This window comes from Zingiber officinale, chromosome 6B (genome assembly GCF_018446385.1).
Source record: "Zingiber officinale cultivar Zhangliang chromosome 6B, Zo_v1.1, whole genome shotgun sequence".
NCBI lineage: Eukaryota > Viridiplantae > Streptophyta > Magnoliopsida > Zingiberales > Zingiberaceae > Zingiber > Zingiber officinale.
In genome coordinates, this window is record NC_055996.1 from 100,544,307 (window position 1) to 100,616,395 (window position 72,089).

At 37.9% G+C, this 72,089-nt stretch overlaps 5 protein-coding genes across 6 annotated transcripts in view; 1 reads left to right on the forward strand and 4 right to left on the reverse strand.

The window, feature by feature from the left end:
• Positions 1-38,497: 38,497 nt before the first annotated feature.
• Positions 38,498-48,649, reverse strand: LOC121990478 (probable prolyl 4-hydroxylase 6). Its single transcript, XM_042544604.1, has 7 exons — positions 48,430-48,649; positions 47,794-47,851; positions 47,600-47,704; positions 39,435-39,492; positions 39,173-39,348; positions 39,039-39,099; positions 38,498-38,956 (listed from the first exon to the last, which is right to left on the reverse strand). Exons 1-7 carry the CDS (start codon positions 48,561-48,563, stop codon positions 38,625-38,627), a joined length of 924 nt encoding a protein of 307 aa, XP_042400538.1. The 5' UTR covers positions 48,564-48,649; the 3' UTR covers positions 38,498-38,624.
• Positions 48,650-56,874: 8,225 nt separating this feature from the next.
• Positions 56,875-60,243, reverse strand: LOC121988490 (probable prolyl 4-hydroxylase 6). Its single transcript, XM_042541944.1, has 7 exons — positions 59,964-60,243; positions 59,337-59,394; positions 59,143-59,247; positions 57,906-57,963; positions 57,644-57,819; positions 57,510-57,570; positions 56,875-57,427 (listed from the first exon to the last, which is right to left on the reverse strand). The coding sequence occupies exons 1-7, from the start codon at positions 60,107-60,109 to the stop codon at positions 57,096-57,098; spliced, it is 936 nt and encodes a 311-aa protein (XP_042397878.1). The 5' UTR covers positions 60,110-60,243; the 3' UTR covers positions 56,875-57,095.
• Positions 60,244-60,959: 716 nt separating this feature from the next.
• Positions 60,960-63,904, reverse strand: LOC121988485 (HIPL1 protein-like). Its single transcript, XM_042541936.1, has 7 exons — positions 63,531-63,904; positions 63,282-63,439; positions 62,433-63,203; positions 62,141-62,357; positions 61,858-62,036; positions 61,522-61,763; positions 60,960-61,437 (listed from the first exon to the last, which is right to left on the reverse strand). Exons 1-7 carry the CDS (start codon positions 63,613-63,615, stop codon positions 61,047-61,049), a joined length of 2,043 nt encoding a protein of 680 aa, XP_042397870.1. The 5' UTR covers positions 63,616-63,904; the 3' UTR covers positions 60,960-61,046.
• A 2,776-nt stretch (positions 63,905-66,680) lies between these two features.
• Positions 66,681-67,103, reverse strand: LOC121991288 (uncharacterized mitochondrial protein AtMg00820-like). Its single transcript, XM_042545300.1, has one exon. The coding sequence runs from the start codon at positions 67,101-67,103 to the stop codon at positions 66,681-66,683; it is 423 nt and encodes a 140-aa protein (XP_042401234.1).
• Positions 67,104-70,971: 3,868 nt separating this feature from the next.
• Positions 70,972-72,089, forward strand: part of LOC121988488 (GATA transcription factor 18-like) — a 4,537-nt gene continuing 3,419 nt past the window's right edge. Inside the window, exons 1-3 of one of the 2 annotated variants that reach the window (XM_042541939.1) lie at positions 70,972-71,428; positions 71,657-71,743; positions 71,821-71,960. In XM_042541939.1, the coding sequence (XP_042397873.1) occupies positions 71,153-71,428; positions 71,657-71,743; positions 71,821-71,960 (503 nt within the window). In that variant the 5' untranslated portion in view covers positions 70,972-71,152. The remainder of the gene's footprint in view (positions 71,429-71,656; positions 71,744-71,820; positions 71,961-72,089) is intronic. The other variant, XM_042541940.1, reaches the window with a different exon arrangement.

Genomic DNA, 72,089 nt, shown 5'->3' on the forward strand with positions numbered 1-72,089 from the left:
AACATACCTCAACCTATGGTACCCGAAGTTCACCAACCATAGAAACTAACTAAAGCATTACAAGTTAGGGAACATGCCTTCAAGTATTTAGCTCATAAATCCTTGTCTTCCGTTGAAGCTCTAAGACCGGTGGAGAAACAAAAAGGGGTAGGAAACCTTCTTAGGGCCGGTGGCAACATCCCAGGTGAGGCTTTTGAGGATAAGGTTTAAATAGAAGTGAGAGCTTAGGACCTTGTCTTCCTTCTTATAAGCCAAGTCATTAATTACATTAATTTTATACATATTTATATCCATATACTAATTTCATATTTATATATATATGGTAATATATTTAATTCATATTATAGTTTCTTAATACTAAGTCATTAATTTGATTTTTGAATCAAATTATATATTTCAATATACTAATTTCATATATATAAATATCCATGTATATATCACATATACATGGTAATATATTTAATTTATATATAGTTTCTTAATAATCTTTAATTTGATATTGAATCAAATTATATATTTCAATATATATATATATATATATATATATATATATATATATATATATATATATATATATATATATATATATATATATATATATATATATATATATATATATATAAAACGTATACATAATAATTAAATAGTATAGTTTTCTAAATATACATGTTTCATTAAATTTATTTAATATATATATATATAATATTATTATTTATATTAGTCATTAATTTGATATTGAATCAAATCTCCTATACATATTCATATCTTCAATTAAAATCTCCTATATGTATCTTATAATTTTCCTATTTCCATTATTTATACTATATACTTTATATTTCCTATATATATCCATGGTTATATATATTTTCACATAAAAATAAGTCATCATTTTAATATAATTTATATAGATATCCATATATATAATATAGATATACAATTCATATATTATATGATTAAAATTTCTTAATCATTATTTACACTATATTTGTTACACGTTACCTACATAATATATTAATCTTATATCTATATATATATTTATTCTTATTTAAATTATAGGGTTTATATTATATATATTCTATATACAATACACGCTACATAACATTTTAGTCTTGTATTCCCTTTTTTTTATTCTTGTTTAATTATATATTCTATATTATATTTAATGTATCCTATTATTTTCTTAATTTGATTAATCCAAATTCCATAATTAAAAGTTAACTTGATTAAACTAACTCATCTATTTATAATTCTTAATAAAATATGAATCCTAATTAAATTCTAATTACTCAAATAAATATCCTTAATTAAATAATTTCAAAATCAAATTAAATTACAATTAATCCAATAAATCTCCTTAATTAGTTAAATTCAAATTCTAATTAAATTATAATTTGACCCAATAAATCTCATTAATTAATTAAGTGGTTTGAGACACTACACTTTGTCATTGGCATCACATCTTTGGATTTGTTCTTGGCTCCACTTGCTCCTCTTGAGAATTTTGCCCTTTGAATTCTTTGGAGCTTCGAAGCCTTCCATTAGAGCAAACCATTGCTCTATCTCCATCATAAGAAAATTTTCGATTCTTGATTTCCAAGAATCAAAACTCGTGGATACATATGGTGGAGGCACCCTCGTGTCAAATCCGAGTCCATCTCTGAATTCCATCTTGAAGTTGGGCTTCTTGAATTCTTTGACTTTAACAAATTTTCTCCAACTTCTTCACCCTCTAGCTTGTTGCCCATTCCGATGATGATTCCGATGAAGAATGGTCTCGCTCTGATACCACTTGTTGGAACCAAGCTGTAGCTAGAGGGGGGGTGAATAGCTCTTCGCACTCGTCGTGCTCTTCGTTGCTCGTTTCTTCAAAGATATGCAGTGGAAAACAAAAAAGAAACAAAATACAACACTAACAAGAGGATTTACTTGGTATCCACCTCACAAGAGGTGACTAATCCAAGGATCCACACACTCACGTACCCTCCACTAATAAAACACTCCTTTACGGTAACTATCGAAGGCGAAGAAGCTCTACAAGTTCACACTACAAGAAGAAAGGGAAAGGAAACAAAATATAAGCAAAAACTTACAAGTTTGCACAAGAACACCCTAACCCTAGCTTTCTTCTTCTTGCTGTAGATCTGCCTCTTGACTTGGAAAAACCTCCAAGAACCTTCAAGATCTGGCGTGAGAAATGTGGAGAAGTGGCTAACGTCGCTGTGAGGATCGGAGAGGAAAGCCGTGGAAGTTCTTTCGAGAGAAACGCTCGCCAACAGCTATATCCTGCGCCAATGGTCAAATCCCGATCGATTGGATTGCTCCCAATCGATCTGGGAGGCTTTGGATCGATCGGTCGATCGATCCAAAGCGCCTCTATGCTCTCGGGAATTGCCTGAATCGATCGGAGGCTCCCAATCGATCGGCTGATCGATTGGGAGGCTTTCTGTTCGCGCGACACTTCTCCCCAATCGATCCACTGATCGATTGGGAGGACGCTTGTTGCGGGGACTCTCCCAATCGATCGGCCGATCGATTGGGCATGAGCTAATCAATCGGCTGATCGATCCAGCCCTTATTTTTATCCAAAAATAAGTCCAAAGTCCTCTTAAACCAACATCCGATCAACCATGACCTGTTGGTACATCATGTCTAGCATCCGGTCACCCTTGACCTGCTAGAACTCCCTCACCAAGTGTCCGGTCAATCCCTTTGACCCACTTGGACTTATCTCCACCAGGTGTCTGATCAACCTTGATCCACCTGGATTTCCCGTGCCAAGTATCCGGTCAATCCCTTTGACCTACTTGGGTTCCCAACACCAGATGTCTGATCAAACTTAATCCATCTGGATTTCCTGTGCCTGGCTTCACTCACCAGGACTTTCCTTCTGCCTAACTTCACTCACTAGGACTTCTCATTTGCCTGGCTTCACTCACCAGGACTTTCCATACTGTCTAACTTCACTCACTAGGTGTTTCACCTGGCTTCACTCACCAGGATTTTCCAGCTGTCTGGCTTCACTCACCGGGACTTTCACCTAGCTTCACTCACTAGGATTTTCCTTCTGTCTGGCTTCACTCACCAGGATTTTCCAGCTTCCCGGCTTCACTCACCGGGACTTTCACCTAGCTTCACTCACTAGGATTTTCCTTTTGCCTGGCTTCACTCACCAGGATTTTCCAGCTGCCTGGCTTCACTCACCGGGACTTTCACCTAGCTTCACTCTCTAGGATTTTCTAGTCAAGTATCCAGTCAACCTTGATCTACTTGACTCTCCTTCACAATCTCAACACATGAACAATTGCACCTGCAATCTCCATGCATTGTCAAACATCGAAACCCAAACATAAAGACTCGAGCTTAACCCAATTCAAGCTCAGTCAGCCAGGTCAACCTTGACCTAGGGAATATTGCACCAACAGTATCCTTTGAGACCTTGTGTAACTTAAGAAAAATGAACCAAGTGTGTAGCAGGTAAGTGCTTATCACCGGGAACATTAGGAACTCAATCGTATGACAACTTAACTAAGACAAAGAATTGAAACTTGAAAAGTTTGAGCTACTTATTGCACCGAGCACAAAGAACTTATGCTTAGGTCATACTTAGGTAACTTCACAATCATGCTTATCAATGAAACTAGTTGATAGAGTTAGGCGAATGCACTAGGGATTATGAAACACTGCTTAGCACTCATGAACATAGTTTGTAGTGTTTTGCTTGAGGGCAAGCAAAGGTTCAAGTCTGGGGTGTGATGTGCGTAAATATTATGATGGTTTATGCAGGTTTATACGCACATTTGCTTGCTTTATACGTACGTATTCTTTGTGTGATCGCCTCTTTTACCGTGTATTCTTTTGGTTGCTACTCGGAAAACCTAATGGTTCCACTGTACAAAAATTTTGTTCAAAGGTCTGAACCTTTTCCTAGCTATCATGTGTTCTTTTAAATTAAACTTGGATCGCCTGCGGAACTTAACACGTTTGATCCAAAGTTTAATCTATTTGTTCTTTTAGGTTTTGACTTGGATCTCCTGCGGAACTTAACACGTTCGATCCAAATCACCTAAGTTATTAATTCCATTAAATATTAATTTCCAAAATTGGTTCCCAGTACTGACGTGGCGAGGCACATGGCCTTCTTGGATATGGGAGCAACCACCACCGACTAGACAAAACCTTTTAAGGAAAGCTAATATTTAATTTCCTAAAATAACTTTAGGTCAACCGAAAGGAACAATCAAATCACAAGGAAAAGAAAAAAAAAGAACACTATATCGAAAACAAATTCGAAACACTAGAATCGTATGTCTCTTGTATTTAGTATTATTTCCAAAAATAACTAGTATGATGCGGAAAGAAAAATTACTAGTTATACCTTTTAGAAAGACCTCTTGATCTTCTACCATATTCCTCTTCTAACCTCAGACGTTGTGTGGGCAACGATCTTCCGAGATGAGAACCACCTAGGCACCTTCTTCCTTCTTCCTTCAAGTTTCGGCCAAGCACAAGAACTTTCAAAGGATGAAGAATTTTCCACCAACCAAGCTCCAAGGGATGCATGCTTTCTCTCCTTCTTCTCCTTCCTTGATCCGGCCACATCCTCCAAGCTCCAAGAGATGCTAGATTTCGGCCACAACAAGAGGAGAGAAGAGAAAGAGAAGGTCCGGCCACCACACCAAGGAAAAGAGGGAGAAAAATAGAATAGAGTCCTTAGCCTTGAAGCCTCCTCTACCCCCTCTTTTATAATCCTTGGTCTTGGCAAATAAGGAAAATTTAATAAAAACTTCCTTAATTCTTTTGCCATTGAAAAGGAAAATTTATTTAATTAAAACAATTTTCTCTTTTCAAATTACAATGGCCGGCCATAACAAATAAAATCTCTAAGCAAATAAAATTTTAAACACCAATTAAAACTTCCTTATTTGCTTCCGGAAATTTATAAAAATTTCTCCAATAATTTTTATCCCTTCATGATTGGTTTATAAAAAAGAAATTTAATAAATTAAAATCTTTCTTTTAAACATGTGGATAAAAAGAAAGTTATTTCTATAAATTAAAATCTCTTTTAATCTACAAATAAGAAAAGATATCAAATCTTTTCTTAATCTTTTGTAGAAACATATAAAAGAGAATATTTAATTTTAAACTCTCTTTTAAATCATGAACATGATTAAAAAGGAAAGTTTTCTTAAAATTTAAAATCCTCCTTTAATCAACAAATAAGGAAAGATTTCAAATTTTAAACTCTCTTTTAAACATGTAGATGATTTACAAATAAGGAAAGTTTTTACCAAAAAATTAAAACCATCCTTTTAAACTACAAATAAGGAAAGAGATTAATCTCTTCTCTTAATCTTTTGTAGAAAGCTATAAAAGGAAATTTTTAATTTTTAAACTCTCTTTTAAAATCATGATATCCACATAAGAAATAATTTTAATAAAAATCTTTTTTTAATATTCTAGTGGCCGGCCACCTAAGCTTGGGACCCAAGCTTTGGTCGGCCACCTACATGGCTCATCCACTTGGTCTTGGCTGGCCCTAGCTTGGATTCCAAGCTAGCTTGACCAGCCCCATTGGATGGGTAAGAAGGTGGGTATGCGGTGGATATAAATCTCTATATACTAGAGGCTACGATAGGGACCGAGAGGAGGAATTGGTTTTGGTCTCCCGATAAAATTAAGCATCCCGTGCTCGCCCCGAACACACAACTTAATTTTATCAATAATAATTCATTCCACTAGAGAACTATTATTGAACTACCGCACCAATCCCAAATTACATTTTGGGCTCCTTCTTATCATGAGTGTGTTAGTCTCCCTGTATTTAAGATAACAAATGTCCACTAATTAAGTAAGTTACTGACAACTCACTTAATTAATATCTAGCTCCAAGAGTAGTACCACTCAACTTCATCGTCATGTCGGACTAAGTCCACCTGCAGGGTTTAACATGACAATCCTTATGAGCTCCTCTTGGGGGCATTCTCAACCTAGATTACTAGGACACAGTTTCCTTCTATAATCAACAACACACACAATAAGTGATATCATTTTCCAACTTATCGGGCTTATTGATTCATCGAACTAAATCTCACCCATTGATAAATTAAAGAAATAAATATCAAATATATGTGCTTGTTATTATATTAAGATTAAGAGCACACACTTCCATAATAACTGAGGTCTTTGTTCCTTTATAAAGTCAGTATAAAAGAAACGACCTCTAATGGTCCTACTCAATACACTCTTAGTGTACTAGTGTAATTATATAGTTAAGATAAACTAACACCTAATTACACTACGACCTTCCAATGGTTTGTTCCTTTCCATCACGGTCGTGAGCTACTGTTTATAATTTATAAGGTACTGATAACATGATCTTCTGTGTGTGACACCACATACCATGTTATCTACAATATAAATTAATTGAACAACTACATTTATCACAAATGTAGACATTTGACCAATGTGATTCTTATTTCTAGATAAATGTTTTATACCAAAAGCTAGGCTTTTAGTATACATTCTAGCATATTCATCATATATACTCTTTTGTATGGATATCTACTCTTTGTTTGGTTTTGTGTTGACAGGGACAACTTTCGGAGCGAAAACAACATTTGTCGACGCACCGGAGCGAACCAGAGAACACGACAGTGCAAACCTTGCACGACCATGTGGCCAAACAGAAGGGAGGATGTGCACGATCATGCAACCCTTGCACGGCTGTGCGGCCAAACCAGATGTGGAGCAGTACACGGTAGTGCAACCCTGCACGACTGTTCACCCCATGACCGACGCCAAGCAGCGCACGGTGGTGCAACCCTACTTGCCATGTCTCCAGGAACTGAGCCCCAGCATCACACGACTATGCCGATTGGCATGGTCGTGCAGCGCATCCAGAGCCCAGTTAGGGCATGGTCGTGCCATCCATGCACGGTCGCATCACCGCGCCATGCCCTAGCTTATAAAAGGGGGTTTAACCCCTTTTCCGAGGGGGGGGGGAGAGCCGGGAGGTGAACCGTCAAGAGGAGATTCATCCTGGTGTTGTTCCACGCTATCCAGGACATCGATCCAATGACCTTCCATCACCACCTCAACTCCAGAAGCAAAGAATTGGATCCGAAGATCACTCATCGTCATTGGATAAGCATACTTCTTCTTTCTCTATTCATTTTTGAGGATTGTATGTTTAGATTCACCATGTCTTCGGGTTCTTCTCTAGCATCTATGGAGTAGAGTTTTTATTCTAAGACGAGGGAATAATTGTGGATTGGTTTGATGTAAAACTCATATTACGTTTATATTCATTGAATGATTTCGCTTGCTTTGTTTCGATTCCTCGATCTCTTTGTCGTGTTGATTGATTGTGCAGGAATTGCCAACCTCATAGAGGGAACACCTTAGATCATACACCCGAGGGGCCCTAGTGAAAGGGATAATCTGTTCACGGACATCTAGGGCATTTCCTCGAAAGGAGAGGTGACTCCTTCGCAAGGAAGTAAGAGACCAAACCTAGCTTCTAAATTCTACCCTTGATAACATCAGTGAGAGTCGTGTCCTTGCGATCTACCGAGGCGCTCTAGTGACAGGGGTTAACCGTAACAGGATTTCGTAGGGATTGTCTTTATCTGGTGCTCAAGGATAGTTGCTTTAGCTTCTGGCGAATGTATGTCGATGGACAATGAGTATAGGATAGTATGAGACACATCAATACCACCACAATGAAACCGAACTTCTAGAACTCTTCATTAACCAAGTTGATTCCCTCTTGTTGCTATTTCTCATTCCCCACTCTTCGATCTCTTTTCTTAGATTACTTACAACTATCGATAGTGTAGCTAATCTTAAGTGTGCCATCACCAGTGCTTATAACTAGTCCTTGTGGGTTCGACAATCTTTTATACTACTGACGACGAATCTGTGCACTTGTGGAATCGTAATAAATAGTAAACTTTAAAAAAAAATATGGAACCGCCACATCAACGGCCCCCTAGAGCCGGTCCCACAGATATGGAGGGAGGTAAATGCAGGTACACAGGTGGAAAGTGCATGGCGGAGACGTTAACCCCAGGCAGTGACACCCCAAGGATCGACCCCTGGACCTTTCGGCTACAGAACCATGCATTCCCCATCTGTGCTACGCCCTGGGGACAATAAATAGTAAACTTAAAGAATGTGAATTATGTGAATCACCTCGATACAAGCCTGGGGGTAAGCAAATTGTTGCAAAGCAAATAAAGTATTTTCCATTAAAGCCAAGATTGCAAAAACTTTTCCTATCATCTAAGATTGCTTCATTAATGAAATGACATGAAAAAGAAAGAACTGATGATGGTGTCCTGAGACTCCCTGTTGATTCTCAAGCTTGGAAGTCTTTTGATAACAAATATTCATCTTTTGCTAGTGATTGTCGTAATATTAGACTTGGATTAGCTACGGATGGATTCAATCCTTTTAGAACAATGAACATATCTCATAATACGTGGCCTATTATGCTTATCTCATACAATTTACCCTCTAGTTGTGCATGAAACAGTCAAATCTCATATTATTTATGCTTGTTGATGGGCCTAAAGCACCTAGAAATAGAATAGATGTGTACTTACAGCCACTCATTGAAGAATTAGTAGAACTATAGAATGATGGTATATGTACTTATGATGCTTCAAGTAAGCAAATGTTCAATCTTCGTGTAGCTTTATTATAGACAATTAGTGATTTTCCATCTTATGGAAATTTGCCTGGGTGTAGTATAAAAGGGAGGTATGCTTGTCCCTTTTGTGGTAGCACAACTCGATCATTGTGGTTGAAACTTAGTAGGAAATTTTGCTATTTTGGTCATAGAATTTTTTTGCCTCCTAATCACAGATTTCGAAAGCTGAGAGCATCCTTTGATGGAACACGAGAATATGGAAACAAGCCAAGAAGGCTTTCAGGATCTGAAATGTATGAAGAAGTGAGAGAAGCTTTAATGGATTATAAGAAAGAAGACATTAACAAAAGGCACAATGGGGAGTTTCATTTACCAAGTGAGACCAATTGGAAGAAAAGAAATATATTTTTTGAGTTGCCTTATTGGATGGATAATTTGGTACCACATAATTAATATTGATGTGATGCATACAGAGAGAAATTTCATGGAAAATGTACTTTCTACAATACTTGACATAGTAGGAAAATCAATGGATCATCTGAATGCTCGTCGCGATTTGAAAGAAATGGGAATAAGGAAAGCATTACATCCTACTCTAATGGCCTCTGGTAAAGAGCGCATTCTTCCTACAAAATTTACAATGTCGAAGGATGAAAAATTGGTTTGTTATAAAGTTTTGAAAAATATCAAACATTCAGACGGCATTGTATCAAATATATCAAAATGTGTACACTTGGAGGAGTGAAATATATGGGGTTTGAAGTCTCATGATCATCATATTCTTATGCAACTGTTGCTTTCATTAGCTATCACAAATCATTGCCTAAAGATATAGTTAAAGTTCTTATAGAGTTAACTAATTTTTTAGGCAACTTTGCTCAAAAGTTAATCACATAAATGATTTGGAATACATCCAAGATAGAATTGCTCTTATCTTATGTCATCTTGAGAGAATATTTTCTCCATCTTTTTTTGACATAATGGAGCACTTACCAATACACTTGACTGAAGAAGCATTACTTGCTGGAGCCATACAATTTCGATGGATGTATCCCATAGAAAGGTTAGTTTCTGTTTCCTTTGTGAATGGATTATATTTGTATGAATATTAAGCATTTTGATTAATTCAAATGAAATGATATTTCTTTAATGTTTCCAGATATCTATGTACTTTGAAAAAATATGTATGAAATCGTGCTTATCCTGCAACTTCTATTGCTAAAGGTTATTTAATGGAAGAGTGCATGAATTTTTGCAAGAAAAGGAGTGCTAAAGGTATCTAGATGATGTGGAAACCAAATCTAATCGACCCCAAAAAAATTTTGATGGCGGTAATGATGAAGGATGTGCTACAAGAAAAGGAGTGAACATAACTCTTGATAGAGTTACATGGACACAATGCCATCGTTACGTCTTAATGAATACTGATGTTATGCAACCATTTATTGAGTAAGTAAAAAAATATTTATAGTACATGGTTAGTTTAATATTGCACCCCTTTTCTTTTATAAACATACTATATTGAAACAAAATCTACCAAATGAATGCATATGACAGAACTTTGTGTGAAGTTTCCACGTTAAGGATATCATCAACTTTAAAGTCTGTATAATGATACATTTCGTACATGGTTCAAAACTCACATAAGTTTTTATTCTATTTTGTATTTAGAAATAAATCCCTGATTTCATTTTGTAAGTACCCCTATGTCTAAGTGTGTAGGAACTTAAGAGCAAAGGAAGTTGAACGAAAGACACAGCTAGCGAGAAAGATGGCACGGGAGAGAGTTGACAGGCTCGGTGCATCTAAGGGATGAGGTTTTTGTAAGGAACTAGAGCGCTAAACAAGCTTATGCGCAGCGGAAACCATCTAGTTCCTCCAGGAGATCCATACGAAGGGAAAGAAAAATATACTTAGTTTTCTAAAAGAGCATGAAAAAGGTTATACCTTTGGTGCGTGCACATGGACTCCAGACAGCTTGGATCACAGCACAATCGCACGTTCGCACCTCTATGGTATCCACACGAACAAGTCTTGCCTTCGTTTGTCTCACAAAATCACAAGTAGGAGAAGGAAACCACCTAAGGTTGTGCTAGCAACCTAGAGAAGGGGTTTCGGCCAAAAGGAGAGGAGAGGAAGGAGAGAATGAAGATCTATCCAAAAATGAAGAGAAAAATGCTTAAGTATTTTCATCCAATAAAAATACTTAATGAACATTAATTCAATTAATGAGCCTTAATGAGTATTTACACTCCATTAAGGACCACACTTGAAACTCCTCATTTTAAATTCAATTTTGAAAATTGAATGAAATGATTCATTGAATTTCGAAATTCAATGAATATCTCCATTAATCCTCACTTGTGTCTAACTCAAGTCTAATTCACTTGAGTACTCTAACTCAAGTCTACTTCAATCGAGTTTTACACAATTAATCTCATGTAATTTCAAATTCAATGAATCACATTTCATTAATTTGAATTGACTCCTTGAGTCTAGTTTGAATTAGACTTAATTTAATAATTAGATCCAATTGAGTCTAACTCAATAAGTCTAATTCAGATTAGACTTAATCCAATGATTCATCATATGAACTCATCTCCAAATCTACTTGTTCTTTATGTGTGACCCAATAGGTTCTCGTAATATTGGTAATGTACCCAAATCAACATTTAGATACATAAGTAATGAGTGGCATCTAGCAAGACATCATTGTTACCTAAGTGACGAGAAAGCCGAGATCCGACCTAACCTGTCCGTAGCTATTATCTTGTATAACTTGGTCTCTCTATCCTTGATATGTAGATTGATTAATGAAACATAGATCGTGTCATCCTCTTATCAACCTTTGTGTTTCTTGATCTCTAAGTAGACACACTCAATCAAATAAGCTCAATATCTCATATTGACTTATTTGAGCATGATCATGCTTTCTTGTGTCCTACTAATCAAGGGGCCCACAAATATCACTTCCGTCATATGAAAGGGATAAATCCCATCTACATCACTCACATTCCTCCACATAATTCATTGTATACTCAGTGATCGACTTTATTATCCACCTTGTTACAGGTGACGTTTGTCGATACCAAAGTACACAAGTCCTTATGTAGGGAACCGTAGTAACTTTAGGTCTAAGGATTATTCATACCAATAGTCACATGAAAATGTTTATAACACTTATATAATGATCCATAAAACATTCTCATGGCGAGTCATTCAATATATATTCTCTAATATATACTCATGTGTCAACCTGATATCTCATTTTTATGACTTGTGAGATTAAGTTATCCGTTGACCTACATACTAGTCTCAACGCATTAATATTGTCCTTGTATATTAATACTTGACTAGGAATAGTTAAGAATAGTGTTCTATGTATATCTACAATATCTCACTATCAATTCAACTAATTGATATGCTGTAGATATGAACCTATTACCCAAGGACATTATTATACTTATTCAATTGACACTGATCTGAAATAAATATAATAATAAACTTTGCTTTTTATTAATAATGAAATATGATACAAAAATGACTCCTTTACAATCATCTCATAATTGGTACTAGGACTAATATTAATAGTGTTAGGGAAGAGTACGCGGGCGGATGAGAAGGAGGCGCATGGCGTTTTCGAGGGACGAGAAGCCGGAGCGGAAGACCGCTCGAAAGCCGAAAGTTGGGTTCGGGTGAGCCCTATTCTGGATGATTGAGATCACCCAAGCGAGTGGAACCAGAGCAAAAGACCCGGACCAATACGAGCAGAACCAGAGCAGAAGACCAAGACCAATGCGAGCGGAGCAGGAGCGGAAGACTCGAACCCAAGCGAGCGAAGCCAGAGTAAGAACCCGTACCAAATACTTAACATAAAGTTAACTTAGGTTTAGGCACCCATAACCAAATTTTATCCAGAACACGACATGGCACATTCCATTACGATGGGGATAAAAGTTTATCCCCCCAGGTACTTGGAACCTTTTCAGGCGCCCCAACCAGAGATATAAATACAGCCCTGGTCCCAAAAGCTAAAACAAAACACTTGTAATCAATTCCTTTCTTATTTAGCTTTGTAATTATGTGCTTCAGCGTTGTAAGAGGCTATTCCACCCAGAGGAGAATCTTAGTGCATCTTTCAAGGTCTTGGATTAGCAATCCCTGATTGCAAACTAAGTAAATTCAATGTCTCTTTTTCTTTATTAGTTTTTTTAATTCATTTTATACAAGTGTTAGTTTTAATTACACTGTAAAGTCCGAGAAATGTGTCATTGTATTTACAGGGCAATTCACCCCTTCTTGCCGGCCACCAAGGGACCAACAAGTAGTATCAGAGTAAGGTTCACTTCAGAAGGACTAACCGCCGATCAAGCAAAATCAATGGTCGGACCAAGCCTTGTCCCACCAAAGTTTGAGGGGGAGTTCGCGCACTAGAGACGCCGAATGGAGGTATTTCTAAAAACTAATTTTGAAATTCTTTTAATTATTGAATACGATTTTGTAGTTCCAAAAGATCAATAAGGCGTAGAGAAAGATGAGCATCTTTGGACAAAGAAGGAACAAAGTGATTTCGTTGCCAACAGCAAAGTAGAATATCACATGCTGAGTGTGTTGCCGCCTCAAGAAGTCAACCACATTGGAAGTGTAACGACCCGGCCCTCTTGGCCCATTTGGCGGCTCATTTGGCGACCCTCGGGTCGTCGACCATCGACCCTTATGTCGTCGGCCCATTTGACGACCTCTCATGTCGTCGACCGACGACCCTTGGCCGTGCCGTTACTCACTAGGACTTTCCACCCCTGGCAGTGGATTTTTGCCTCCCCCAGGATTCGAACTCTAAACCTCCAGACTTAAGTATTAGAGTTTATGAATCCTGGTAACCAAGTGAGATCAGCTCACTTGGTGAGAAGGTAGCCCAACTACACGCAAAGATCACCAGACTGGTCAACCTCTGCAAAACGATAACCAATCCGGAATTGGTATGCTACACGCTCAACGCCTTTCCCAGGACTCTAGAATGAACCTCAATAATCGACGCTTACTACATCTCAAAGGACTTGGAGGTAAGTACACTAGAATAACTGTTTTCAACTTTAGAATTATATTAATCTAGATGTGCAAGATCAATTAAAAAGTCAAGCCAGAACTTGGCACTGAGAGCCACTAAGAAGGACGAACTCGAGTCGGACTCAAATCTGGAAGGAGACCAAGAAGCTTATATGGTAAGGAAGTTTAGAAAAAATTTTAGATCTAACAAATTTAAAGAAATATAGAACAGAAAAACTCCAAGAAATAGAAGAAAAGTTCGATGCTACCGGTGTCAAAAGGAAGGACACTTAAAAGAGGACTGTCCGGAGCTCAAAAAGGATCTCTAGGCTACTTGGGATGAAAGCTCATCAAGAGTTAAAAATAGAAGCATACGTCGGATTAGCACTGATGGCTAGCCATGAAGATCAAAGTACCTCAAAAGTCAACATCGATGAAGGGGGAGCGACATTAGACGAAAGCAGCGAAGCGAGGGGAGCGACATCAGACGAAAGCAACGAAGCAGGAGGAGAATCAAGCTTCAAATCTGACATGGTAAGTGAGGTATGTCTCTTACCTCCTGATCAACTCTATTTTGGTATTAAGTCTATGACTAAATCAATGTACAAATTTAAAAGTAAAAATGATAATTTAAAAAAGAGAATTTTGAAATAAAAAAAATCTTAGCAAAGTCATGTCTAATAGAGGAGCTTGATAAATTGAAAATTGAAAATGCTAGTTTAAAGGAACAAATAGAAAACTTAAAAAGTTCTGCATGTTCAAATTTTTCTACTTTAAATTTCAGAAACTATAAAGAATTAAACTGGTATTATAGATTTCATAAGGGTTAAATTAGAAAAATATCACAAAAATATGTTCTTAAGAAATTTTTAATTAATCTTGTAGGAAGGAACCTATTTTGGGTTCCAAAATCATATTTAGAATAATATTTTTTTACTTTTAGACAGAAAGTTAAATATTTAATTTCTTTAAAAGGCTTTGTCTAGAAAGTGATTGTTGCTCCAATATCCAAGAAGGCTTAGTACCTCGCCATAGCCTGGAAGTCAATTTTTGAAATAAGTATTTAATTGACTAATAGTTAAGCAATTAGTTGTTATAAAAATACTTTCAAATGTTTGCCAAAAATTTTGTTAGAAATTATTTAAAAGTTAATTTTTTCGAGAACTTCATCACTTAACTGTAGGAAAATTTTCAAATATTAAAATTTTTTGAATGTTAAATTTTTTTAGGAATTTTTTTAACGATAATTTCAACTTTATATGAATTTTTTTTGCCATAAATATGTTAAAAGAAATTTTTTCTCCCTTAGACTTTTTATTGTTGTTAAGTAATTTTTTTTTAATATACCCCATTTTTAATGTGATCAAAATAGAGAGTAGTAAAGATTAAGTCTAGGGGAGGGTAGTACACTTATTTTTTAAAAAATTTTGAACTTAATGTTTTTAGGTTTTATACTTGCAAAAAATTTATAATTGTTATTTTATATCTGTTATTTTTGTGGTATACCCTAACTTAACTTGGATTTTCTCACATCAAAAAGAGGAAGATTGTAAGTACCCTGTGGTAGTTTTGATGTGATCAACCAAGTCAATTAGGTCATGTTAGTATTTAACCCCTGTGTCTAAGTGTGCAGGAACTTAGGAGCATAGGAAGTCGAGCGAAAGATGCAGCTAGCGAGAAGGACAGCAGGGGAGAGAGCCGACGGGCTCAGTGCGTTCGACGGACGAGGTGCTGCGGAAGAGTGTGTGGGTGGACGAGAAGGAGGCGTGTGACGTTTCTGAGGGACGAGAAGCCAAAGCAAAAGACTGCTTGAAAGTCGAAAGTTGGGTTTAGGTGAGCCCTATTCCAGATGGTCGAGATCACCCAAGCGAGTGAAACCAGAGTGGAAGACTCGGACTAATGCGAGCGGAGTCGGAATGGAAGACTCGGACCCAAGCTAGCGAAGCCGAAGCAAGAACCCAGACCAAATAATTTATACAAAGTTAACTTAGGTCTGGGCTCCCAGAATCGAATTTTATCCAGAACGCGACGTGACACATTCCGTTACAACGGGAATAAAGGTTAAGGGACCTAACATCAAAGAAGTCTGCGATTGGTAAGTCAAATAAGTACTAGAGGAGAATGATCTAGTGAGGACGAGTCCCATTTGGGGATATTAGGCGCAGGTCCAATTTATGTCCATTTCAAAAAATTAAATTGAGATCATGACTAAATCATAGTCTCGGGGAGACAGAATCTAATTAATACTGCTATCTTATTATTGTGCTAATTTTATTTTGTAGGATAAACATATTATGATTGCCTGGACTAACTCTTTTTTTTTGTAGGGAAGACAAAGGTGAAACAGAGTTGTCCGGGCGCTTGGACCAGCTTCGATGAGGCCCAGGCTGGTGCCTAGCCAGGCACCTAGGCTGTCCGGGCCCCCGGAGGTGCTCTAGGTGCCAAGACCAGTAAAATCCATTTAGAAGCTGAGTTGGAGCGCGACGACTGGTCGACCCACGTCAGCAGTTCAGGCGCCCAGAGGGGGTTCGGGTACTTGGAGTTGGATAAACTTTGAGGATGAAGTTTCGACGAGAGATCACTATGTCAACATAGTCCAAGTGCCTGGGAGGGGATCCAGGTGCCCGGATGGGGCTATAAAAGTAGCTTTTGATCAACAGCTTCAAAACATCAATTGCTACAGCTTTTGTACTCACGTGCTACTCCGAAAAAATCTCTGGAATACCAAAAAGCTACTCCAACAAGCTATACTCAAATTTGTAATTTTATATTGTTGGTATAATTAAAATTCCTACATTGTATTTAATCTTGTAATGATTTCGTGATTATAGTGATTGCCCAATGAAAGCATTCAGCGAGTGTGGGCCTTGGAGTAGGAGTTGTCGAAGGCTCAAAACCAAATAAAACACTTGTGTTAGCATTTATCCTTCACTTTGATTATTTCCGCTGCGCATTCTGACTAATCAAAGCCTATTCCTATTGATCTCCCTCCTCTCCTCCTCATAAAACAACAAAAACATGTTCTTACAAGAACACAACAAGAAAATGAATACAAAGACAAATGAAATAGAAAATGAGTTTATAATGAGGAACTTGCTTTGGATGCTTTCTGATTATTTGAAAATGCCTCTTGTTGATCCAAAAATGCGACATCACTTCACCTTAGAATCTTAAGGACCAATACTGAAAATCTTCTTAAAATCTCTCTTTTAAAGCCTTTAGGTCAGGAATGATTTTCGCTTATCAATCGATTGATATAGTCTCCGACATTATTCCTACCGTTGAACAGCCTTTGAACCTCCTGAAATCCATTTGATTTTGTTGATAATATGAATATCAGTTAACTGATATAAACCATCATTCAACTAATTAAATTAGTCAGATAGAACAAGCGAATCTAACTTACTTCTGTTCGATTCTGATTGGCGTTAATTGACTAATGTGAACCATCATTCGATTGATGCAATCAAACAAATCAAACAAGTGAATTAAACTTGCTTTTGTTCAGTTCATGAAGCCATTAGTCGACTGATATCAACCATTAGTCAATTGATATCATCAATTGAGTTGAATAATCGAATAGACTTGCTTTTGTTAGGCTTTGATTGAAATCAGTCAAATGATATTGAGTAAAAATATAGATCTCTCAACGAGTTCCATTTTATACCTTAGATCACCTCATTTTGATATCCAACCTTGACATGTTGGGACTTCAAGCCTCATGTCAACCCCCTGTTAGACTTTTGACTGCCAAGTGTTTGGTCAATCTTGATCCACTTGGATTTTTTCTTGTCAACTGCATATCGGACTTCCGATCACCAAATGCCCAGTCAATCTTGGCCAACTTGGACTTTCTGTTTGGTGCCAACTCCATGTCCAACCATCAAGTGTCTAGTCAACCATGATCCACTTGGACTTTTTTCTTGCCAAGTGTCCTATCTGAAGGATTGAAAAGAATTAGATAGCCCTCATGGTTTTGCTCTTGGGCTTTACCCAAAAGGCCTCATGCTAATGGAGATATCATTTTCTTATAAACTCATGATCTTTCTCATGTATTTTCAATTTGGGACTGTGTTTGCAACCTTGCAACCCCAATAATTGATCCCCCTCAAGCATCGGGTCACTCTTGACCTGGTCAAGGCCTTCCCTCGAGCATCGAGTCACCTTGACCCGCTCAAGGCCTCCCCTACTTTGTTCAAGATTTCACCCACATTGTTCGATCTTGGATCATGGCTCTGGATCGTGCTTCTTCCGGCAATTAGTCTGATGAAGAGTGACCTTGCTCTGATACCAATTGAAAGATTTAAAAGAATTTAGATATATCCACAATGGTATGATATTATCCACTTTGGGCCTAAACCCTCATGGTTTTGCTCTCGGGCTTTACCCAAAAGACCTCATGCCAATGGAGATATCATTTTCTTATAAATTCATGATCTTTCTCATGTGTTTTCAATGTGAGACTATGTTTGCAACCTTGCAACCCTAACACTATTGACCGTGACTCACTTGAATTTTTTATATCTTATCAAGTATCGGGTCAATCTTGACCTAATTGACTTTTTGTTCAACTAACTTAACATATCGATAGATTATCAAGTATTCGGTTAACCTTGACCTACTTGATGACTCAATTAACTAACATATTGATCAAATATCGAAATACAACTCAAGTCAACTCGAGCTTGGTCAACTTGGTTAACCTTGACCAAGGGTTGATTACACTGATAATTTGTTTTTTGATACACTATTTTGGCTCTGATACTTGACATTTTATACTCTCTCGTATGCTTAATTCCGTATTTATAACATGCTTTATGAGTTGAGATTTATTTGGAGCGTTGATATAATTTTTCCAATATTTTTTGATATTTTATCTAAAAAATGTGCATCTTATTTGTAGGGAAGGAAGTTGGAAGATCTGGGTCATTGATCGAGATCAAGACATCCAAGGGTTAATTTAACGCCTCATCTCAAACTCATTCCTCAAGCCCAATTACAAAAGCCTAATTTCACTTCTCATAATGGATCCGGATTCAATCCTTAATGGATCTTCTTTCTTAATCCGGATCTGGCAACCCATTAAGAAATATTCTCTTCTTCTCCTCACAAGATGGACGGTCGAATCTTCATCCATCTCATCGGACGACCCAGATTAAAGGAGAGAAAAACCTTGCCTTTCCTTTACTTCACGCGAACAGCCCTCTCCTACGGGCTTCCTCTCGCGTAGCTAGGGCATAGCGGCGCCACCTTCTCCTCCCTCTCCTTTCTTTCTTTTCTCCGGCCGGCGGCTTCTCCTCTTTCCTTCATTGCCGTCGGTCATCTCTCCACATCCATTTCTCCCTTTCCATTCTTCTTCTTCCGAGCCCGACACCCCTTTCCTCCTTCTCCCGATCGAAGACGACGAAGCCGACGGCGGCGATTTCCGACGGATCTGTAGCAGCGACGATCGCAGGGCTTCACCATAGTGGTTACTCCAGTGGGTTCTTCATCCACCTCGCATCCTAGTCAGGATTCCTGCCGGACATGGTGAAGAAGGTGGTGACTCTTCGACGGGGCAACGAACTTGGTTCTTCTCCAGTGTTCACTCCATTCCCCTCACCACTAGCCGGAGCTCCAAGTCTCTGCCGGAAATGGTGAAGAAGGCAGCGATTCAGAGTTCCAATAGCCACATTTCCTCTTTGCCAGAGAAATTCCAGAGGAGTTCTTCCAAGTTTCAGAAACGCGCAACCTTCTCTGCTTGACACGGTGAAGAGGGCAGATCTAGGTTGACGGTTCTTGGAAGATTTCCTTCATTTCCAGCAGCTTTTGAAGGAGAGGTTTCTTCGAGGATTTTACGTTTCCACCGTCGTTGATTACAGTTCTCACCAGTAACATCAGCCGTCCACCGGATCCAGGAGATTTCCGAGTGACAGCGGTCTTCTTCCTCGGTGATTCTGTAGTGACAGACAGAATATTTTGTGTGTTTGATCATGGAGAAGTGGATTGGTTAATTAGGTTTTATTTGTTCATATTTGAGTTTGTAGTTATTTTCTTATATTTGAGTTGGATAATTAGGATCTACTTTGTTTTCATGCTTAATTCTATTGCTTAGATGATACTCTTTCATTTATGCATGTTTATGCCACTTGTTAGTTTTCATTTATGCATTGTTAGTTCTTTTATGCAGTATGCCTGTAGAAGGTGTAGCTTGTATCGTAGAGTGACACTGCGCTATAGGTTCATCTTTGCTGGTTAGTTAGGATTCCATTTATTGTATTAGGTTTAGAAAACCCCCAAACAAACCCCTTGTTTGGATCTTGTCTGAAAACAAATGTCCTGCCATTAGTTCCCTGGAGAAATGACCCGGTCCTCTACTATACTACCTTAGTGTAGGTTAAGGGGTTCGGTAGATTATAAATGAATTAATTTGATAATGTGCGAGTGACAGTCGCAATCCATCATCAAATTTTGGCGTCGTTGCCGGGGAAACTAGTGATGTTCATTTGTTTTTAGACTGCATATAGTTTTATCTTTATCTTATTCTTGCTTTTCTACTTTGTTATTTAATTTTTTATTTAGATTTAACTGTTAGTATCTCCTTTTGCTCTGGAACTTTGCCGGTTGAAGGAAAGGAGTGAGAGGAGAAATACTAGTAGTTACTGTAGGACCGTTGCGGCAAGCTAGAAGTGGGGGCGTTAAATAGTCCTATAAAAATAAAACACAACCCTTCCCGACTTTTCAAACTAACACTTACATATAAAATAGAAAAGCAATAAATCGAAACAGGAAAAGACGAGACACCAAATGTTTACTTGGTTATAACCGGGGAGGTTGTTAATCCAAGGAAAATGATCGCACTACTATCTCCTTCAGGCGGAAAAGCCTCTTTTACAGCAATGTAGGCACAGAATAAAAGCTAATCTAAACAGTGGAAGCGCACAAGCGTTGTTACAATTTCTGAACTGATTTTAAAAGCTTCTGGACCAAGGCTATATTTATAGCCTTGATCGGAGCGCCTGGAAGGGGTTCCGGGAGCCTTGGGGGGATAGAACTTTATCCCTCAACATTCAGATCGCGTTTGACGCGATCTGGTCAACAAACCAGGTCCGGGCGCCCCGGAGGCTTAAGTCAACAGATGTTGACTTTTTCATCCGGGGACCACTGCTCCGATTCAGTTCGCCTCGGTCCGGGTCTTCAACTCTGGATCCGCTTGCTTGGGTGATCTCTGCCATCCGGAAAAGGGCTCACCCGAACCCAACTTCCAATCTTCTCGAGCGGGCTTCCCTCCGGCTTCTCGTCCCTCGGAATTGCCACGTGTTTCCTTCTCGTCCGCCGGTGTACTCTTCCGCAACGCCTCGTCCCTCAGACGCACCTCGTGTCGTCCTTCTCGCTAGCTGTATCTTCCACTCGACTAATTGTGCTCCTAAGCTCCTGCACACTTAGACACAAGGTTAGAAACACACAGGACCTAACTTAACTTGTTGATCACACCAAAACAACCTTGGGGTTCCAACAATCTCCCCCTTTTTAGTGTGAGCAACCCAAGTTAAGTTAGGGTAAAAATAGACATAGAATAAAAACTAACTTAATTTGCAATTTAAGTACAAAAATAAAACAAGTTAGATTTTGGTCTACCTCCCCCTAGACTTATACTTTACCTTCTCCCCCTTTGATCACATAAAAAAATGGGGTTCTAAGAAAAAAATCTAAGGGTAAAAACTTCAAAAATTTGAGACCTTTTTTTTAAAAAAAATTGCAATAATAAATAGTCTCTGAAAATTTCAAGTAAAATTTTAAGAAAATTTTCTAAGTGAAAAAAAATTCTAAGAAACTTAAGCAGAAATTTTCAATTTCAGAACAGCTTTTAACTTAGGCAAAAAAAATATCTTCTGAAAAATTTTTCTAAGCATAGAAGAGAATTTTTCTAAAAAAAAATCAAAAAAATTATAACTTAGGATTTTTCTAAGTAAAAAATTTCACGTAAAAGTATTTTTCTAAGCATAAAAATATTTTGAAAAAAATGTTTGAAAAACTTTAAAAGTATTAATTAATTCTAATTTTAATGCTTTGATAGAAAGTTAATTAAATATTTATTTCAATATTTTGACTTTCAAGTCGTGGTGAGGCACTAGGCCTTCTTGGTTATTGGAGCAACAACCACTTCCTTAGTCAAAGCCTCATAGAGAAATTCATTATTTAATTTTCTCACTGAAAGCGCTAATTTTTATTAATATTTAGAATAAGCAAGATTTAGGAACCCAATAAAGGTTCTAGCCTACTGGATTGATTAAAAATTTCTTAGGGACATATTTTCTAGAGATATTCCTAATTTGCCTCTGGTGATATTTAAAGTACCAATTTAAATTATTAAATCTTTTAAAATTGGTTTTAGGTGAACATGCATAGTTTTTCAAGTTGTCTATTTGAATTTTCAAATTTTGATTTTCTAATTGTAATTTTCCATTTTCCAATTTTGATTTATCTAATTTTTCTAAAGGACAGGATTTAGCTAAAATTATTTTTAAAGTTTTTATTTCCTTCTCTAATTTACAGTAGTCTTTAGTTAATAACTTAATAAACTTAAAAAGTTTGTCGGGATGAAGAGAACATACCTGACTTACCTTGTCGAGCTCGTTGTTCGTTCCTCCCCCTAACTGTTGCTTGCTTCCGACGTGGCTCCCCCTTCATCGATGCTCTTGATGCTCATTTCGGAAGAGCTTGACTCGCAGTCGTCGTCTTGATGACTTGCCATTCGAGCAAGTCCGGAGAATGCCTCGACTTCCGACTCCGACGGTGTATCGTCCCACGTCGCCTTTAGGGTCTTTCGCTTTTGGATAGACTTCTTACCCGTCTCCTTGTCCTTGTTCTTTAGCTTGGGGCAGTTGTCCTTGATGTGCCCTTCTTCGTCGCAGTGGTAGCAGCGGATCGTCCTTTTCTTCTTCCCCTGCGGATGGTTAGTAGATCTGAATTTACAAAGTTTCTTGAATCTTCTTACCATCATTACCATTTCCTCGCCGTCGAGAGAAGATTCCGACTCTAGTTCGTCTCTCGAAGCTTTGAGGGTGACGTTGTTCTTGGGCTCCTTCATTCCTGCACATCTTGATTCATGCACTTCAAATGTTGAAAAGAATTCTTCTAACGAAATTTTTCTAAATCTTTAGAAATGTAAAAGGCATCTACTAATGATGCCCATTTGGTATTTCTAGGAAAGGAATTCAGTGTGTACCTAAGCGAATCTCGATTACTTACCTTTTCTCCGAGATTCGAAAGTCCGGTAATAATTTCTTTTATTCTCGAGTGTAGATGCGCGACTGTCTCATCTTCCCCAAGTCGCAAGCTTGTGAGCTGATTACGAAGCAGATCTCTTGTGGCGAGCTTGGTTTCGGATGTCCCTTCGTGCAGCTCGAGGAACATTCTCCCAAAGTTCCTTTGTCGAGTCATAGTGCCCGATCCTGTTGACTTCTTGAGGTGGAAGAACGCTTAGCATATGGTATTCTGCTTTGCCGTTCGCCACGTATTCAGCCTGCTCCTTTTTTGTCCATTGACATTTTTCCTTTCCTTCTGGAGCTACAAAGCCAGATTCCATTGTTAAAACTAATTCAAAATCTGTTGTAAAAAATACCTGCACCAATTTTTTCCAGGTGGCGAAGTCCTCTTCGTATTTCGGCGGGTGGATGCTTGGTCCGGCCATCTCGTTGCTTCGTTCGACGGTTAGTCCTCCTAAAGCACCTTGGCTCTGATACCACTTGTAGGACTGTTGCGGCCGGCTAGAAGGGGAGGTTGAATAGCCCTGTAAAAATAAAGCACAACCCTTCCTGACTTTTCAAACTAACACTTGCATATAAAATAGAAAAGCAATAAATCGAAACAGAAAAAGACGAGGCACCAGATGTTTACTAGGTTACAACCGGGGAGGTTGTTAATCCAAGGAAAATGATCGCACTACTATATCCTTCAGGCGGAGAAGCCTCTTTTACAGTAATGTAGGCACATAATAAAAGAAGCTAATCTAAACAGTGGAAGCGCACAAGCGTTGTTATAATTTCTGAACTGATTTTAAAAGCTTCTGGACCAAGGTTATATTTATAACCTTGGTCGGGGTGCCTGGAAGTGGTTCCGGGTGCCCTGGGGGGATAGAACTTTATCCCCCAATGTTCAGATCGCGTTTGACATGATCTGGTCAACAAACCAAGTCCGGGCACCCCGGAGCCTAAAGTCAACAGATGTTGACTTTTTCATCCGGGGACCACTGCTCCGGTTCAATTCGCCTCGGTCCGGGTCTTCAACTTCGGATCCGCTTGCTTGGGTGATCTCTGCCATCCGGAAAAGGGCTCATCCGAACCCAACTTCCGGTCTTCTCGAGCGGGCTTCCCTCCGGCTTCTCGTCCCTCGGAATCGCCGCGTGTTTCCTTCTCGTCCGCCAGCGTACTCATCCGCAGTCTTCGTTCCTCGGATGCACTGCGTGCCATCCTTCTCTCTAGCTGCATCTCTTGCTCCTCGAGCAGTCTTCCGCTCCGGCTTTCGTCCCTCAAAACCCCCGCACTCTTCCTTCTCATCCGCCGGTGTACTCTTCCGCAGCGCCTCGTCCCTCGGACGCACCTCGTGTCTTCCTTCTGGCTAGCTGCATCTTCCACTCGACTACCTGTGCTTCTAAGCTCCTACACACTTAGACACAAGGTTAGAAACACACAGGACCTAACTTAACTTGTTGATCACACCAAAACAACCTTGGGGTTCCAACAGTTACACTGTAAATAAAGACATATTTTGGTCAATTTCATCATTTAGACCACCGTTTCAGTTTTTCTATATTTTGCATTTCATTTTTTTTAACTTTATTCTCTCTTATTTCTATTTCTTTGGTGGTTGCAAAAATTCAAAGAAAAAATGTTGTTAGGACTTCATTATTCATTGCTTGTATGCACGTATGTTATCTTGTATATTTCTTGTGTCTTTTGATTTTATTTGCATGAGTGTTTCAGGTTAGACCAGGGAATCTCTTTTATGTCATCAGTTTCAGTGTGTTCAGGACTTCAGAACTGTTAAGTAATATGGAGAACAACACTGAAAAGACTTTGAGAGAGCTTTGGGCACCAGATTTGTCAAAGGATTCTTTTTGCATTCATCATTCTGATTTGGACACAGACTTCGAGTTATGGAAAAGTATTCATCTAATACCGAAGTTTCATGGACTTTCTGGTGAAGATCCCAACAGACATCTGTAAGAATTTGATATAGTGTGCTCTTCATGGAATCCACATGGTGTATCAGATGAAGATGTCAGACTTCGAGCATTTCTATTTTCACTAGCAGATTCAGCAAAAGATTGGTTGTATTGTCTCCCACCCAATTCAATTTCCAGCTGGTTTGAAATGAAGAGAATATTTCTGGCAAGGTTCTTTCCTGCTTCTAGGATTGCAGCTATTCGGAGGAGTATTTGTAGAGTCCATCAATTCACAGGAGAACCATTTCAAGAATATTGGGAGAGATTTAAAGAACTTGTTGCTAGTTGCCCTCAGCACCAGATAAGCGATCAGCTACTGATTATGTACTTCTACGAGGGATTGTATCTCATGGACAGAAGTATGGTTGATGCAGCTAGTGGAGGGACTCTAGTTAACAAGACATCTGCTCAAGCCAGAGAACTTATCGAGATTATGGCTACAAATTATCAGCAATATAGGACTAGACCGACGATTACCGAGGATGTTCATTCCTTTGCTAGTGTACTCCCTACCAGGATCCAGTATTATCAGCCTGGTCCTCAGTCTTATCAGATCCATCAGCAGGATTGGTATAATTTAATTGCAGGATTCGAGTATAGGAGCACACAACAAGGGAATTTTGAGTGGTCTCATCATTATCAGTCATATCTTCAGCATCAGCCTGAGCAGGATTTTAGGGAGCAGTTGCAACAATTTGGACAACATCAAGAAACACAATTCCAGGAAAGAACACAATCATCAACACAGTTACAGTTGCAATCAGAGCATCTTACCGCATCGATTTCCGAGGAGATGGATTGTAGAGTTTGTGATATTCCTGACTTTGATTCTACTACTCTACATACTTCTTCTAGTATTTTGTATAGTGATGTTGTAGTTGATTCTGATTATGTTGTTGTAGATGATATTGTTGTTCCAAATGTTCTTGATGTTGCAGGTGTTATTTTTTATGATGGAAGTATAGGGGAGACCTAAGAATCACTTTCTTTGACTATTCCACTACCACCTGAGCCAGTTAAGTCCGTAGATGTACCTTTTGACGATGGAAGTGTAGGGTTGACTCAAGGATCACTTCCTTCAATCGTACGACTATCTGATTCAAAGTCAGATCCTTTAGTTGATCAAGATGATGCCACATTCACTATACTAGACCCTCCAGGTATCTTTCAGGATGGTAAGGTTGATATTTCTTTTGAATCTTTAGGAAATACCATGGAGGTAGTTCATTTTGATTTTATTGGATGTGACACTTCTCTTGATTCATGCTCTGTTGATTTTGATATTGTTTCTAGTACATCTTACACAACATGCGTGCAGGGAATGTATCCTTTTCTTTTTAGTGTACAGAATTTCTACAAATATTTCATTTACAGTAAATCATGCAAGGATACATTCTACCCACTTGATGAAAGTTCTAACACTGTATACAATAAGCAAGCTTCTGGAGTGGATATTTCAAATGAACCATCTCTTACCACTTCCAGATTGACTGTTAAAACTGAATCGACTCCGACCACCAAAAATTCAGGGGAGTTGGTTCCATCTCACTTTACTTTTTCTTTCCGCTTGTATATATTTCTTTACTTTGTTTGCTTAGTTTGCTTTTGCTTGGTAGTTCATTTTTAGTTGTCTTGTTAGTTTTCATAATAAATTCCCTATGCATTCTTTTTATCATTTTAGAAATTGTGAAAGTCAGTTAAATTTGATTGTTAAGTTCGATGATTTATTGTCATGATTGGATTCTTGGATTGCATGTGATTACAACTTGATGATAGATTCTATGTTGATAGATTGAGATGATAATTTTTGATATACCTAATGAGGAAATTTTTAAGCCTATTATTCCTATTGATGTGTGATGCACTTGTGGTTAATGTTACTCTAGAACTTGCTTAATTCTTTTAAGACCACATTATCATGGTTTGTATGATTTTTATGAAGGCTATCTCACTTTCTTTATTCATCCCTTTTGTTATCACATGTTTCTTAAATAAATTCCATATCTTACATCATATCACTCTTTTCTCTCTTCCATTTATTTTCATTTATTTCACTCTCTTATTCTCATAGATGTGGATATTTTTGGATGTACATGATGAGTATTTTGTCCGGGACGGTCAAAAGTTTAAGTGTGGGGGAGAGAAATAGCTTAGTAGAATTTAGGAGAAGCATAGGTGAATCATGCTTGATCACCATAGGTAAATCATGCTCTGTATCTTTTTATTTGAGTTATTGATGATGTTGTTTAGTGATGCACATCGTGTTGAAAAAAAAATATACAGAAATGAAAAAAAAAAATTAAAACAGGAAAAATGAAAATGAAAAAAAAAAGAAAAAAAACAACAAAACATGAACAGAAAAGGGAAAAGAAAAAAAAACAAGAAAAAAAATGGAAAAAAATGAAAAGGAAGAAAAAAAGAGTTTTTGACATGATGTGTTATTTTTGTATTCATATGTGGTAGAACTTTTTGTTAATGATAATCTTTATGATAGCGACATTGAGATTTTATTGTATATCATGAGTGATATTTTTATTGAAAAAGCTATAGTAGAGGTTGTCTACATGTTTATTGGATTTATGAAAACTTTGACATGTGATATTTTGTATACATTTGTGGTAGAATTTTTGTGAGTGACAATTTTTACTTTAGCAACATTTAGATTTTATTGTATATTATGAGTGGATGTTTATTGAAATACTAGAGTAGGAGTTGTTCATATTTTTTTTGAGTTGTGAAAAGTTAGCTTGGAAGTTTGGATGGAATATCTTTTTGGGCATTGTTTTCTTGTACTCATCTATGTAACATTTCAATATATCCATGTCTTCCACCATTACCTTATTTTACCTTTCTTATTTCTTCTCTTATACTATCATTTGCTTGATTCATGTTTCCCTTATATTTCAATAATGTCTTCATTATTTTATTATGCACTCTTATGTTTATAGTGATGGAGATTAGAAGCAAAGTAAGCATATGGTAGTGCATAAATCATAAGTTACTTGAGTGAGCTCCACTATTGCATGTACATGAGAGGAGAGCCACTATCATTTACCTTGTGAGGTTTATTTTTTATCATTCTCAATTTATTCATTATGGATTGAAGTTATCATGTTTGTTAATTAATGTATGAATTGAATTCATGATTGCTTTGGTCATTTGAATTTAACAATTTTAGGTAACTCTCTTTTACTATTTTCTAAACATGATTAAGAATTTCTAGGGGAATGCATTTTGTTATTTTCTTCTTTTGTCGATTTGCTCGAGATGAGCAAGAATAAGTGTGGGGGAGTTGATAATTTGTTTTTTGATGCACTATTTTGGCTCTGATACTTGACATTTTATACTCTCTCGTATGCTTAATTCTGTATTTATAACATGCTTTATGAGTTAAGATTTATTTGGAGCATTGATATAATTTTTCCCATATTTTCTGGTATTTTATCTAAAAAATGTGCATATTATTTGTAGGGAAGGAAGTTGGAAGATCTGAGCCATTGATCGAGATCAAGACATCCAAGGGTTAATTTAAAGCCTCATCTCAAACCCATTCCTCAAGCCCAATTACAAAAGGCCAATTTCACTTCTCATAATGGATCCGAATTCAATCCTTAATGGATCTTCTTTCTTAATCCGGATCCTGTAGCCTATTAAGAAATATTCTCTTCTTCTCCTCACAAGATGGACGGCCGGATCTTCATCCATCTCATTAGACGGCCCAGATTAAAGGAGAGAAAAACCTTGCCTTTCCTTTACTTCACGCGAACAACCCTCTCCTGCGGGCTTCCTCTCGTGCAACTAGGGCACAGCGGCGCCACCTTCTCCTCCCTCTCCTTTCTTTCTTTTCTCCAGCCGGCGGCTTCTCCTCTTTCCTTCATTGCCGCCGGCCGGCTCTCCACATCCATTTCTCCCTTTCCATTCTTCTTCTTCCGAGCCCGACACCCCTTTCCTCCTTCTCCCGATCAAAGACGACGAAGTCGACGGCGGTGATTTCCGGCGGATTTGTAGCAGCAACGATCGCAGGGCTTCACCAGAGTGGTTACTCCAGCGGGTTCTTCATCCACCTCGCATCCTAGTCAGGATTCCTGTTGGACACGGTGAAGAAGGTGGTGACTCTTCGACGAGGCAGCGAGCTTGGTTCTTCTTCGGCATTCACTCCATTCCCCTCACCACTAGCCGGAGCTCCAAGTCTCTGCCGGAAATGATGAAGAAGGCAGCAATTCAGAGTTCCAGCAGCCACATTTCCTCTTCGCCAGAGATATTCCAGAGGAGTTCTTCCAAGTTTCAGAAACGCACAACCTTCTCTGCTTGACATGGTGAAGAGGGCAGATCTAGGTTGACGGTTCTTGGAAGATTTCCTTCATTTCTAGCAACTTTTCAAGGAGAGGTTTCTTCGAGGATTTCGCGCTTCCACCACTGTTGATTGCAGTTCCAACCAGTAACATCAGCCGTCCATCGGATCCAGGAGATTTCCGAGTGACAACGGTCTTCTTCCTCGGTGATTCTGTAGTGACAGACAAAATACTTTGTGTGTTTGATCGTGGAGAAGTGTATTGGTTAATTAAGTTTTATTTGTTCATATTTAAGTTTGTAGTTATTTTCTTATATTTGAGTTGGATAATTAGGATCTATTTTGTTTTCATGCTTAATTCTGTTGCTTAGATGATACTCTTTCATTTATGCATGTTTATGTCACTTGTTAGTTTTCATTTATGCATTGTTAGTTCTTTTATGCAGTATGCCTGTAGAAGGTGTAGCTTGTATCGTAGAGTGACACTGCGCTATAGGTTCATCTTTGCTAGTTAGTTAGGATTCCATTTATTGCATTAGGTTTAGAAAACCCCCAAACAAACCCCTTGGTTGGATCTTGTCTGAAAACAAATGTCCTGCCATTTGTTCCCTGGAGAAACGACCCGGTCCTCTACTATACTACCTTAGTGTAGGTTGAGGGGTTTGGTATATTATAAATGAATTAATTTGATAATGTGCGAGTAACAGTCGCGATCCATCATCATGCACCAACAGACTATGCATGAGATTTGGATGACAGAAAGTCTACTACAGGGTATGTGTTCACTGTGGCAAGAGGATCTTTTTTTTTTAAGTCCATGGTACAACCTACAGTTGCATTGTCCACTACTAAATCTGAGTACATGACAGTAGCTAAAGCAGCAAAAGAACTGTTGTGGCTTACAGTGTTCAACAAGGTAGAGTCACGTTGTATTGCAATAGTTAGAATGTTATCTATTTGACTAAAAATCAGGTGTATCATGTGAGGACTAAACATATTGATGTGAGATTTTCACAAGAAGTTATATCTTCTAAGGAAACACTACTTGAAAAGGTTCACACTTCTGAAAACTTTGTAAATATATTGACAAAGCCAGTTACTACATAAAAGTTCAAACATTACATGAACTTGATCAATTTTTCTAGTTGCTAGAGGAAGGCAGTCTGAATTCGGAGTTCCAGGCGGAGTTCTTCTTAGATCCTCATGTTTCTCCTAAAGGGTGGATATTTATCAAGATGGAGATTATTGAAGATGACTCATATTTAACTGACACAGGGCATGACCATGTTAGCCCCTAAGGGTTTGACGAGAGGCCAATCATACGGTCGTGCTACAGGGCATGATCAAGCTGTACCTTACCTGGTCATGTTCAGGTTTGAGGAAATTGGCATGCCCATGCTTCTCGTGGAGGCTTCGAATTAATGCGGGATTTTATGTATCACTTGGTATTTTTATCTAAAATATCATGTATGGCTTGAGTGGTAAAGTCTCCTTTGGCCGTTTTATGGAATAGGTACATCGTCAAATTACGTTAAATCTCTTCGTTTTCTCTCCTCTCTAGATTTCCTTTCAATTTCTCTTCACTGTTGTTATAGTGCAATTGAGATCTCACAGCCTCCTTCTTCTTCCTCTGACTTGCTGCTTTATGGGGTGACTAGTCCGGCCTCACAGAAATTTTTCACCGGTCACCAGGGTAAATTAAGAAGTGCTTACGGAGGACTAGGGTAACTGCAGGCAGCCCAGAAATCCAGCATCCCTTTGGTTGCATGCCCTATTTGGAGGAAAAATTTCTATAAATATGTCATAGCTAGGGATCGAACCGTAAATACTAAGGTGACAACTTAAATACCCTATTGCTACACCATAGCATTTTTCTTTTGTCATCTTTTTTTATTTATTTTGATTTCCTTCTTTTTCAATCTTTATGTAGCATCTATTATTTTAAAAATGACTCCATTAAATAATTTAATGCTTTGTAAATATATTTTTTTTGTCATGTATAAAGGTAGTCTCGTGTACGAAGTTCTCAAATCCCAAGGAAGGATTAAATTATATTGTGTTAATTGTATGTAATTTTACTTTGTATTTTTATAAAAAGTTAGTTTTATGATTCGAACTCATCATCTCAAAATCACATGATAATAATTTTATAGTTGTCCTAAGTCTCATCTTCTATTTTTTTTCTCATGTTATTAGCTCTGTAAATATTATCTTGATCTGTGTTTGTATGACAATTTTCTCCTGACTTAATGAAAAATTTACAAGAAAAAATAGATTTCTTCTTTCTTCCAACACTTGACAAGCGTATCATAGATGTTATAAGACATTCATCACAAAAACATTGACACTAGATAAGATGATAGTTATAAATTCATAAGTATTTCATACTCGATAACCTTTGTAGCTATTTTGATACAACATTAGTTACATGTGTACGACATGTATAGGACATAACATAGAGTATTATATAGGTGTCATATAATTCAATCCGATCCTTCACCATCGAGGTGGGCGAGGGGGTGGACCAAATGGGCTTGAATGTCGAAATGATGGCAGTGGGGGATCAAACCGTGAAGGAGGTGGTGGATTTTTCCCATATGGTTCTAGAGATGACGGCGGTGGTGCAAAAGGAGGAGGACCTGGTGGTGGTGGCGGCGACGGCGGTTGTCTGGACCACTGAGGAGGAGGCGGTGAAGGTAAGGATCTTTGGGGAGGATGATGATACTGGTGGTGATGATGATGCTCCATCTAATGTTTATTGTTATTTCTTACTAAAATATGATGAGGAACACAGAATAAATAACCTACAAAGGATCCTTTCCAACCTAATGGTCAATGTATAAAGATTGCTCGGTGTAGTTCATGTGATAAGTTTGGTTGTTAGCAAAGTTCGACTTGCCTTCTTTAGGATTACTTAACGCTCATTTCATTTTAAGAACTTTCTTGAAAATGAAACACTACCAAGATTAAGATTGATACTTCACAACTAAGTAATTAACTTAGCAATTACATTCAACAAGAGATTTTGAAATTATTATAATTTTTGGTTTATAATTCATTTTTATTCCAACATAAGTGCTTAAGGACTCTAATGACAAATTTCTGAGGAAAAAAAACTTTAGTAATTACCTAATAGCTTCAAAATCATGTTTAGTGTAATAGGATTACTTTATTTTGAAGCATTCTTTCCTGTCTTACTTTTGTATATAGAAAAAGAATATATATAAAATAAAGATAAACCTAGTTAATCCAATCTTATAGCGGCAGCTCAAAAGTCCAGATAACTAAAAGAAAGGCTTTAAACTATGATTCTACTCTATTAATGTTATACAATTGTTTAAATTTTAATAATTTTGCAACACAAATAAAAAAAATTACATGAAGGCTAGGGATAAAAAAATAATATTTTGAACTATATAAAGATAAAATAAAAAGTAGATAACACATAAAGTGATGGATCGAAAGCGCTAGAGGGGGGTGAATAGCGCTCGTGGCTATTTCGTTTTTCGAAATCGTAAAAGCTTATTCAGAAATAACGCAGCGGAAAGTAAATAAAGTGGACACGAAGGATTTACTTCGTTCGGAGCCTGTGACGACTCCTACTCGAAGGCCCGCGATCCTTGATCGCTTCCGGTGGGCAACAACTATAATTCGTAAAAGCTATTACAAGCTAAGTACAATTTAAGCAGAAAAGAATATTGTACCGACAATAAAAAGACTAAAACTGAAGCTCCGGGTTGTCGTTGCAGCACTTCTGAGTCGAGACGTTAGCAGCTTATCGCACGGAGAATGCTTAGAAGATTGTTATGTTAAAGCTGCACCTCAACCCTCCTTTTATATAAGGTTCCGGGCGCCTGGGACCTTTCCGGACGCCTGGAGTGTGACGTGGCCAGCCAACCAGGTTGCTCCACGTCGCGAAGTCGCGCAGGGGATAAAAGTTGGTCCCGGGCGCCCGGACCTCCTTTTCCCAGGAGCCGCTTCTCCTGCAAAACAAGGTTAGTCCGAGCAATTGCATACCCTGCAAGACAATGTTAGAATCTGATAATTCATAAGTGAAAAAGAGCTGACAGTCTTCGGACTGTCCGAGTCTGACTTCGGATTTCCAACCGGAAACCCTAGGTCGACCCGACGCCTACTGTTCCCTCTACGGGGAATGCGTCCTCACCTACTCCACTCAGGAGATTTACCTGATGCCAGTTCGGTCCTCCAGACCGACTGGACTTTCCGCCTAGGGTTACCACCCCCTAGGACCTAGGGTTACCGCCCCCTAGGATTTTTCTCCACCTAGGGTTACCACCCCCTAGGACCTAAGGTTGCCGCCCCTTAGGGTTTTCCTCCACCTAGGGTTACCGCCCCCTAGGACCTAAGGTTGCCGTCCCTTAGGGTTTTCCTCCACCTAGGGTTACCGCCCCCTAGGACCTAAGGTTACCGCCCCTTAGGGTTTTTCCCTCACCTAGGGTTACCGCCCCCTAGGACCTAAGGTTACAACCCCTTAGGATTTTTCCCTCACCTAGGGTTACCGTCCCCTAGGACCTAAGGTTACAACCCCTTAGGATTTTCCCTTTGCCTAACCGCAGCTAGGACTTTCCTGAAACACTTATTCAACACGTTAGATCACCACAAACCTTAACTTTGAATCCTTTGCCATTATCAAAACTCAGGTTCGATCGTCGGATGCTCCCCGCACCAACAATCTCTCCCTTTTTGATTATGGCAATCGAAATTCAAAGTTAAGTAATAATATGCAGTAAGGTATAAGTACGAGAAAAAAATGGCATTACAAACTCCCCCTTAATATAACCTCCCCTTTGGATTTTTGTTCTCTTTTGAATTTCTCTACTCTCCCCCTTTACCATATATCAAAAATAAGCTAGTTTTGAAAAAAAAAAAAAAAACTTAACTTTTTAAGACAAAACTTATCAGAATTTGTTTAATTTAGGCAAGAGGCAGTGAAAAGCAACAAGGAAAATAGTTTAAGTGCAAAAAGAACTTTAAACCATTGATTTTGCTAGAGGAGACTTAACGAATTGTGGACAATATAATTTCAAAAAAAAATTCAATTTAACGAATTTTTGAAAAAGTTTCAACTTAAAAAATTTTCTAACAAAATTTCAAAAAAAAAATTCAAATAGACTTAACGAATTGTGGCTTAGTTTTAACGGTCAGGTCATAAATGATGTTAATTTTAAAGCTAAGTTAAAAATATCCTGAATTTTTAAGACAGGCCAAAAGTAGTTTTTAATTTTGAATACAATTGAATTAAGCTAATTTTAGAACCAACTCAAAATCACTTCCCCTTAATTAATGCCTTAATAAATTCTTTGGGTTCAGAAGTCTAGGTATGAGAGATTAAAATTATTTTCCTAACTTTCCATCTCACTCATTCTAGATTAACAAGCATATGAGTGAGTGTGAGATGGAGTTTACTTTAATTTACAATACTGCAAATATCAGTTAGAATTCCAAATAGGTGACTATTATTTTGAAGATTTAAGAATTAATTGAGTTTAGAATTTCAAAGCATTTAATAACTTCTGAAAAGGATTTTGAAATTAATTTTTCAGAGGATATTTCAAATAATTTTTGAAATTAATTTTTCAAGGGATTTTTCAAATGATTTTTCAAAAGATTTTGAAATGATCATTTTTCAAATTAAGTTTTAAAATAATTTTGAAATTATTAAGTTTTAGAAGATTTTGAAAAGATTTTTCAAATAATTTTGAAATGAAGTTTTAAAAGATTTTGAACTGATTTTGAAAAGATTTTTCAAATAATTTTTTAAAAGAATTTTAAAAGATTTTGAAATGTTTTTGAAAAGATTTTTCAAATAATTTTGAAAGAATTTTAAAAGATTTTGAAATGATTTTGAAAAGATTTTTCAAATAATTTTTTAAAATAATTTTAAAAGATTTTGAAATGATTTTAAAAAGATTTTTCAAATAAATTTTTAATAGAATTTTAAATAACTATCTGTTTGAATTTTTAAAATTCCTTAGTCATCTCACCCATCTAAATTTTTAATCAGGGAATCCTATAATTGTTGTGAGATGAATTATGGTTGAATTTAAGGGTCTGGTTTAACTTTGTGTTAGATTCAGGTTTAGCTTTGGGTTCAACAAGTAAGCATTGTTTGGATAAACTTCTGGGCTATGGTGAGTCACAAGGTACTCACTAAAGTAACCATGCCTTCGAGGTTTCCCAAATAGTCCTACCCATTGAGCTTAATACTAAACCTTGGTCTAACTAGTTAGGATTCATTTAAGGGTAGCTTCGGTTAGTTCCACTTGGCCAAATGCACCAGGTCGAAGCCATATCTTCCTAGACATGCGATGCTCAAGCTTTCCTAACGTACTATCATCCAAAAACTTCACCAGTACTATGGGTCAAGTTAAACCTAGCCCATTTTGATCTAACCTTAATTACTCTGTCGGGTAATCTACTCTTGTTTTACCCATTTCGGGTAGATTAGGTTCAGTTACCCTGTCGGGTAGTTCAGTTGGGGGTACCAGCGAGTCTGGATCCTTCATCTATTTTTATTTAACTTAAGTTGAAATTTACTTTTAATTTGAATTAATTTCGAATTGAATTTCGAATTTAATTTAATTTTAAATTTTTAATTGAATTTTGAATTTAATTTTTAATTTTTAATTTAATTTTGAATTTTTAATTTAATTTTAAATTTTGAATTTAATTTGAATATTAATTTGAATTATGTTCTTAATATTGTTTTTCTATTAGCTCCCTCTAGATCATAGCCTCGATATGGTCTATCAAGGTAATAGACTTGATCCTTGGGGACCCAATAGTGACCATTTCCAACTTGATTAACCAAGTTGGATTTTGGCACCCACGCTTGGATAATTTTTCTATTATTTCTATTGACTAGCGATAAATATGATTTGTATTTTATTTTAGTTTTAAATCCAAGTCCAGTTTTGTCGCTGTTTTCCAAGAATCAGATCCATATTCTTGGAGCCCAAGGTGAACCGTTCCAACGTATCCTTGAGTTCTTTAATTTGAGCTTTCAAATTAGAATTTTCTTCCTCAAGTTGTTGGACTTGAGTTGAACTTCCAATTTGAACTGACTCAGTTAAAGAGCTCGAGTCAGTCGCTTCCTTAGGGTTGTTACCTCCTTTTGGAGCGACTTAACCCGGACATTGGATTTAGCCAACTTTTTTACTAAGTAAGGTAATAATTCATGCAAGTTATCTAATTGAAATTCTGCGAGTAGTGAACTTACAGTGGGTTTTGGTCCTTCGGAAACGAATGCGGATTCGTGGCTTCGATCAGACTCAGTCTCGGATTCACTCTCGGTTTCTGACTCATACTCGGACTCAGTTTCTGCCACGGTTGCTTATACTGGTAGAGCGAGGAAGCTCGTCGGTTCTTCTTCGTCGGACCCGGATTCATCTGAAGACTCGGACCATATCTTTTCCTCTGTCTTACTTGTACATGCAACCATCGTAATACCTTCCTCGGCCGAAGTAGTATTATTCTGCTCATCTAATTCAAATAAATCATTTATTAAATTTTGCTTACTTACTTGAGCGTCGGAAGTGCCCTCGTGTAGTTCCATCAACTTTTGCCACAACTCTTTTGCACTTGCGAAGGGGCCGATGCGGTTCAGTTCTTCATTGGTTAGGCCACATTGTAGCATGCAGGTTGCTTTGGCATCAGCTTCAACTTTTTTCATTGTGCTAGAATCCCAGTTGATGCATGAGATAAGTTCTCCGGTGTCGTCACGTGGAAGTTCGAGTCCGGTCTGGATGATGATCTACATCTCGACTTGCGTCTTGAGGTGGTATTCCATCCGGTTCTTCCAGTATCCAAAGTCCTTGCCAGAAAAGAGCGACGGTCGGACGGTGCAGAATCCTTCTTGGAATGTCATTTTAAAAGAACCTTGCACACAAAAAAATAGCAAAAAAAATGTACCAGGACTTGATCCTGGATTAGCAGTGCGGTATGGAAGGATAGAAATTTAGTTCACCAGTTTCGAGAAAAAATAATAAAATAATAATAAAATATTATTAAAAATATTTAAAAAATATTATTTCAAATTTTGCCAAATTCAATATTTTATCAATACTAATAAACCGTGAAAGGATAAAAATGAATTTTTCAAAAATAATTTTGGAGGGAAAAAAAATGAAAGGCGTAAGGTTTTATTTTTACCCTATACAAACGACAAAGCCACGAAAAATGCTTGAATGGTGGTTGCACCAGTTCAAAGCGACCCCGCTCTGATACCAATTGATGGATCGAAAGCGCTAGAGGGGGGGTGAATAGCGCTCGTGGCTATTTCGTTTTTCAAAATCGTAAAAGCTTGTTCAGAAATAACGCAGCGGAAAGTAAATAAAATGGACACGAAGGATTTACTTCGTTCGGAGCCTATGACGACTCCTACTCGAAGGCCCGCGATCCTTGATCGCTTCCGGTGGGCAACAACTATAATTCGTAAAAGCTATTACAAGCTAAGTACAATTTAAGCAGAAAAGAATATTGTACCGACAATAAAAAGACTAAAACTGAAGCTCCGGGTTGTCGTTGCAGCACTTCTGAGTCGAGACGTTAGCAGCTTGTCGCACGGAGAATGCTTAGAAGATTGTTATGTTAAAGTTGCACCTCAACCCTCCTTTTATATGAGGTTCCGGGCGCCTGGGACCTTTCCGAGCGCCTGGAGTGTGACGTGGCCAGCCAACCAGGTTGCTCCACGTCGCGAAGTCGCGCAGGGGATAAAAGTTGGTCCCGGGCGCCCGGACCTCCTTTTTCCAGGAGCCGCTTCTTCTGAAAACAAAGTTAGTCCGAGCAATTGCATACCCTGCAAGACAATATTAAAATCTGATAATTCATAAGTGAAAAAGAGCTGACAGTCTTCGGACTGTCCGAGTCTGACTTCGGATTTCCAACCAGAAACCCTAGGTCGACCCGACGCCTACTGTTCCCTCTACGGGGAACGCGTCCTCACCTACTCCACTCAGGAAATTTACCTTATGCCAGTCCGGTCCTCCAGACCGACTGGACTTTCCGCCTAGGGTTACCGCCCCCTAAGACCTAAGGTTGCCGCCCCTTAGGGTTTTCCTCCACCTAGGGTTACCGCCCCCTAGGACCTAAGGTTGCCGCCCCTTAGGGTTTTTCCCTCACCTAGGGTTACCGCCCCCTAGGACCTAAGGTTACAACCCCTTAGGATTTTTTATTTGCCTAACCGCAGCTAGGACTTTCCTGAAATACTTATTCAACACGTTATATCACCACAAACCTTAACTTTGAATCCTTTGTCATTATCAAAACTCAGGTTCGATCGTCGGATGCTCCCCACACCAACATAAAAGGCTAAAATGAAATTTTAAAAGAGTTTTTGTTGCTATATTTTCTTTGTGCAAAGTCAAAGACCTTTCACTCTTGGACTGATCAGAAGCACCAGACACTCAAGAAATAAGCCGCATCGACTTGGACTTGCCGCACACCATGCAACTCTTTCGACAGTTTCCGAGTACGGCATCGTTCCCAATCATGTAATTGGGATTCTTTTGGCACTCCCCCGTGGATGCCCAATATGAACAATTCTCATTGTAGTCAGAGCACTCCTCGGTCGAGCTTGGTTTCTGCGGATTGTCATAGGACCTGACATGAATCCATTTTGGCGCCGACCATTTTTCACCTTCAATGACAGGGCAGCTACCATGGAGACTGGCTGGATCTGTTGTGCCATTGATGTGAAGGCTAAAGAAGAGCACTGCATCACCCTTTTTAGGTTTCACTGCAAGCAAATCAAAAGCTAAGCTACATCAACTAAACTCTATGATTAACAATTCCAAGAAGCACCAATTCATCGATTGTACCTGCAAGGCCATTTTTTGCACAATCAGACCAACTGTCATCTTTAAACTGAGACGAGGCACCCTGAAATAGTCACAAATAAAGGTTATCCCCCATTCTATCCCAACCAAAATATTTGCTGGCAGTGCTTTACTACCTCTGCTATTGGAAAGACAGTCTCCCCTCCTTTTTCGACATCTGAAAGATACATAAGAACTGTTGCATACCTATCGCCTCCGCGTATTTTGTTCTTTGGATCGAAAAAGTAGTCATGATGTGGTACGTACTTTTGACCTTCTTGGTAGCGTAATACTTGAAGGGCCTCAGCATTTTCTGCTTATAGATGCAATGCTAAGATGATGAAACAAGAAAACTACAAGAATTGCACCATGCAATGCATAACTAGCGCAAGGAAATACCCTCTGGAAGGAAGGTCCATTTGGCAATCCTTTGATCAATTCTTGCAATTACCTCATCCTTGGACCAAAGAGAAACAATCGTTAGCTCCTTAATGATCCGTAATTACTAATTTCATACATAGTTCCAAAAATAACAAAAATGAAAAGAATATATTGTTGAATATAAGTGAATGGAGAAGAGATGGAAGAGAAAAAAGGTTCCATTGTGAATGAGATTTTAGTCCTACATTGGGAGTTTCATGACATGATGATTGGTTTATATTGATTCACATGCATTGAGGATGTGAACAAATGCATAGGGATAGGCTCTCTCTCACACGTGGATGCGCAGGGGGAGAGGTGCAAATCCAGGGCCCGGATTGCACTGAACCATATTGACTTGTGTGCGGGCGCGGCTTGCGCACGCTGAATGCCGGACCGGTCAAGGCAAAATTTGTCTAAGTGGAACAACCGACATTTTGCCACGTAAACCTTTTACTGTTGTAACGGATGTATTAAGTTTGAGATTAATGTAGAATCTAAACGTTCGAATAATAATGAGTGAAACAGTAGACGTTTCACTGCTCGTCTAGTAATGAGCACTAATCGACCATTAACAATGTCGTTGATCTGAGCTTCTATATAAGGAGGCTGCGATCACAGGCAGAGAAGACACACGCAACGAAGCAAGCAAAAGCTATCCACCTCATTCCCCTCCTCTGTCGTGCTACTCCTGCTCGGCAGAGTGTCCGTGATAGCGATCGGGTACCACTTAGTTCACCGTGACCACTAGTGCTTGGTGCGGATCACGGTCAAACCGTTGTATCCTGGGAAACAGACGACCCGAGTAAGCCTAGAAACACAGTCGGAGGTGGGGGCGAATCTGTTTCAAGGAAACTGCGACTCTCGCAAGCCTCGGTTAGTTTTCTCGATCGGTCTCTTCGTCCGCCCGGTCGGCCAGTCTACTTGCCAGATCTGTCTACTCGCTCGTCTGTCTTTTGCCAGATCTGTCAAGACTGCTCTGTCAAGACCTGCTCTGTCAAGACTGCTCTGTCAAGACTTGCTCTGTCAAGACCTGCTCTGTCAAGACTGAGTCTGTCAAAACTGCTCTGTCAAGACCTAATCTATCAAGACTGCTCTGTCAAGACCGCTATGCAGACCTGCTCAAGTCGCTCTGCAACGCAGACCTGTAGCTCGGCTAATCTGCCCGCTCGGCGACTAAGTTCGCTCTTCTGTACTTAAGAGAAACCAGCCCCTACTGGCAATCTGAGATCATCCGCTCAGGTCATCTCTATTGTAAGTTGAATTTAAATTTTGTGTAATTTTAAAATTCAGCTAACTCCCCAAAATCTCCGGCAACAGATTATATTGTCCAATAATCTTAAAACAGACTCGATTCTTTTGAGATGGCCACAGAACGGAATGTTGAGGTGCAACAGACTCAACACGTGCAGACCCCCTTCGCCTCGATTGGAATTGTGCCAATAAACCATGGGGAAAAGCTAGAGAAGTTCAGTGGACTGAACTTTAAGAGGTGGCAGCAAAAGATGTTCTTCTACCTGACCACGCTCAACCTGGCTCGGTTCTTGATCGAGGACCCTCCCAAGCGTGCTGAGATGCTGATGCGCAGACCATCAGTGCAGTGGAAGCATGGACTCATTCTGAGTTCCTTTGCCGAAACTCTATCCTCAACTGCCTTGCCGATTCGTTGTACGCTGTGTATAGCATGAAGAGAATGATTAAGGAGTTGCGGGAGTCCCTGGACAAGAAATACAAGACGGAGGATGCAGGGGCCAAGAAGTTCATCGTAGGTCGATTCCTGGACTATAAGATGGTTGACTCCAAGACGATGATCAGCCAAGTCCAGGAGCTTCAAGTGATCTTGCACGAGATCCACTCAAAATGGATTGTTCTGAGTGAAATCTTCCAGGTGGCTGCTATCATTGAGAAACTACCTCCCGGCTGGAAGGATTTCAAGAACTACCTGAAGCACAAGCGGAAGGAGATGAATGTGGAGGAACTCATTGTTCGACTTCGCATCGAAGAAGACAACAAGAGTTCAGAGAGAAAACTGTTCTCTCAAGCTACTATAAAAGCCAACGTGATCAAGCACGGTCAAAGCTCGAAACGGAAGAATCCTAAATCTTCTAAGATGGACCCAGAGGAGGCATCAATAAAAAAAAATTCTCTGGGAAATGTTTCAACTGTGACCGAGTGGGTCATAAATATTCGGATTGTAGGAAGCCGAAGAAGAAGCAGGAGGCCAACCTGAACGAGGGACGAGAAATGAATGACCTTTGCACAGTGGTCTCAGAACTGAACCTGGTCGGTTCAAACCCGCGGCAATGGTGGATCGATACTGGAGCCACCAGACATGTGTGCTATAACAAGGAGCTGCTCCACAACTTCGAAGAAGTCACTGGAGACAAACTGTTCATGGGGAACTCAGCAACCTCGGACATCATGGGCTAAGGAAAGGTGGTGCTGAAGATGACCTCGGGTAAAGACCTTACTCTGAATAATGTGTTGTATGTTCCGGAGATTCGGAAGAATCTAGTGTCCGGAACACTGTTAAGTAAGCATGACTTTCGCATTGTTTTTGAGTCAGACAGAGTTGTATTGTCCAAAAATGAAGTGTTTGTAGGAAGGGGCTAAGTATCTGATGGGTTGTTTAAGCTCAATGTAATGGCGATTAGGCCTAAGATAAATAAAACTGAAAGCTCTTCCACTTATATGTTTGAGTCTTCGTGTTTGTGGCATGGTAGACTAGGACATGTTAACTACGATGTGTTGCGTAGATTAATTAATATACAAAGCATACCTACATTCTACCTTGACCCAAAACACAAGTGTGAGAGTTATGTTGAAACGAAAATGATAAGGTCATCCTTTCAACATATTGAAAGAAGTAACGAACCACTTGACCTAATCCACACTGATGTGTACGACCTAAAAGGTACAACAACACGTGGTGGTAATAAATACTTCATCACTTTTGTAGATGATAACACAAAATACTGTTATGTGTATCTTCTCAAAAGTAAGGATGAAGCTATAAAGAAAATTGCTCTCTATAAGACTGAGGTTGAAAACCAACTTAATAGGAAAATTAAGGTGGTTCGAAGTGACCGAGACGGTGAATATGTATCACCGTTTACTTAGTTGTGTGCTGAACATGGGATCAGACACGAAACAACAGCTCCTTATACTTCTCAGCAAAATGGAGTTGATGAGCGAAAGAATCGAACTCTAAAGGAGATGATGAATGCTCTTCTATTGAGCTCTGGATTGCCAGAGTCCATATGGGGGGAAGCTGTGTTAACAGCGAATTACCTTTTAAATAAGGTGCCCCGGAAGAAAATAAATAAGAACCTTTATGAGTTGTGGAATGGAAGACAACCGTCCTACAAATATTTACAAATGTGGGGGTGTCTTGCCAAAGTGTTGGTGCCTGATCCAAAAAAGATTAAGATAGGATCAAAAACTATTGATTGTATATTTATTGGATATGCACAAAACAGCGCTGCGTATAGATTTTGTGTGTAGGAGTCACACATACCGGAGATACACAAGAACTCGATAATCGAATCGAGAAATGTCTCGTTCTTCGAGCATGTATTTCCGTATAAGACCCGAGAGGATGCTAGCTCCTCAAAACGAGCAAATGAAACACAAGGCGAAGAAGAAGATGATGATGATGAGGAACCTATGGAGGTTGAGCCTAGATGGAGCAAATGAGTTCGGGTAGAAAAATCCTATAGAACGGATTTTATCACTTTCGTGTTGGAGAGTGAGCCCCGAAGTTACTCAGAAGTTGTAGGCTCTTCTGATGAACCTTACTGGAGAGAGACAATTGCATCTGAGATAGAATCTATCTTGCAAAATCACACTTGGGAACTTGTGGATCTTCCTCCGGGAAGTAAATCACTAGGTTGCAAGTGGATTTTCAAAAAGAAAATGAAGTCAGATGGCACAATTGATAAATATAAGGCAGACTGGTAATCAAAGGATACCGACAACGAGAAGACCTAGATTACTTTGACACGTATTCTCTGGTGTCGAGAATAACTTCCATTAGAGTACTGTTGGCTATCGCCGCTCTATGGAATCTCGAAATATATCAAATGGATGTAAAGACTGCATTTCTAAACGAGGATTTAGAAGAGGAGATCTACATGGAGCAACCTGAGGGGTTTTCTGTATTAGGACAGGAAAACAAGGTTTGTAGATTGGTGAAGTCATTATATGGCTTGAAACAAGCACCAAAGCAGTAGCATGAAAAATTTGATAATGCCATGAAGGAATGTGGATTCAAGATCAATGAATGTGATAAATATGTCTACATGAAAGCCACAAAGAGTGACTATGTCATCTTATTCCTCTATGTAGACGACATACTTATCATTGGAAGTAATGATAAGATAATACAATTCACAAAAGGTATATTGAGCTCAAGATTTGATATGAAAGACATGGACCTAGCTGATGTGATTCTAGGAATCAAAATTCTTAGAACAACAGAAGGACTTGTTCTTAGTCAGTCCCATTACGTGGACAAAATTATTGAGAAATTCACCAAGGGTGATACTGCGTTGCCACGAACGTCGATAGATACAAGTCAACATTTATCGAAAAATCGAGGTGAAAGCATCTCTCAGATAGAGTACTCTCGAGTGATTGGAAGTCTGATGTACTTGATGAGTTGTACACGACCAGACTTGGCCTACGCAGTAAGCAAACTGAGTAGATATACGAGTAATCCCAGTGTTGAGCACTCGAAAGGGATAATAAGAGTACTAAGGTACTTGAGGTATACTCGTGAATATGGACTGCACTATACAAGATATCCTGCTGTGATCGAAGGATACAGCAATGCAAGTTGGATATCTGATATAAAAGATTCTAAGTCTACGAGTGGATATGTCTTCACTCTAGCAGGTGCAGTCATTTCCTGGAAATCTTCTAAGCAAACTGTAATAACCAGATCCACGATGGAATCTGAGTTTATAGCTCTTGACAAATGTGGTGAAGAGGCTGAATGACTACGACAATTCTTAGAAGATATTCCACAATGGCCGAAACCTGTGCCGGTAATTTGCATACATTGCGATAGTCAATCAGCAATCGGTCGGTCACAGAGCCATCTGTATAATGGTAAGTCTAGACATATACGTCGTAGGCATAATACCATTAGACTACTCTCAACGGGAGTTATCACTGTTGACTATGTGAAGTTAAAAGATAACCTAGCGGATTCGCTAACCAGGGTTAAATCGAGAGTTAGTTGCAAGCTCCTCACGAGGAATGGGCTTGATGCCATTGTCAGCGATCAGTGTAGAGGACACCCAACCTATGCTGACTGGAGATCCCAAGAACTAGATTCAAAAGGACAACTAATCTGCACTGACTAGACGCACTGTGGGGAATAGCCCAATGAAACAGTGACTAGACCAGGATAAGCCAATGGGCTTTTAATGATCAAGAAGAGTAGATGACAACTCTTGAGGGAACACCTATGTGAGAAAAAAGTAGGGCCGCTTCGAAGAGAATTGGAGGCACAATTCTTAGAGTTTCTCACAGAACCAGGCGTGTTCATGGCCAAGAACGAACACACTCATGAGAACTGAGTTGTATCAGGGAGAGTCTTGGGTGAGATTTGTCACTGCTTACACAGATGGCAGTATAGTTCAAGGACATCGTGTCTACTATCAGCCAGTAAGCAACCAAATCTTCACAAGGAAAGGTTCAAAGGGTAAAACCTACATATCCTATACTTGACTCAACTGTTGAATGTTATCACATACCCTATCTCCAATCATGTGGGGGATTGTTGAATATAAGTGAATGGAGAAGAGGTGGAAGAGGAAAGAGGTTCCATTGTGAATGAGACTTTAATCCCACATTGGGAGTTTCATGGCATGATGGTTGGTTTATATTGATTCACATACATTGAGGATGTGAACAAATGCATCGGGAGAGGCTCTCTCTCATGCGTGGGTGCGCAGGGGGAGGGGTGCAAATCCAGAGCCCGGATTGCACTGAACCATGTTAACTCGTGTGCGGGCACGACCTATGCACACCGAATGCCGGACTGGTCGGGGCAAAATTCGCCCAAGTGGAACAACCAACGTTTTGCCACGTAAACCTTTTGCTGCTGTAACGGATGCATTAAGTTTGAGATTAATGCAAAATCTAAACATTCGAGTAATAATGAGTGAAACGATAGATGTTTCACTGCTCGTCTAGTAATGGTCATTAATCGACTATTAACATTGTCGTTGATCTGAGCTCCTATATAAGGAGGTTGCGATCATAAGCAGAGAAGACACACGTAGCGAAGCAAGCAAAAACTATCCACCTCATTCCCCTCCTCTGTCGTGCTACTCCTGCTTGGCAGAGTGCCCGTGATAGCGATCAGGTGTCACTCAGTTCGCCGTGACCACCAGCGCTTGGTGGGGATCAGTCAAACCGTTGTATCCTGGGAAACAGACGACTCGAGTAAGCCTAGAAACACAGCCGGAGGTGGGGGCGAATCTGTTTCAAGGAAGCTGCGACTCTCGCAGGCCTCGGTCAATTTTCCCGGTCGGTCTCTTCGTTCGCCCGATTGGCCAATCTACTCGCCAGATCTGTCTACTCGCCCGGTCTGTCTTTTGCCAGATCTGTCAAAACTACTCTGTCAAGACCTGCTCTGTCAAGACCTGCTCTATCAAGACTGTTATATCAAGACCTGCTCTGTCAAGACCTGGTATGTCAAGACTGCTCTATCAAGACCTGGTCTGTCAAAACTGCTCTGTCAAGACCTGCTCTGTCAAGACCTAGTCTGTCAAGACCTGATCTGTCAAGACCTGCTCTGTCAAGACCTGGTATGTCAAGACTGCTCTGTCAAGACCCTGGTCTGTCAAGACCGCTCTGCAGGCTTGCTCAAGTCACTCTGCAACGCAGACCTGCAGCTCGGCTGATCTGCCCATCCGCTCAGGTTATTTCTATTGTAAGTTGAATTTAAATTTTGTGTAATTTTAAAATTTAGCTAACTCCTTAAAATCTCCGGTAACAGATTGTATTGCCCAACATATATATTATACAACGCAACCATAGAAAAAAAATTAGTTAGAAGATGTCAGTGTGAACCTCATCGGATGATGGTATACAAATCTAGAAGATTCAATTCGTAAATGAATCAATATTTTATACTGTAAGTTTACTCGATGAAAATAGTGTTAAACAATATTAAAATTTGTTGTTAGTGTGTGAATTATTCTGTAACTCTTGCATCATATGTGCCCCAAAACCATCTTAGAGCTAAGCAAAGAAGAAAGAGCAGATGGCTGAAATTCTCGTATAAGTTCTTTTCTAATTTATGCCTACTCACTGTTTATGTTGTTTCTTGGGTTTTAACTGGTATTAGTTATAGATGTTCTTTTCTTCTGAAATCAGTGTGTTTGGTTCACAGTGGTCATATGCCATGTAATCCTAATGTCCATGTTTATGTGTTCCATTAATTTAAAGGCATATTATATCTTCAAGTCACAGATTATAAAAAATGGCCATATATTAGGAGGATGGGATAAAGATGTAGTTAAGTCACAAGTAGAATATATTAATGGCAATAGGATAAGAAAACATAATACAATCCAGCTCATCAATTCAGTTTATCTAGTTTTGTTTCTTGATTATTTTTTTCTGCCTTGATAGGTTTCTTCTCATATTGGAACTAACTTGTTTTCTCCTTGTAAATTGTATATGAGTTTGCAGTAGTCTGTTTGTAACTCTTAGATTGTAAATTATCTTCTGACTTGGATGCACTCTAAACCATAAACCATGAGAATAGCTAAATTAATTCCAATGGGCTTAAGAGTGGAGTGATGAAATAATTAAAAAAAATATATCCCAAGCAAAAAATGACCTTTTTTTGCCCTTTATTGCGTTAGCATTTCAATCACAATTCTATATAGATAAACTATAAACTTAGACAAAAGAACTTCTATTGAACATAGCTAACAGTGTATGAACAAAGATACAAAATAAAGCATCAACTGTACAAAATGTTTGGATTTGAAGATTAATAACTTTTGGTCACTACATCAAGTAAATTACGAAAGTTGCGGTTGTTTGTTTGATGCACTTCTGAATAGTGAGATAACTTAGAGCTTTAGGCATCTTTTAGTAAGCAAGAATGGACAAAGTACCTGATGTTTTGTAAGAAACATTCCGAAGCTTGTACGCACGTTGCTCTTGCGAATTTCCCCAGATATACTGTCGGCCACCATTGATCTCTTCATCTTGCTCCTCGCCTGCATCAAATTAGTCAAAACCAAGGAAATATACAAATTCAGAACCATGAAAACATACAGAGATAAGAAAGGGATAGCTTCTTCGTTACCAGTTTAATGATATGGTCACATTCCTCATCGGAAAGGAACCCTTCATAAAGGAAGATCCTGCAGCAAAGTTCAAATACATTCTTAAAGCATTCTGACAAAGTTCAAGAACAAGCAATATGAGTATTACTATTCCTGGATGAATATTAACGTTTCCTCTAAAAAAAAAAGTAGAATTTGATCCTCAATTCAGGCCTTGTAGATTAATATCTAAGTTGATAGCATAAGTTAAGCATATGGCTTCAATAAGACCTTTCTTCCTTTGAAAGAGTAAGGTTTCTGACGCATTGAAACCAAGAAAATCGAAGTTCAAAGTTAACTTTTTTTTGAGCATTTTGTCCCAAAATTTGCATTGTCAATTAGTTGGGAGGAAAATTTGTTGTATCAATAAGACCTTTTTCCTCTGAAGCAGCAAATTCTATGACGAGCTGTAACCAAGAAAGGTTCAACTCACTTTTTGCATTTGATCATTTTGTCCAGAAATGTCAATGAGTAGGGAGGAAGAAAAGAAGATAAATTTGAAACAAAACCCTAAATCAAGATGTCAGAACTATGCCACCGTAGTGTACGAAACTAAAAATGGAACTTTTTTGTTGAGAGAGAGACAGAGAGAGAAGGAGAGCAACGCTAACGCGCACCTGGGACGCCAAGAGATCTGCGTGACGCGACTGGGATCGTCTATGCTGGGCTCGGTTACGGCGAGGGGGACGAGACCCAGGAAGGAGACGAGGGCAGAGAAGAAGAAGGCGATGGAAGAGGCGTAGGATCTCATGGCGGCTGCGGAGGCGGAGCAGCGCGTGAATGCTTCATTGTCGTCGCGATGCCGATGGTGAAGCTATAACTGCAAGAGCGCGGAGAGTTGGATCCGGCGGCGCCCACAGTGATCTTAGGCACCCTTGCAATTCCCGCGGCAGAATTTTTCAAGGATATTTTTTTTATTAATTATTAAAAAAATACTTTATCTTTCTTTTGCATTCAGAAAATACTCTAATTTCTAAAATTATTATTATTGTAATTATAAATTGTAATTATTATAAGTAAAGTTGAGTTGGCTAATGCAGGATATAATTGCTATAATACGATAAGTGTTCGGGGAAAAGTTGAGTTATGATTCCACCTTTCATTTGATATGAAAAAAACGTTATTTATGGATAATGGTGATTTCTTAATTTTTTAAGTATCTAAAATTGAGTAATGGATGAATTGACCGGAGCCCAGAATTAATCAACAAAATTGAATATCCAACTAAAAAATATTTTTATAATCTTAATATTTAATCTGGGCCTTTACTGATTAACCTTCCAGCCAAAATAAAATTAGATTAATGTCAATTTTTTTATTCATATTAAAAATAATTTTAAGATTTATTATAATTTTTAGAGACTTATTAAATTATTTTTTTTATAAAGATAAGTATACATGAACGATAGCTAGTTTTAATAAAAAAACAAACAATGCTCTTTTAATTTGTACCGTATAATTTTTTAAATACGGAACTTTAGGTTTTTGAATGCTTTTTGTTAAAGAAAGCATATTAGGACGATAATTTCATCCGAATTTAATGAGTAATTTGACATCTGATTCAAATAGAGGAGGATTTAGAGGAAATTTTTATATCCGATTATAGTAAATAGGTATTCTGATATAGAGTTCTTCTTAGATTCTCGTGTTTCTCTTAAAGTATGGATATTTATCAAGATGGAGATTATTGAAGATGACTCATATTTAACTGACACATGATATGACCGTGTTAGCTCCTAAGGGTTTGATGAGAGGCCAGTCATACGGTCGTGCTACAAGTGTGCACTACCTGGTCATGTTCAAGTTTGAGGAAATTGGCACGCCCAGAGCTGGTCCTAGACTTGGAAGGGTCCGGTGCAAAAAAAAAAAAAAATGCCCTTTAAATTCAGATAAAAAATAATAAAATTGATACTGTATAAATAATTCATTAACAGAACACATAAACTAAAATCCATAATAATAAAAACATTATATTCGATATGGCTAATAATCAGTATTAGAAAATAAAAAAGAACTATTACAATTAACTATGAAAAATTGATCTTCTTACATTTTTATCTGCAAAGTCATCAATCAATCTTTCATAATTGAGTTTTTCTAAAAACTCACTCTCAATTGAAATCATAACTAATGCATTCAATCTTGTTTGGGTCATGGTTGATCTCAAACAATATTTCAACAACTTCAATTTAGAAAAGCTTCTTTCTGCAGATGCGACAGTCACTGGAATAGTTAATAATATCCTGTATGCAATGAATGAATTCGGGAAACAATTCATTCTTTATAAAAAAAAATAGTATTTCACTTGCTATTGTTGTTTCCTTTGGTAGAATATGTTGTATGATTTCCAGTTCTTGATATAAGTCATCTCTATCCAAATCTGAAACATCTTGTCTTGTACCCTTTTTTTCTTTGTAATTTCCTTTCATGATTCTTGCAACGAGATTTAAGTCCTCATCAATCAATGAACTCAACTTTTCAGTTGTGAAAAGAAATCCAAAAAGATCTTCATATTTCTCATATTGCTCAAATCTTTTTTTCAATGACCCAATTGTTTGATCTACTATGTACAAGAAATAATGAACCCTAAAAGCTTCCTCAGCAGATTCTTGAGGTATTTTGGAAGACTCACATGTAACTTCGTCAAAATATCTTTTTCTATATATTTATCTTTTTTTCAGGGAAAACAGGATCAATCTCCATTGTTGAAGCAAGTTCTTTTACTATATTAATAGCTTGTCCAAATCCAGATTCTCTATACTCTTCAAAGGAAGCAATTAGCCCCTTAACCTTAGTCATAGCAACGTCAATAAGCATGTTTTCAGATTGTAAGCATTTGCTAACAATGTTAACTTTATCCAATATGTCATACCAAATAATCATACCTACTAAAAACTCAAAATTTCCAAGTTCAAATGTTGCTAAAGACTTAGCTTCATTTCTTACTTTAGAGTATGTATCTTTTTCTTCTACAACTTGAAGTAAAGCTTTTCTGATTTGTTGAGCTTGAAGTACCACTACTTTCACACTTTCAGTACAACTTTCCCATCGAGTGATTGGCAATGGTTTGAGAGTTAAACCTTTTACCGTTACATGATCTATCAAAATCTTCCACCTCTTTGTAGAATGAGAAAATATTGTATAAATCTATTATACTACTCCAAAAAAGTCTTTCGCTTTTCCACAGGAATTTGCAATGTCACAAAGTGTTAAACTCAAACAATGACAACCATATGGAGTGTATAATGCTCTAGAATTTATATTCAAAAGTTATTTGTGTACGCCTTGGTGTCTCCCTTTCATGTCTGCTCCATTATCATATCCTTGACCTCTCATATTATCAATATTAAGATCAAAACTTTTCAACACATTTTACAGTTCTTCAAACAACTCTTATCCTGTTGTATCATCCACTTTTAAAAATCTCAAAAAATATTCTTCTACTTTCATTGGGCTTATAGAAACATCAACACATCTTATAACCAAAGTCATTTGCTCTTGGTTACTAACATCAAGAGTGCAATCAAGTATTGACCGAAAAGAACTTAGCTTTTTTAATGTTTTCCAGAATAGAACTCTTGATTTGAGAAGCTAACAAACATATTAATTCATTATGAATTTTATGGCTAAGATAATGATGATGTGTATTTCTTTCAATATGCTCCTTCATCACTAAATCCCACTCAGCAATCATCTCAATAGTAGCCATAAAATTTCCATTGTTATCATCATAAAGCTTCTCATTACTACCACGAAATGCTATATTATGTTTAGCGAAAAATCTCACAAGTGAAATTAATCAATGTAATACGTTCCTCTAATGCTCTTTTACCTTCTTAATTTGATCTTGAATAGTGATCCTGTCCGAAAGCTGAATCAACAGACGCTAGGCACGTGGCGCTCTCCGAGTCGCTGATGTGGATCTCTGACTGGTCGTATGATCCTCCGGCGAACCTGCACAGAAGTCGGGCCGGGAAGGAGTTCCCGGCGACGACCCTCCTACGCTCAAGTCAGGCGAAGCTCAACAAGAAAGTGGCTCCAAGAATCGTAGAATGCGTACCTCCATCTAAGGATGAGAGCCTTTATATAGGGCTGTGGAGAAGCGGGTGCACACATGCCGAGGTGTACACGTGTCCTCAGCCCATACCCAAGTAAAGGCCTGTCAGTGAGCTTACCTGACCCCATACTGCTACAGTTCAAGCACGTCTTCGATGGGACAGCGGAACCCCCTGTCATAAAGTTTGGAGTACGGCCTAGTCCTAGAGCATGACAGCTGTCAGAAGATGTTCTTTGTCCTTCTCTCCCTACTCCATGCCAGGGCGTCCGGCCGGCCAGCACTCGCATCACGTCCGACCCTCCATATGCACTAGTATGCTTGGGAGATCTTTGATAATGTGCTATGTGGGGACTGTTTGCAGTATGCTACCTTATGTCTTCGCCCGAGCGTGCCATCCGCTCGGCCCTATGATCCTGTCCAGCCAGCGTCGGAACCCCGACTCCAGCCGGGGCACCTTTTGCCATCATTTAGACATCGTTGGGCCGTCCGGGCGGTCGACCTACCCTTAACACCGTTGGGCCGTCCGGGCGGTCGACCTACCCTTAACACCGTTGGGCCGTCCGAGCGGTCGACCTACCCTTATCCGGTCGGCCACCTGCCCTTTGACTTCCATGTGGCGTTGACTCCCCAGAACGAGAGTCTCCTGTTCTTACCGCCGGATCAAATAGCATGATCAATTGTTGTACCCTTCAATAACCTGATACGCAACTCAGACCAACTAACATAATAATTGATATGCTCAATACTTGTCTCATGTTCTTTAAGTCTGCTACTAAGATGCCCCCAATCACAGTATCTCTCATTTGCTAGTTGACTTCGTTGAGGACCCCTTTTAAACAACTTGCAACAAAAACAAAATGTTTTATCAAGTGCTTTTGAATAAACCAACCAATCTCTATGGTGTTTTTGACCATTTGGAAAAATCCGAGTATAGAAATCTAAAGAGAATCGTCTATTTCATTTATCTTTGGGGCATTTTCCTGTTAATACATCTCTTATAGGCCCCTTTTCCACTAATTGATCCTTCCACTTGGGATCTAAATTCTCTCAATTTTTAGGATAAAAAAATGTCAAGTGGAATCGATGAACTTGGAACAGTTGGTTCTTCATTCACGACATTAATAATATCATCATCACTTTCAGAATAATTATTTTCAAAGTCTAAGTCAGATCACCATTTTCATTGCCTTCAATTTCATTCACATCTCCCTCTATATCATTTTCAATGACTAAGCCTTCATGTAATTCATTACAATTGTTTTTTTGTTCTTCTTCATTAACCAAATCTTCAAGTGATGAGTTTTTTCGATTCTTTGACAACAAATCTGTCGATCGCCCCTCTTTGAGACTCAATAAATTCTTCAACTCTTTTTTTTTCACTTATCATGGCCTGATAGATACTTCTTAGTATCAGACATTCTAATTTTATACAAAAAAAAGTGATTAACTACTTATTATAGACATTAGACAAACACTTATTATAAAATGCTCATTTTGCTTTAATGACGTTGAACTGGAATTAAAAATGATACATTAAATTTTTAAACTTGTATTATTTGATTTATTATTATTTCAACTAAACCATTTATCTTATTTGTTCATTTACAATTCTCATGAGGGGTTGAGTTCTCTTTTAGAGAACTATCCTAAGTTCTCATGAGGATTTGGGTTATTCAAACGTGCATAATATAGTTAAGTTTTATAATAAAACATGGAGATGAGTGTTTACATAAACGATAATAAAATGTTATTAACTCAATTGTTTATGAAAATATACATATAGAAAATAAAATGATTATTGTACAATTACATCTAACTGTAGTGAATGCCAATAAATGCATAATGACAAACATACAAGAAATGTCATTGAACTACCATTTCAAAGTGGAGCAATAATCTGATTTATCAACCTTGGCATTTTTTGGATTTAATGGTAAGTTATCCTTTTTGTTGTAATCTTGAACTTTTACCACGAGGTCTGCACATCTACAAAGTGTCAAACAGTGAGGCTTCATAAAAGTTTGCTAGTTGCTATAAATGAATTTTCTCAAGGACGATAAAGCATATGGTCAAAATGAATTCCATCAAAATATTGGATTACTAAGTACTAACCATACTGTATTACTGTGTTTGTATAATATATTTTGCAATACCTAAATTACATATTCATAATTCATGGATATTATGTCCTACTGTCCTAGTCTATTTTTCATGTAATGGCACAATGCCAAGTTGTCAAATAGTTATTCATTAGATGATGTAATCATATAAACAAAAGACAACAAACTAAATTACATATTTCACATGAATCACATCAGACATGTTGCAGTCTTGCAGAACAAGTCTTTTGATCACATTAGTCTTACATTAATAGCCTATTAATTTGATATCCAAAAACGACAGATTTCAGAGAAAAAAAACTTTAATTCGATGATGAAACTAGCAATCAATGGAAATTGGAAAGCATAAGCCAATCAAGCATATTTAAGCAAAACAATTGATCATAGATGCCTAAGTAGAAATGGAAACCTGATACGCCAACCCGATGCTGCAATAACGACCATAAAGACCAGAGCTGACTGTGAAATTGTGAATCTGTGATGATGACACTCGAGAGTCGAGATCACTAGGATTCGCGACTTCGCGCGACTGGCGCGTTGTCTACCTCCTATAAAGCCTATCGAGCCTTGGTGTCGACGTCGACGTCGACACGGGTGAAAGATTCAAAAGCAAAACTGCAAAAGGCAAAAGGTAGCGTCGACGTTTAGGGTTTTAGGGAAATAGAAGCGTGGGGGAATAAAATGTCCGTGTTTGTTTTGGTATTTTTATAAAAAAAATTCATAATATATTATAATTTAGAATTAGATCACTTTTAATTAAACTTTTTCATTGATATTGTTAATACTATGAAACATATTAAAATTTTATTTTAAAATTAAAAAAATGGGGCCCACCAAGGAGATGGGGCCTCGTGTGTTGGCCCCACCTTCACCACCTCAAGGCCGGCACTGGGCACGCCCATGCTTCTTTTTTTTTATCTAAAATATCATGTATGGATTGAGTGATAAAGTCTCCTTTGGCCGTTTTTGGAATAGGTACATCGTCAAATCACGTTAAATCTTTTCGTTTTCTCTCCTCTCTAAATTTCCTTTCAATTTCTCTTTTGTGTTCTCTTCACTGTTGTTGCAGTGCAATCGTGATATCACAACCTCCTTCTTCTTCCTCTAACTTGCTATTATATGGGATGATCAGTCCGACCCTATAGAAATTTTTTACCGGTCACCAGGGTAAATTGGGAAGTGCTCACGGCGGACTAGGATAACTCGGGAAGAGTTCAGCAGCCCAGAAGTCCAACATCCCTTGGTTGCATGCCTCATTTGGAGAAAAACTTTCTATAAATATGTCATATCTAGGGATCGAACAGTAAATACTAAGGTGACAACTTAAATACCCTGTTGCTACACCATAACATCTTTCTTTTGTCATCTTTTTTTTTTTTATTATTTTGATTTCCTTCTTTTTCAATCTTTAGGTAGCATCCATTATTTTAAAAATATCTCCATTAAATAATCTAATGCTTTGTAAATATTATTTTTTTTGTCATGTTATAAAGGTAGTCTCGTGTACGAAGTTCTCAAGCCCCAAGAAAGGATTAGATTATATTGTGTTAATTGTATGTAATTTTACTTTGTATTTTTATAAAAGGTTATTTTTATGATTCCAATTGATGATTTCAAAATCACATGATAATAATTTTATAATTGTCCTATGGCTCACCTTCTATTTTTTTTTCTCATGTTATTAGCTCTGTAAATATCATCTTGATCTGTGTTTGTATGACAATTTTCTCCTGACTTAATGAAAATTTTACAAGAAAAAATAGATTTCTTCTTTCTTCCAACACTTGACAAGAGTATCATAGATGTTACAAGGCATTCATCGCAAAAACATTGACACTAGATAAGATGATAGTTATAAATTTATATGTATTTCATCTACTACATAGACAAACAAACATAAGTATTTCATACTCGATAAGTATTTGTAGCTATTTTGATACAACATTAGTTACATGTATACAACATGCATAGGACATAACATAGAGTATTATATAGGTGTCATATAATTCAATCCGATCCTTCACCATCGAGGTGGGGGAGGGGGTGGACCAAATGGGCTTGAATGTCGAAATGATGGCGGTGGGGGATCAAACCTCAAAGGAGGTGGTGGATTTATCCCATACGGTTCTAGAGATGGCGGCGGTGGTGCAAAAGGAGGAGGAGGAGGACCTGGTGGCGGCAGCGGTGGTGCAAAAGGAGGAGGAGGAGGAGGAGGACCTGGTGGCGGCGGCGGCGACGGCGATATGAACCACTGAGGAGGAGGCGGCGAAGGTAAGTATCTTTGGGGAGGATGATGGTATAGATGGTGGTGATGATGACGCTCCATCTAATGTTTATTATTATTTCTTACTAAGATATGGTGAGGAACACATAATAAATAACCTACAAGGATCCTTTCTAACCTAATGGTCAATGTATAAAGATTGGTTGGTGTAGTTCATGTGATAAGTTTGGTTGTTAGCAAAGTTCGACTTGCCTTCTTTAGGATTACTTAACGCTCCAGAACTTTCTTGAAATTGATACTTCACAACTAAGTAATTAACTTAGCAATTACATTCAACAAGAGATTTTGAAATTATTATAATTTAGGTTTATAATTCATTTTTATTTCAACATAAGTGCTTAAGGACTCTAATGACAAATTTGTGAGGAAAAAAAACTTTAGTAATTACCTAATAGCTTCAAATCATGTTTAGTGTAATAGGATGACTTTGTTTTGAAGCATTCTTTCACGTCTTACTTTTGTATATAGAAAAAGAATATATATAAAATAAAGATAAACCTAATTAGCTTTATCTTATAACGATAGTCCAAAAGTTCACTATCTTTTAATGATAACTAAAAGAAAGGCTTTAGATTATGATTCTACTCGATTCATGTAATACAATTGTTTAAATTTTAATAATTATGCAACACAAATAAAAATAAAAATTTTACATGAAGTCTAGGGATAAAAAATAATATTTTGAACTATATAAAGATAAATTAAAAAGTAGATAACGCATAATGGGTTAAAATGAAATTTTAAAAGAGTTTTTGTTGCTATATTTTCTTTGTGCAAAGTCAAAGACCTTTCACTCTTGGACTGATCAGAAGCACCAGACACTCAAGAAATAAGCCGCATCGACTTGGACTTGCCGCACACCATGCAACTCTTTCGACAGTTTCCGAGTACGGCATCGTTCCCAATCATGTAATTGGGATTCTTTTGGCACTCCCCCGTGGATGCCCAATATGAACAATTCTCATTGTAGTCAGAGCACTCCTCGGTCGAGCTTGGTTTCTGCGGATTGTCATAGGACCTGACATGAATCCATTTTGGCGCCGACCATTTTTCACCTTCAATGACAGGGCAGCTACCATGGAGACTGGCTGGATCTGTTGTGCCATTGATGTGAAGGCTAAAGAAGAGCACTGCATCACCCTTTTTAGGTTTCACTGCAAGCAAATCAAAAGCTAAGCTACATCAACTAAACTCTATGATTAACAATTCCAAGAAGCACCAATTCATCGATTGTACCTGCAAGGCCATTTTTTGCACAATCAGACCAACTGTCATCTTTAAACTGAGACGAGGCACCCTGAAATAGTCACAAATAAAGGTTATCCCCCATTCTATCCCAACCAAAATATTTGCTGGCAGTGCTTTACTACCTCTGCTATTGGAAAGACAGTCTCCCCTCCTTTTTCGACATCTGAAAGATACATAAGAACTGTTGCATACCTATCGCCTCCGCGTATTTTGTTCTTTGGATCGAAAAAGTAGTCATGATGTGGTACGTACTTTTGACCTTCTTGGTAGCGTAATACTTGAAGGGCCTCAGCATTTTCTGCTTATAGATGCAATGCTAAGATGATGAAACAAGAAAACTACAAGAATTGCACCATGCAATGCATAACTAGCGCAAGGAAATACCCTCTGGAAGGAAGGTCCATTTGGCAATCCTTTGATCAATTCTTGCAATTACCTCATCCTTGGACCAAAGAGAAAGAATCCTTAGCTTCTTAATGATCCGTAATTACTAATTTCATACATAGTTCCAAAAATAACAAAAATGAAAAGAATATATATTATACAACGCAACCATAGAAAAAAAAAATAGTTAGAAGATGTCTGTGAAACTCATCGGATGATGGTATACAAATCTAGAAGATTCAATTCGTAAATGAATCAACATTTTATACTGTAAGTTTACTCGATGAAAATAGTGTCAAACAATATTAAAATTTGTTGTTAGTGTTTGAATTATTCTGTAACTCTTGCATCATGTGTGCCCCAAAACCATCTTAGAGCTAAGCAAGGAAGAAAGAGCAGATGGCTGAAATTCTCGTATAAGTTCTTCTTTTCTAATTTATGCCTACTCACTGTTTATGTTGTTTCTTGGGTTTTAACTGGTATTAGTTATAGATGTTCTTTTCTTCTGAAATCAGTGTGTTTGGTTCACAGTGGTCATATGCCATGTACTCCTAATGTCCATGTTTATGTGTTCCATTAAAGGCATATTATCTTCGTAGTCACAGATTATAAAAAATGGCCATATATTACGAGGATGGGATAAAGTTGTAGTTAAGTCACAAGTAGAATATATTAATAGCAATAGGATAAGAAAACATAATACAATCCGGCTCATCAATTCAGTTTATCTAGTTCTGTTTCTTGATTATTTTTTTCTGCCTTAATGGGTTTCTTCACATATTGGAACTAACTTGTTTTCTCCTTGTAAATTGTATATGAGTTTGCAGTAGTCTGTTTGTAACTCTTAGATTGGTAACTTGGATGCACTCTAAACCCTAAACCATGAGAATAGCTAAATTACTTCCAATGGGCGTAAGAGTGGAGTGATGAAAATAATAAAAAAAAAAATCTCCAGCTAAAAATAGCCTTTTATTGCCTTAGCATTTCAATCACAATTCTATATAGATAACGTATAAACTTAGCCAAAAAGAACTTCTATTGAACATAGCTAACAGTGTATGAACAAAGATACAAAATAAAGCATCAACTGTACAAAATGTTTTGACTTGAAGATTAATAACTTTTGGACACTACAAGTAAATTACGAAAGTTGCGGTCGTTTGTTTGATGCACTTCTGAATAGTGAGATAACCTAGAGCTTTAGGCATCTTTTAGTAAGCAAGAATGGACAAAGTACCTGATGTTTTGTAAGAAACGTTCCAAAGCTTGTACGCACGTTGCTCTTGCGACTATCCCCAGATTTATTGTCGGCCACCATTGATCTCTTCATCTTGCTCCTCGCCTGCATCAAATTAGTCAAAACCAAGGAAATATACAGATTCAGAACCATGAAAACATACAGAGATAAGAAAGGGATAGCTTCTTAGTTACCAGTTTAATGATATGGTCACATTCCTCATCGGAAAGGAACCCTTCATAAAGGAAGATCCTGCAGCAAAATTCAAATACATTCTTAATGCATTCTGCCAGAGTTCAAGAACAAGCAATATGAGGATTACTATTCCTGGATGAATATTAACATTTCCTCTAAAAAAAAAAAAGTAGAATTTGATTCCCAATTCAGGCCTTGTAGATTAATATCTAAGTTGACAGCGTTAGTTAAGCATATGGCTTCAATAAGACCTTTCTTCCTTTGAAAGAGTAAGGTTTCTGACGCATTGAAACCAAGAAAATCGAAGTTCAAAGTTAACTTTTTTTTGAGCATTTTGTCCCAAAATTTGCATTGTCAATTAGTTGGGAGGAAAAGTTTGTTGTCTCAATAAGACCTTTTTCCTCTGAAGCAGCAAAGTCTATGACGAGCTGTAACAAAGAAAGGTTCAACTCACTTTTTGTATTTGATCATTTTGTCCAGAAATGTCAATGAGTAGGGAGGAAGAAAAGAAGATAAATTTGAAACAAAACCCTAAATCAAGATGTCAGAACTATGAAACCGTAGTGTACGAAACTAAAAATGGAACTTTTTTGTGAGAGAGAGAGGAGAGCAACGCTAACGCTCACCTGGGACGCCAAGAGATCTGCGTGACGCGACTGGGATCGTCTATGCTGGGCTCGGTTACGGCGAGGGGAACGAGACCCGGGAAGGAGACGAGGAAGAGGACGAGGGCAGAGAAGAAGAAGGCGATGGAAGAGGCGTAGGATCTCATGGCGGCTGCGGAGGCGGAGCGGCGGGTGAATGCTTCATTGTCGTCGCGATGCCGATGGTGAAGCTATAACGGCAAGATGGCGGAGGGTTGGATCCGGCGGCGCCCACAGTGATCTTAGGCACCCTTGCGATTCCCGCGGCAGAATTTTATAAGGATATTTTTTTATTAATTATAAAAAAATATTTTATCTTTCTTTTGCATTCAGAAAATATTCTAATTCTAAAATTATTATTATTGTAATTACTATGACAATTTAGGTAGCGGTGAGTTAAATGATGGAATCATGAAAATGACTATCGTATGGGTTTAATAAAAATATGAAATGGGAATGGGAATAGAATAAAACTTATATAGTTATATAGATTTGACTAATTTTCATAAATTTAGAAATTATTTTTAAATTATCATTTTTAAATCCATAATTTAAACACTATTACATTCCTTCATCATTATTTATGGATAATGATGATTTATTAATTTGGTAAGTATATAGAATTGAGTAATGGATGAATTGACCCGAGCTCAGAACTAATCAACAAAATTAAATATTCAACTAAATTTTTTTTTTTATAATCTTAATATTTAATCTGTACCCTTACTGATTAACCTTCCAGCTAAAATAAAATTAGATTAATGTCAATTTTTTTATTCATATTAAAAATAATTTTAAAATTTATTAATAATTTTCAAATATTTATTAAATTATTTTATAATTTAATAAAGATAAATATACATGCACGATAGCTAATTTTTTAATAAAAAAAAAAACAATGTTCTTTTAATCTGTACTGTATAATTTTTAAAATACGGAACTTTAGGTTTTTGAAAGCTTTTGTCAAAAGAAAGCAGATTGCGAATCAAAATAAAAATTTAGATTTAGACAAAAACAAAAACAAAAAACAAACACGACTTGCAGATTCAACGATCAAGCTCAAATTCAACACCAGCAGAGAAGCACAAACACCGCCGCCACCGCCGCCGCCGCCACTCTCCCCGTTAGCCCTTCCATTCTCCTTGCAGACGAAGAACTCCCTGAACCCCCTGCATCAGTCGTGTTCTCCAGCGGGCAAGTGTAGTTGCATCGGCTCGGGGGAACGATTCTGTACACGCCGACGCTGCTTAACAGAAAAACATCCTTTCTGTTGTCTTCCCCGAACGAGAACACGTATCCCAGGTCCGGGAGGGGGCTCCCCGCCACCCTGTCACAAGGAATCGGAGACCTCTCGCTGCAACCGAAAGCCATCCTTGTGCTCGTGTAGTTTCCGCTGTTTCCGGGCACCTCAGCGGCTGCCCAAATCGCCACACCGTACAGGTCCGCATACAGATATCTGAAAACGCCATTTGAAGAATAAGAAAGCTAGCAGACTTTATCGATCGCACTGTCATCGATCGTCTAAAAATTGGCTACCTACCTTCCATGCAAGCAGGGGTCCGCCGTCGACCTGTAGACATACCCGCCGGTGATGGACGCGGAGCCCGTCGAGTTGTTGACCTCGGCGTGGGTGTAACCCATGACAGGGAAGATCGGACTTATGGAGCTGAGTGAAGTGTTTCCGCCGGGCGTCCTTGGCGGTCTGTAAAGATCAGGGCCCTCGTAGACACGCCATCCGTAGTTGCCACCCTTCGTGATCAAATCTACTTCTTCATATGTATCCTGTAAATTTTGCCTTTGTCAATTACAGAACTAATGAGACCTTAGGCTTGTTGAAGAACAATTAATCGGTCACTAAAGGGAACTGAAACTTTACATCTCCAGTGTCTGCACAGTAGAAATATGAAGGTCTTTCAGAATCGAAATTGCATCGCCAAGGGTTGGCAAGGCCTAATGCCCATATCTCGGGTTGCAATTCGCTGTCGATCGTGTAAGGATTATCATCTGGAATGGAGTAGTTTCCCCATAGACTTAGGTTGGTTGCTTGATTGTCACCTGAAAGTGGACAATTACAGTTATGTGATACAAATTGATGAGCCAACATAGTTGCAAGAGAAGCAAAAGGAGCTAAATCATAAGTTTATCAAGAGTGTTGTTACTTTGGAAGTTGTTTATGTCGAGCCGCATAATTTTTCCGAGCAATGCTTTCTTGTTTTGAGCAAAGTTGAAGGGATCCCCCTTGCTGCCACCATCCCCCATCATGAAATAGAGGTATCCATCTGCCGGCCCGAACAGAATTTGGCCTCCATGATGGTTTGTGTATGGAAGACCCATAGTGAAGATCCTCCTCACTTCTAATGGATTGGCACTCGTTGCCTACAGCCAAGAAACACAATTTCTATGGCATTTTGCTAGGTGATGAAACAAAGATGTTCGAAGAAGACAGCATACCGTGGAAGGTGTTGTTGAGGAACTATTTACAGTGTACTCGGCCACAACAGCTTGATACTGGCATGGCTGGGCACCACGGTCTGCGCCAAGATTTGAAGGATCACATCCTGCATCGGAATTGCATGAACACCTTCCCGAACAACTCAACGACTGAAGCCTATCGCAGTTGTAGGAGACGAAAAACCGGCCATTTGTAGTGAAGTTCGGATGAAATGCAATGGCCATCATGCCAAGTTCAGTGTCGTAGTGAACTTGATCAGTTAAATCAAGGAAGGGGTTGGTCTCGTCGATCTCCAGTGTTCCTCCGGATCCTTGATCAGGGATCGTTGCCAGCCATATCTTGCCAGCCTGATTCAATACAAAAGCGCGGTTCGAGCCATCGGGGTGGGGGACCATGTTAAGGTAAGATCCATTGGCAATTCTCTCAAGGCACAGGCCTTTGGGAGAGGGTGAAGCTAAGATAGTGTTGAATGAGGTTGAATTGCCGTTGAAGCATAGGGAGCTGTCACTCGGAGAACCTCCGAAAGCCTTACAGAAGTCGGTTTCGGATTGCCAGATATCGATGAGCCTGGAAGAGGACACTGGCAATCCTGCAAATGGAGAATTCAGCATAGAGACGTTGTTGCAGGAATCCCAAACTTGTGTACAGAAGTTTGGGTTGGGATTTGATGCCAACGAAGAGGTTGATGAACCGGTAGAGTTGCATAGAGTAGGAACTGTGTCAGGGCTTGGTCCAGTGTCGAATAACTCGGCAGAAAATGGATCGCACCTCTGAAACAGACATAAAAGCAGTGATCAAAGAAACAAAGAACAGAAGAAGAATGGCAGTTTTTTGGGGCGAAAGTTTACCGCGCAGACGATGGACTTCATGACGGCGGCGCAGGCTGCGTCGGAGATGTTCATGGACTGGAACTGCCGCCGGAGGAGGCCGTCGTCGGTGGCGTTGCAGCAGCTGCTGCCACTGTTTCCGCAGAAAGTCAGAGTAGTATTCAGAGTCAAAGGTGCCACTGAAAGCAACAAAAGCCCCAAAAATTAGCTTGATATTAAGCAACAAAATCCCAAATTTTTATCACAAAAAAGAGGTGGTTGAAAACTTACTCGAATTGGTGCAGAGTTGGAGGGAAAGACACTGAGGGAGGAGGAGGAGGAAGAAGAAGAAAAAGAAGAAGGGAAAAGAAGCCATGATTGCTTGCTTCGTCTGTCTCAGCTCAAAGAAGGATAAGGCAGATCTATGGAAGTCCCTCTGTTCTCATGGTTGACTTTTGGGTAGGTTTACGACGCAGAGAGTATAAATTTAGTAAGGAAGAAAGACAAAAGCATGAATTGAAAAGGCGGAAGCTTCCCAATTTGCGTTGAAATCTGAACAGCATCTGTCGCAGTAGTTGGGAGTTGGGAAGGGTGTGGACAGGATCGAGATCTCGCCTGTGCAGTATCTTCAAAGTCAACTCTCAGGAACAAGGATGGTTGGAAGGTCAAAACTGAGGGAGGATGTCGTATATTTTTTAAATTGATTTTGTCGATGGAAATGGATTTGGCCCCACGAACGTGGAAGCGCCTAAGGAAGCTTTTTTTTGGGAAAAAATAAAAAGCGTATCTCAAATTAAGGATAACATCAACTGAGCCTCTTGTTTCTTGAAATAAATAAATAAATAAACTTCTCTTTATAATGTTATTCCCAGATTAGTTTCTGATCCCGTACTGTTGTAGAGTTAATCCGGTAATTTCTATAACGTTTTAATTTATTTAGAGTTAGTTTAAAAAACATTAATTTTTAATTAAAAATTATTCTAATTTTATTTATTTTTGATTTTTTAAATTGTATATCTATTTTTTTAAAACCTAGTTGATTCTTTCTTTTCCACGTTGAACTCTAAAAATAAAATAATATAAATTAAATAATTTAATAATTTTATCCATTGAAAAAATTATTATTAAACTTAAATATAAATTTTTAATTAATTATTTTAATCTTAAAAAAATAAAAAATATATATATATAATAAATTAATAATATTTTTAAAAATATATATTAAAAATTTATCTAGGGCCTCGGAACCAGTTGAGACAACCCTGTGTAGAAGTTAGACGATAGTTGTTACAACATGTAAAAACTACTCAGTAATTACTACAATATGTATTGTGTAAATTTAGGAGGTAAATTTTATGATTTAGGATATATAAATATTATTATATCAAAATACTATTTACTAATTTAATTAAAAATATTTAAAGTTTGTTAAAATAATTTTAAAATAGTTATAAAAGCTTGTTTGATATAATAGTGTTTAAATATGTTAAATCCTAAATTCTAAATTTTAAATTCATACTAAATATGTTATATTAGCTAGCTAATAACTTTTACATGTTGTAGCAAGCCTTCTTTTACCTTCTTTTATGGTACCATCTAGTCAAGTTTCTTTGAATATGATAGTATTTTTTTAATAATACATATATTTAACTTTTTGAGCCAACTAATTTTGGAGATAAACAGTTTAACTCTATGAAAAATTTTATAGACCACCAAAATTAATTAGAAAGTACTTATAGAAAGTTAACCAAATAACTAACATTCTTAGAATTATCGTCTGAAAATTACTATAGTATAATGCAATTGAAATTCAACCTTTAACTATTTATTTAAATATTTAAAAAATTTAACCATTGCACCATTATCCCATAATATGATAATATAGAATGGGCCTATTATCAGCCCAACTCATTTATATTTTGAAAATTAAACGATCTTTGTGAAGAAAAATTGAAACGGAAGAGTATAAAATTTAGACAGTGATGTGAATCGTAGTTTGATATTCATCTTACACATATTTATACACTTGTCATGGAGACAACATATTAAATACGATTCTAGAAAATAACACAACTAGCTCAAGAGTTGTTGACTAGAACATTAAAGATGCCTAGAAAATATGCAAGAACATAACTGACAAACTTGGGAAGTAGGAACATTGGGAAAGATGACACATTGAATATCACTTCTCCAGATATTGCCTTTCAACATTCCCCCTCAAACTGGATACAATAGATTTTGAGATCCAAGCTTGCTTAAAAGGCATTGAAACTGAGCTGAAGGTAAGGCCTTGGTGAATATATCAGCTAGTTGATCTTGACTTCGCACATAACAAGTTTTAATAAGCTTTGATTGAACTTGTTGACGAATAAAATGACAATCAACTTCTATATGCTTCGTCCGTTCATGGAACACCGGATTAGCAGCAATTTGCATTGCGGCTTGATTATCACAGTAAAGAATCATAGGAGTAGCACACAGACATCCTAAGTCTGAAAGTAGACTTTTAAGCCACACAAGTTCACAGGCTGTAGTGGTCATAGCTCGATATTCAGCTTCCGTACTAGATCGAGCAACAACTTGTTGTTTTTTGCTTTTCCAGGAAACTAAATTTCCCCCAACGGTTATGCAGAATCCTATAGTTGATTTTCGATCCAAAGAATTACCAGCCCAATCCGAATCTGTATAACCCTCAATATGGGTGTGTCTATTGTTGGTCATAATGATTCCACAACCAATGGATCCTTTCAAGTAGTGCAAAATTCGTTTAACCAGGCTTAAATGTTGATCAGTAGGAGCATGCATATATTGACTAGCAATGTTAACCGCATAGGACAAATCTGGTCTAGTAATTGTCAAGTAAATCAGTTTACCAACAAGTTTCTGATAGTGAGCAGGATTCTTAAGCACTTCACCTTTGGAGTAGGGCTTTTGTTTGCTGTCAAGAGGAGTGCGAGCAGGTTTAGAATCAACCATCTAGGCATCCTTGAGTAGATCAAGAGCATACTTTCTTTGATTAAGATAGAACCCTTTGCTGGAATTTGCCATTTCGATTCCGAGAAAATATTTCAAGGAACCAAGATCCTTTATAGGAAATAACTGTTGAAGATGTTTTTTCAGTTTTCTTGCAGACTCAACATTGCTTCCTGTCACAATAAGATCATCCACATAGATCAGAACCATTAATTTTTCCGAATCACCAAGTTTAACAAATAGTGAAGAATCAGCATTGCTTTTTGAGAATCCCATCCCTTCAAGCGCAACACTTAATTTTGTATGCCAAGCTCTAGGACTTTGCTTTAGTCCATAAATAGATTTGTGAAGTTTGCAAACCATGTTGTCATCATTCTGTTTCAAGACACCAGGAGGTAATTTCATAAAAACTTCTTCCTCAAGATCCCCATGTAAAAAGGCATTTTTTACATCCATTTGGGATAAAGGTCATCCATTGTTAATTGCAACTGACAGCAGAACCCGCACAGTTGTCATCTTTGCAACTGGAGCAAAGGTCTCTTTATAATCCATTCCATATTCCTGAGGAAAACCTTGAGCCACCAAGCGTGCTTTACGTCTCTCAACTGAGCCATCAGCGTTAAATTTGGTTTTGTAGATCCAACGACATCCAACAGCTTTCTTTCCCTTAGGAAGAGGTACAATGCTCCATGTAGAATTCTCAGCAAGAGCATTTAGTTCTTCTTGCATAGCATTTCTCCAAACATCACTAGAATTAGCTTCTTGAAAGGTTTGAGGATCTTGGATAGCAGATATTTTCGAAAGAAAAGCAGTATGTGTAAAGGCGAAATTCTTATAAGACAGATACTTTGAGATTGGATGTCTTACAGGATAAGCAACATAATCTTCCATTCTCTTAGGTTGTTGACGGTGACGAGGAGGATTTCTTCGAGGCACTAACTCTTGATAAATCTGATCAGGATGAACATCCTATTCCAGATTTAGTGGAGCAACATTATTTAAAATGTTATCAGATGATGGTGCTTTTGATGAATTAGACTGATTCAGTTCTGGACCAATGCCTTCAGTATTCAAAAAAGGGAAAAATTCTGAACTTGTTCCCATTTTATTGGAACAGGAAAAACATGGCCTAGTTTCCTCAAATCGAACATGCCTTGTGACCACAACCTTCCGGGAACATGGGTCATAACATTTATATCCTTTCTGTGTATTTGAGTAGCCAAGAAATATACATTTAACAGATTTTGGATCAAGTTTATCTCTAGAGTTGGCTGGAACATGAACAAAACATGTGCAACCAAACACCTTTAAATGAGAAATATCAGCTTTTTTGTTCATTAAAACTTCAAATGGACTTTTGAAATGGAGTACTCGACTAGGAAGTCGATTAATTAGATAGACTGCTGTAAGAACCCCAAACGACCAAAACTGTTTAGGCAAATTCATTTGAAACATGATAGCCCTTGTCTTTTCTAATAAATCTCTATTTTTTTGTTCTGCAACTCTGTTTTGTTGTGGAGTATAAACACAACTAGTTTGATGCACAATGCCATTAGTAGCTAAGAAATTAGTCATATTGTGGGAGGTAAATTCGGTGCCATTATCAGTTCTGAAAGTTATGATTTTTGTAGAAAATTGGTTGACAATCATGGCATGAAACTGCTTGAAAATTTCATAGACATCACTCTTAGATTTTAGCAAATAAACCCAAGTGACTTTAGAAAAATCATCAATAAAGGTCACAAAATACTTGAAATTGTCAATGGAGTCAACCACAGGACCCCATACATCAGAATGTATTAATTCAAAAGGGTTGAAACTTTCTGTCATGGACAACTTAAAGGGAAGTTTGGATGACTTAGAAAGATGACATGTTTCACAACCATGAGCTTCCATTGGCATATTGGACAAGATCTTTGAAAAAACGAGACTGGAAGGATGAGCAAGACGTTGATGCCACAAAATTTGTTGATGACTTCTAAGAGCTTGAATGCTTCTTGGAATACTAGGATGCGGAGAAATATAATAGAGCCCTTGAAAGAGAAACCCTTCACCAATCATGTTCTTGGTGATACGATCCTGAAAAACAACCTTGGAAGGAGTGAATAACACTTCACAATTAAAGGTTTCAACTATTTTGTGGACTGACAATAACTGAAAAGGAAAGGAAGGAACATAGAGCACTTCAGATTTGATAGATTCTGACATGAGTTTAATTTTTCCCTTCCCTTTGATTTGAACATTCTGACCATTGGCAATGGATACAAATGAAGACATAGGCATATAATCACATACATTAATGAGATTATTAGTTATGTGATCTAAAGCACCAGAATCTACCACCCACAAATTTGAGGTTGAACTAATTTTCAACGCAATAATAAAGGCAGATAAAATACCTTCTTTGTTTTCAGAATTTGAAACATTTGTATCAGTAAGAAAACTTGCAAATTTGCTCAAGAGCGCTGTTGGCTTATCTTGGCTATGTTCAGCTTCTGAAGAAGTGCCTGTGCTTTGTTTGTTATGCAAAAAATTTGCAAATTCATTAAGCAAAGTGATCGGATTAGAAGTGAAGGATTCAGCAGAATGAGACGCAACGTGAGCTTTGTAGTTGAAACTACGTTTCTGATCACTTCCCTTTTTATCCTTGCTAGATTTGTTTTTTAATTCTGGATGAAGAATCCAACAACGATCAATCGTGTGTCCAATACTTCTGCAATGATCACACTTCAAATCCGGACGCGTACCCTTGTAGGGTTTCTTCTCCCCGTTAAGAGTAAGGTAAGCATGAGGATTAGAGGTATTTAATACATCAGACTTAGGCATAATTTTCCGACGAACCTCTTCTCTTTGAATGGTCGCACAAACATTCTTTAAGGAAGGTAACTCAGTAGTCATTAGAATGTGACTTCTGTAATTCTTCATAATCAGAATCAAGACTTGCAAGTAGCTGGAACACCCTGTCTTCCTCAACACGTTTCTTAAGAATGACAGGATCCGTGGTATGAAGGCGATAAACTTCTAGCTCGTTCCATAGATTCTTTAGTTTATCGAGTATAATTACAAAGGATTTTCCCTCTTGCTTGAAACTTGCAATTTCTTGCTGAATCTGAAAGATTCTAGCAGAATTATTTTGATTTCCATACATATCTTGAACAACTTCCCATAATTCTAGAGAGGAAAAAGAGTAGCTGAAAATTTCAGCAATATTCCGTTCCATGGAATTCAATAGCCAAGACATAACCATTTGGTCTTTGGCTAGCCAAGCTTCATATCCTGGTGCAGTTACTTCAGGAACTGCCTCCTTTCCATTAATGAAGCCAAGTTTTGATCGACCACTAAGAGCAATAGTGATGGCCCTAGACCAAGATAAATAATTGTATTCATTGAGTAATACTGAACACAATTTGTGAGAAGTATTCTGCTCAGCATCAAAGCTGTTAGAATCAGCAGTTATCTCACTAGAGGATGAGGAAAAATTGTCGGGGTTCATGACAAATATAAAGAATTTAGAGTTTATATAGAACCTTCCTGCTATGATACCATGAAGAAAAACAGAAACGGAAGAGTATAAAATTTAGACAGTGATGTGAATCGTAGTTTGATATTCATCTTACACATATTTATACCCTTGTCATGGAGACAACATATTAAATACGATTCTAGAAAATAACACAACCAGCTCAAGAATTGTTGACTAGAACATTAAAGATGCCTAGAAAATATGCAAGAACATAACTGACAAACTTGGGAAGTAGGAACATTGGGAAAGATGACACATTAAATATCACTTCTCCAGATATTGCCTTTCAACACTTTGCTTCATTGTTATAGAAAAAAATATTCCATTTTTTAAAACAAATAATCAAAAAAGGATATTTTATTTTTTTAATCTTGAAAATATATTTATTTCTGTCTACAGCATAGAATAAAATTATTTTATTTTATTCAAAATTATTGCATTAAATATTATAATATTAAAAAAAATTATTGACTTAATTAAAATTGATCGAACTTAATCAAATAGTTTCAATTTGATTAAAATTATTTCAACACTTTTGTAGTAGATATGACAATAGCTATTACAGCACACTTAAAATAATTTGATAAAAATTAACTGGTATATATTATAATAGTTATCATCTTAAAACAACTGTTCCACGAAACCTGTACAATGTGAACAATTTGATCAAAATTATTACAGTAGATATATTTACAACAATGCGAAAATTGAATGCTTTTATCATGAAAAATACGATAAAAGCACTATTTTCATTTTTATTTAAAAAAAAAATAAAAGATGTCCTTTTTATTTTTTTCCCCAAATTAGAGTAATTAACAAATAAATATATATATATATATATATTAGTTTTAAAGCATGCCAGAGTTCTTTTTCCTGATTTTTTTTCTATTTTAAATAAGATTCCTATACATATAATATTCTTTTGTGTTTTTATTTCTGCATCATATTATTAATTCTTATTAAATCAATTGTTTAATTAATTTCTAAAGTATACATTTAAATTCTTAAGAGTAATAAGTTTTTAATTTATATCTGCTTTTCATAAAACAAAACTGCATAAACTCATAATTTTTTTTTAAAAAAAAATTGTTTATTTACAATAAAAAAAGTTTAGAATATATCGAATTTAGTTATTGTAACCGTGAAAAATAAAAATTCATCCCCATTCAAATCAGACGGTGGGAGTTCGTCCTGGACCGATCGCCTTGATCATCATCAACATCATCATCATCCGCATCAGAAGGCATCATCGTCATCGCTTCCCAATCACGCGCTTCCTGTGTCTCGCATCCATCAAGCCCCCAATCAGCGGCGGTGATCGCCGCCACTCCCTCACCATCGCCCGCTAACCGATTAGGGTTTCCGTCCACCGTCGTTTCCCGCCGGCCGCCGTCTCTCCCTCCGCCTTCACCCCTCGATGTCGTCGGACGCGAACCCCGACAACCTCGTGATGTACGGACACGACGCCGACCCCGGCCCCGGCCCCGGCCCCGGCCCCGGCCCCGGCCAAGGAGCCATGGAGGACGCCGCGGGTGCGGAGAAGATGGAAGCGGCTCTTGCCGTTTCGTCCGATCAGGATCACCTCACGGATGCGATGGATGCTGCCGCGCCGCTCATGAGCGTGGCCTCAAACCAGCTCACGCTCTTGTTTCAGGGAGAGATTTACGTCTTCGACTCAGTCTCGCCCGAGAAGGTCTGTTCCTTATCTCCCATTTCTGTTCTTCTATGGTGTCTGTGTTCTAAAGCTGGCTCGAACGATAACTTATGTTGGTGCTAGAGAACAACGTTAATGCCGTAGTTTGTGCCGGTGAGCCGCTCCTTGTTACAATGAATAGTAGGAATGCCGAACTCTTTTGTTGCCTTCTTCTCATGACAGTGCTTCAAGATTTCATATTAATTGTCTCTGATAGAAATGTTGCAGGTACAAGCCGTCCTGTTATTACTTGGGGGAAGTGAAGTACCTACTGGCACGGTTGGTGTGCAATTACCCACTCAGCAGGATGATAAGGTCTTCCTATATTGATTCACTCAGTATTCTTGATGCTAAGGGTTTTCTCTATCCACTGATATTAACCAATGCTTCAGCAGGCTTATGACTATATACTTCGTCGGACAGATATTCCTGCAAAAAGGATTGCTTCATTGATAAGGTTCCGTGAGAAGCGGAAAGAAAGGAATTTTGATAAGAAGATCCGGTATACTGTACGCAAAGAGGTTGCTCTCAGGTATTTGTTTTGTTTGTGATTTTAATCGAGATCACTTTGGTATAAAATGTAATTGGTTGCAAATCCTGTACCATACCATTGTTTTGGCTCCTTTTGGCTTCTTTATTGTGGTCTTTTGTATGCTGATGT

Excerpts from the sequence above, each read along its gene's own strand:
- LOC121988485 (XM_042541936.1), bottom strand. The coding sequence starts at position 63,615 with ATGGCTTCTTTTCCCTTCTTCTTTTTCTTCTTCTTCCTCCTCCTCCTC. Across the intron at positions 63,440-63,530 it reads CCAACTCTGCACCAATTCGA|TGGCACCTTTGACTCTGAAT; the intron begins GTAAGTTTTCAA and ends TGTTGCTTTCAG. Across the intron at positions 62,358-62,432 it reads CCTCAACAACACCTTCCACG|GCAACGAGTGCCAATCCATT; the intron begins GTATGCTGTCTT and ends TCTTGGCTGTAG.
- LOC121988490 (XM_042541944.1), bottom strand. The coding sequence starts at position 60,109 with ATGAGATCCTACGCCTCTTCCATCGCCTTCTTCTTCTCTGCCCTCGTC. Across the intron at positions 57,964-59,142 it reads CGTTTCTTACAAAACATCAG|GATGAGGTAATTGCAAGAAT; the intron begins GTACTTTGTCCA and ends CTTTGGTCCAAG. Across the intron at positions 57,428-57,509 it reads TGCAAAAAATGGCCTTGCAG|TGAAACCTAAAAAGGGTGAT; the intron begins GTACAATCGATG and ends ATTTGCTTGCAG.
- LOC121991288 (XM_042545300.1), bottom strand. The coding sequence starts at position 67,103 with ATGGAAGATTATGTTGCTTATCCTGTAAGACATCCAATCTCAAAGTAT.
- LOC121990478 (XM_042544604.1), bottom strand. The coding sequence starts at position 48,563 with ATGAGATCCTACGCCTCTTCCATCGCCTTCTTCTTCTCTGCCCTCGTC. Across the intron at positions 47,852-48,429 it reads CAGATCTCTTGGCGTCCCAG|GATCTTCCTTTATGAAGGGT; the intron begins GTGCGCGTTAGC and ends ACTTTGCTGCAG. Across the intron at positions 39,349-39,434 it reads ATGGACCTTCCTTCCAGAGG|AAAATGCTGAGGCCCTTCAA; the intron begins GTATTTCCTTGC and ends ATCTATAAGCAG.